The sequence below is a fragment of the Oncorhynchus masou genome, chromosome 24, assembly GCF_036934945.1.
Source record: "Oncorhynchus masou masou isolate Uvic2021 chromosome 24, UVic_Omas_1.1, whole genome shotgun sequence".
Taxonomy (NCBI): Eukaryota; Metazoa; Chordata; class Actinopteri; order Salmoniformes; family Salmonidae; genus Oncorhynchus; species Oncorhynchus masou.
This window is the reverse complement of record NC_088235.1, coordinates 43,533,955-43,606,043: the sequence shown is the minus strand read 5'-3', so window position 1 is coordinate 43,606,043 and position 72,089 is coordinate 43,533,955. Positions and strand designations below refer to the sequence as shown.

The 72,089-nt window shown below is 43.4% G+C and overlaps 2 protein-coding genes across 3 annotated transcripts; one reads left to right on the top strand and one right to left on the bottom strand.

Moving 5' to 3' along the window:
* Nucleotides 1–27,193: 27,193 nt before the first annotated feature.
* On the bottom strand, nucleotides 27,194–41,075 carry dnajb12a (DnaJ heat shock protein family (Hsp40) member B12a). The gene is made up of 9 exons (XM_064934015.1): nucleotides 40,896–41,075; nucleotides 40,159–40,327; nucleotides 39,663–39,808; nucleotides 32,973–33,152; nucleotides 32,633–32,715; nucleotides 31,794–31,903; nucleotides 31,120–31,292; nucleotides 30,734–30,871; nucleotides 27,194–29,120 (listed from the first exon to the last, which is right to left on the bottom strand). Exons 1-8 carry the CDS (start codon nucleotides 41,026–41,028, stop codon nucleotides 30,750–30,752), a joined length of 1,116 nt encoding a protein of 371 aa, XP_064790087.1. The 5' UTR covers nucleotides 41,029–41,075; the 3' UTR covers nucleotides 27,194–29,120; nucleotides 30,734–30,749.
* trmt2b (tRNA methyltransferase 2 homolog B) lies at nucleotides 41,053–62,250 on the top strand. 2 transcript variants are annotated; one of them, XM_064934013.1, is made up of 4 exons: nucleotides 41,053–42,107; nucleotides 44,403–44,555; nucleotides 52,082–52,321; nucleotides 56,383–62,250. In XM_064934013.1, exons 1-4 carry the CDS (start codon nucleotides 41,457–41,459, stop codon nucleotides 57,001–57,003), a joined length of 1,665 nt encoding a protein of 554 aa, XP_064790085.1. In that variant the 5' UTR covers nucleotides 41,053–41,456; the 3' UTR covers nucleotides 57,004–62,250. The 2 variants fall into 2 exon arrangements, with proteins under 2 accessions (XP_064790085.1, XP_064790086.1); XM_064934014.1 differs by lacking the exon at nucleotides 44,403–44,555.
* The last annotated feature ends 9,839 nt before the right edge of the window (nucleotides 62,251–72,089 follow it).

Genomic DNA, 72,089 nt, shown 5'->3' with positions numbered 1-72,089 from the left:
GACTGGCCCGCCCGTTCCCCAGACCTGAATCCAATTGAGCACATCTGGGACATCATGTCTCGCTCCATCCACCAACGCCACGTTGCACCACAGACTGTCCAGGAGTTGGCAGATGCTTTAGTCCAGGTCTGGGAGGAGATCCCTCAGGAGACCATCCACCACCTCATCAGGAGCATGCCTAGGCGTTGTAGGGAGGTCATACAGGCACGTGGAGGCCACACACACTACTGAGCCTAATTTTGACTTGTTTTAAGGACATTACATCAAAGTTGGATCAGCCTGTAGTGTGGTTTTCCATTTTAATTTTGAGTGTGACTCCACATCCAGACCTCCATGGGTTGATAAATTTGATTTCCATTGATAATTTATGTGTGATTTTGTTGTCAGCACATTCAACTATGTAAAGAAAAAAGTATTTAACAAGAATATTTAATTGATGTAGGATGTGTTATTTGAGTGTTCCCTTTATTTTTTTGAGCAGTGTATATATATATATATATATATATTACCCCATTTGTGGTGAGACACACTGCAACTCCCCAACAAGCTCGGGAGGCAAAGGTCAAGTCATGTGTTCTTCGATACAAACCACTCTTCTTAACAGCCGCCCGCATAACCGTGAATCCAGCCACACCAATGTGTCGGAGGAAACACCATTCAACTGACTCCACAAGGAGTCGCTAGAGTGCGACAATGCTGGACCAATTGTGCACCACCCTATGGGACTCCCAATCACAGCCAGTTGTGACAGACTGGGATTGAACCCAGGTCTGTAGTGACACCTCTAGCACTGCAATGCAGTGCCTTAGACCACTGTGCCACTCAAGAGGCCAATACACATGTATTTGAACCCAGGTCTTGATCCATTTCCACTGAAAGTTGTCCAGAAGTGATCTATTTTGTACCCATGTATTTGTCGGCACATCGTACTTATTTTGTGAGACATGTATTATGAGAAAAATGAAACATGATAAAACATGCATAGCTCATTAGTCATTAAATGTGCTTATATAATGTATTATTAAATTCAAAAGTTCCACGTCTGAAATACATTTCTTGTCGTTATGAATGGGAGCTATGCAAGACACAGTGTACTGTCACCCCTTTGCACCTATTACACCCTTTAAAAATGGTCTTGAATTTACATTTCCCATACCCATGTATTTCTCAGCACATACTGTACATACAGTATTACTGCTTCTATGAAGAATATACGGCCATAGAAAAGTCCTCGATCTGAAAATAGTCAAAAATATCTGGTCGAAATTAACTGGAACTAAGCAGGAGACAGTGGTTATGTGATCAAACAGACAAAGCCTCCCTCTCTCAAGGTCTAATAATGAGGACAATTCAGTCCATGACAATCCTCTGGGCTACTGTTGCATGACTCAGTACTGAAGAGACATCTAATTATATAAGTTAAAGCCTAGGGCTTGAAGGGACAGATCAGGTATTATTACACAGACATTGTATGGAGAAAACATCTGAAGGGAATATATTATGCAGACATGGGATGTCTGTGTAGTAATACTATGAAAATATCTCTGTCTGACTCTGTCTTTATCACTGCTTCTCTCTTTCTTCCTGTCTCTTTTTCTGGAATTGCCTGGAGTTTGGAACAGAGGCAATCCTCAATTTAAAAATATTGTAGCTGTGAGCAGAGCAAAAGTCACTCTTTCGGCCTTAGGCTGCCTCTGTCTGACTGTCTGCCTCTGCCTCTGTGACTGGAGTGGAGGCAATGCACCATTTAGGGTTGTGTGATTTATTGCTTGAGGAGGCAGAAACAAATCTGCTTTGCTCTCCCTGGGGGGACAGGAGAAACTGTGATGTTTGGCGAATCTTGCTGAGACCCACTGTTCTTTATCCCAACACCAACACTGTGTTACACTGCCCACAGCAACTTTAGATATATCCTTGGTGCGCTTTAAGCCCAATGTATAGTAACTGGAGACTATCTGGGCATTCTGGACTGGACTCGTTTTAGGGGTTAATATCTTGAACTGTTGCCACACTTATCAAACCAATCTTATCTGGTAAAGAAAGCATGGCAGTTACAGGGTTTCCTTTAGCATGTAAATGCAGGCTTCTGGCAGAATTTAAAAAAATTAAAAAGTCTATAATACAATTGTGCAGGCTAAATTCTCAGAAAAAATGTAATCCATTACAAAATAATGTTTATTATTGATTGATGGAGATATCCTTCGATGTGATCCAACTTAAAAGGCAAATATACTTCATCCTCAAGCTTCTTGGAAATGAGTGTTTGTATTTTTACGAGGTCCTCGACTGGGCAAAATTGGCAATGATTGTATTTATTATCCCGTTTCCATTGTGCCTGCTGAGAGGGGATTATTTCTCCAAAACAGTGTAAAGATCACACCTTCTTGAGGACAAAGGAGGCTGATGCGCGTCACATGTTGCTCCAGTTTAGACTTCACAACAGCAGCGGCTCCCTTTGAGCAGTAAATATGAGGCAAATCATTGTGTTCGTCAGGCCCAGTCCTAAGCAGTTCTGCTGCTGCCCTAGGCAAGATCAGCATATGCCGCCTGTGTCATATATAGTAAAACATATTTTGGAGGAATGGATTGATAAACTAGAGTAGAGTAATGATGTTAATCATGCGCAATTGGTGCATTTCAGATGAGCTTATTCAGGAGCACTTGGAAACGAAACATCGTTTCGGAGAGTTACAATGTTGCAATCTCTAGGCAGTCAACTGCCTATTGTAGGAACCAGTTATTAATAAGCCACGTATATCACACATGACATGAGTCACGACCCCACGATAGTTCAAATTACAATAAACAGAACATTTATTAACATCTTCCAGTACAACTGTACAACGAGTGATATATCATTTGAGCTTTGAAAATACGTGCTTTCATAAATGCATGAGCGGGCCTTGTTTCACAGGAGTATTGTAAAATAAGCTTTCTCTCAGTGCACCAGCCTTTACAATTTCTTCATTTTGTGGCCGCCTAGAGTGGCCTCTTTCCACTGCTGTGGTGCTGAATCGAAGCGGGAATGGGGAGTGGGGCGGGCCGGTCCTGGTGTTTGTAGACAGCCATGTTTTGTTATTTATTAGGACTAATTAAATGACCATGCCTGTGCTAAATTCAATTAGAGATGTCTAGAAAACAGTTGTGTTTTGTTACTTATTAATTCAAAATGTCCATACCAACAGCAAATTATATTATTCAAATATTATATTTTTGAAGTTGTGTTTTTTACTGTGTAGGTGACTTGTTCTTCTAGGCTAAATGTTTATTTTTTTGTAAAAAATTATATTCAGTTATAATTTATGATGAAGATGCAACGGGCAATGCTTTGCTTTTCAATAAAACCTTTCATGTTGATATAAGAACATCGTTCTACTTTATTTTATTATAACTTTACATGCTAATTTCTATTATTTTAAGATGAATTAGAATAATCTAAATGTGATTTTCAGCACCGTAGGTGGACGCCCTAATGCGTTAAGCACCCAATGGGTATGGATGACCGGTACATTTCTCAAATGTCTGGTAAATTAAAATCTTTTGCCGGCCAAGTTGTCCAGCACCACATTTTCGTAAGGGAAACCCTGGGCAGTCAATGGCAATATGTTATACGTTTATACTGTGTAATTCAAACCACCCTATTCCCTATATAGTGCGCTACTTTTAACCAGAGCCCTAAGGATGCCATTTGGAATGTATCCATGTTCTGTTACAATCCTTTTGTCATAAGTATTTTACTGTGAAGAGAAAACTCTTTCAGGAGAATTTGGGAAGAAACTAATTGGTTGAACACTGCAATGTTCTACAGACAGATATAGTAGCATGGAGAGAACCATATCCAATCTGTAAACTCTGTTTCTATCTGCAGCGTTTTGCAATGTTAGGCTCGCCAGCATTGGGACAGCCTGGCTAAATACACCCCTGACTTTACAAGTATTGCTGCCACTGTCCAAATGGAGGAGGGATTCTGTTAAAAACATGCTTAAACAAAACAACACATTATATTACTCCCATTCAACACAGCACACCCCAATTCTAAAACACATCCAGTCATCATTTTCCAACCCTTGCCCTTCTCCTACCCACAAAAGTATGGCATTTCTATGGTTATGGCCAACCATGCTGTAAACAATGATGCACAGTGCCTTTGGAAAGTATTCAGACCCCTTGACTTTTTCCACATTTTGTTATGTTACAGCCTAAAATTGATTAAATTGGGTTTTTTTTAACCCCCACTAATCTACACACCAATAACCCATGACAAAGCAACAATAGTCTTTTAGAAATGTTTGCTAAAAAATGGAAATATGACCCTTTACTTAGTACTTTGTTGATGCACCTTTGGCAGCGATTACAGCATTGAGTCTTCTTGGGTATGATACTACAGGCTTGGCACATCTGTATTCGGGGAGTTTCTCCCATTCTTCTCTGTCAGGTTGGATGGGGAGTGTTGCTGCACAGCTATTGTCAGGTCTCTCCAGAAATGTCCGATCGGGTTCAAGTCCGGGCCACTCAACGACATTCAGAGACTTGTACTGAAGCCACTCCTGCGTTGTCTTGGCCGTGTGCTTTGGGTCACTGTCCTGTTGGAAGGTGAACCTTCGCCCCAGTCTGAGGTTCTGAGCACTCTGGAGCAGGTTTTCATCAAGGATCTCTCTGTACTTTGCTCAGTTCATCTTTGCCTCTATCCTGACTAGTCTCCCAGTCCCTGCCGCTGATTAATATCCCCACAGCATGATGCTGCTTCACTGTAGGGATGGTGCCAGGTTTCCTCCAGGTGTGGCGCTTGGGGGCAAACTACCTGCCCTCCAGGACACCTACAGAACCCGATGTCACAGGAAGGCCAAGAAGATCAGGGGCTTTGAATCCACCGGTCAGTCATATTGGCACTTCTCAGTGGAGCCGTCCTCCATAGGAATGAAAGGAATTCTACCGTATTTCAATTCAAGGTCAAAATTACATGTATTTAAGTATTATTTTTTGTTGAAATAGGGACAGTAACATTAGCACTCTAAAAATGATACTTTAAGGAAAAAATGTATGTTTAGCTCATATAATGTAAAAGTTTGGATTAATGTTTCTGTAATAGAATAAACGTGTCAAAATCGAATGTAGACATTAATAAATGCATTTCTATAGCTTACAAAAAAAATGTTTTATACTGAACAAAAATATCAACACAACATGTAATGTGTTGTTGGTCCTGAGCTGAAATAAAACATCCCTGAAATTTTCCATACACACAAAAAGCTTATTTTTTTTCAAATGTTGTGCACAAATTTGTTCACAAGGAGTATCAACATAGCTTCGCGGAGGCTAAAATATGGTCAGTCATCCAGGGTTTATGCACATCATTGGCCATAAGTCTACTTCCTGCTTGTGATGCTGATAAAATCAGTACAGGTCTTGATTTTAGGAGACCAGGGATGCAAATGAATGCACATACTGTATATCTGAGCTCAACAGTTACTGTATCAACTAAAGGAGACGGGTGAGAGAGATTGTTTGAATGCCAATGGCTGTTCTGAATAGCCTATTGTAATTAATGTACACACGGAGTGCTCAAGTCAGTGTGCCACAATTAACCACTCCCAGTACCTTGATGTAGAACAGTTCTCAGCACTACTTCTCCATACTTAACCATCTGTTTGCCAGTGTAATCATGTATTATTCATGGCTTGCCTAACCTGGGGCAGTTCAAAGCAGCCTAACATCCCTCACAGGCCTGCTAGCAGACTGTAAGAACAACACAAGCCTTGTCACACTTGATTTCCTCTCCTTCGTAACATTACAGTTAACTCTCTACCCCAGGCATTATTGCGGCAACAGTACAAACCACTACCACACTGCTTGCTCTCTACACCCGAATAGAATAGGATGCAATAGAATAATATACAATAAAATATACTTCATCATCCATTTGGTTAGAGCAGAAATTCTTAGTCTTCTGCCTTTATCAACACACTTCTAGACACACACAAGGGTTGAGAGGCACAGGGTCAGCTGCAGACCACCACACTGGCAAATGATAGGAACTAGACCAGGATTGATTCCCTTTCTGCTTCAAAATGCACATTGTTTTCCCTGATTAATTTATACATGGGATTGTTGGTGTAGCCTATAGCAACAAAAATAGGCGAAGACAAGCATAGGGGAAATACATTTGGCCCTTATTACTGATCAGTGTTGAATCTTCATGGATTTGACACAGTGACATTTAGTCCTGGATCAAGGCATCGGAAACTGCAGAGTCCAACCAGGTAAGGATGTTTAAGTTGGGTTGAATGCAAAGGTTGTTCAGTGATAAACTGAGGCCATCCTCTGGACAGATTCAGTATTACATGGGGCATGCAAATCTGCAACTGGTCGACTTTCCAAGTAGATACATACTGTTAGTGGCCAAGTGCAAACAATGTAGCTCTGTGCTATGCAATGGGCTTGTTCGACATTCCAACCGACAGTGCAGGCGGACTATTCTACAAATCACCTTGCATCATAACGACTCATTATTATTTGTATATCATTCAGTCAGTCACTATTCAGCCAAAATGCATCATAAATTTGATGCCCTTGAACATAGCCATTACCAGAGACTGAATAATAAGAGCAGCGCCAGCTGTTATTGGGCAGTTTCCCATTGTCTCTGGGTATTCCCTCTCTCGTGTGACCATCTCTGAGGATGTTTGAACACATGCTCATGCGAGAGAAGGAACGCCCACTTACAGACAAGAACATTGACCGATTTTCTCAATGGTAAACAACCTTTATGCGACATCTTCATTATCCACCATCTTTGCCATTACTGCTGAATTTATTAAAACCCTACGAATGGGAGATTACATGCACGTGCGTGCGAAAGCAAATTTGATTGCAACCAAAAAAAACAAGAATAAGGCCTTGTTCCTTTGCTTAAAACAATTCACTGCGTCTTTGCAGTTGCACCTCCGTTGCATGCCTGCCTCAGCTGGGACAACTTCAGAGATTCCTATTTTTCTACAGTCAACATCAATCTCTGATGTTGTCACAAAAGAGATGGAAGAGGAAGGGAAACAATTAACTTTATTGGCATGGGAAACATGTTTACATTGCCAAAGCAAGTGGAATAGATAATAAACAAAAGTGAAATAAACCATCAGAAATTAACAGTTAAACATTACTCAAAAAAAGTTACAAAAGAATAGACATCCAACACCCTATCTTTTATGTTTCAATGGAAGTCAATGAACTAAGTAGACTAGACACAGCTGCTATCGCATTGGTGTCCATGGGAGCGCCACCCCCTTAATTGACCGGAACTTAATTATTTTCAGTGGCAAAAGACCTGAGTGAACTATCTTCATTTATCTGCCATCTTTCACTACAAATCGGTCCACATAGCAGTGAGACTGCCGTTTTCAACTAAATGTACGTGTGCAACGAGGAGCGGGGTACGGCAAGTAGTGCAGCCAAACGTGATTTCGAACAATAACGACACACAGTTAATTTTTATTATAACTGGTTTATAGCTCCCTTCCAAATGTCAGATAGGTTTCCCATCCAATTGGCGACAGATTTGTGTGACTATTCTAACATTAGCATAAATAAATACGCAGCATTTGCCTACCAGTAGCGTACAAAAACTGTTGCTCTAGCCAACAGCTCGCAGATAGGGTGCGGCTTGGCTAGTCTTCATGGTGGATCTGACACTCAAACTACACATTCACATGCACTACATACTCGCACACACACTTTCACACCCATCCTCTGCTGCTGCAACTCTGTTCTTACTTCACTCTTATTATTATATATCCTAGTCATTTTGCCCTACCTTTATGTACATATCTTCCTCAAATACCTCATACCCCTGCACATAGCCCAATATTGGACTAAATGAGCCTACTCCTTAAGCCCTTACATGTTCTGTTTAAAGGCGAATTGGTTTTAGAAGCCAAAACCTACACACTTACTGTAAACTGTTTTAACATAATTGCAGCTGACAGTATTTTGTAGTGACAACATGTTTGTGGCGTCCGATTTACGTGTACACCCAAGTGTTCAAAGACGCAGATAGCTAATTAGCAAAGGGAGTCCAGTCTTTCTTCCGTCCGTTTTCTGTAAACCAGTGCTGTAACATGGAAATACAGCCGTGTGGGAACCCCAACCCTATGAAACTGAGAGTCATTATCAAGGGATACCCTGTACATTCATCTGGTACTGGACTGTAAAAAATTAGATTCTGATCGTTCCGGATAAGGATTCGTATTTGGTAATCCAATCTGACCTTTAGCGTTGTTTTTGTTATTTCATTCAAAAGTAGTGATTAGGATAGTTTTGTTACCGAAAATCTGGATAATCTTGATCACTGCAAGGGCGAATTCAAAAATGTGAAAGGCACTACAAACAAGAAATGTCCATGTAACTAAGGTAAGGTTTAAAACACGTTATTACATCTGAAAACCAAAGGTTCATTATGGTAAATTAATTGAAGTATAGGTTTGTGGTCAGTTTTTATGTACTTAAGCGAAAGTTGAAGTCGGAAGTGATTGGAGTCATTAAAACTAGTTTTTCAACCACTCCACAAATGTCTTTTTAACAAACTATAGTTTTGGCAAGTCGGTAAGACATCTACTTTGTGCATGGCACAAGTCATTTTTCCAACAATTGTTTACAGACAGATTATTTCACTTATAATTAACTCTATCACAATTCCAGTGGGTCAAAAGTTTACATACACTAAGTTGACTGTGCCTTTAAACAGCTTGGAAAATTCCAGAAAATTATGTCATGGCTTTAGAAGCTTCTGATAGGCTAATTTACATAATTTGAGTCAATTGGAGGTGTACTTGTGGATGTATTTCAAGGCCTGCCTTCAAACCCAGTGCCTCTTTGTTTGACATCATTGGAAAATCAAAAGAAATCAGCCAAGACCTCAGAAAAAAAATGTAGACCTCCACAAGTCTTGTTCATCCTTGGGAGCAATTTCCAAATGCCTGAAGGTACCACGTTCATCTGTACAAACAATAGTACGCAAGTATAAACACCATGGGACCACGCAGCAGACATACCGCTCAGGAAGGAGACACGTTCTGTCTCCTAGAGATTAACGTACTTTAGTGCGAAAAATGCAAATCAATCCCAGAACAAAAGCAAAGGACCTTGTGAAGATACTGGAGGAAACAGGTACAAAAGTATCTATATCCACAGTAAAACGAGTCCTATATCGACAACCTGAAAGGCCGCTCATCAAGGAAGAAGCCTCTGCTCCAAAACCGCCATAAAAAAAGCCAGACTACGGCAACTGCACATGGGGACAAAGATTGCACTTTTTGGAGAAATGTCCTCTGGTCTGATGAAACAAAAATAGAGCTGTTTGGCCATTGTTATGTTTGGAGGAAAAAGGTGGAGTCTTGCAAGCTGAAGACCACCATCCCAACCGTGAAGCACAGGGGTGGCAGCATCATGTTGTGGGGGTGCTTTGCTGCAGGAGGGACTGGTGCACTTCACAAAATAGATGTCGTCATGAGGGAGGAAAATGAGGTGGATATATTGAAGCAATATCTCAAGACATCAGTCAGGAAGTTAAACTTTGGTCGCAAATGTGTCTTCCAGATGGATAACAACCACAAACATACTTCCAAAGTTGTGGCAAAATGGCTTAAGGACAACAAAGTCAAGGTATTGGAGAGGCCATCACAAAGCCCTGACCTCAATCCTATAGAAAATTTGTGGGCAGTACTAAAAAAGCATGTGTGAGCAAGGAAGACTACAAAACTGACTCAGTTACACCAGCTCTGTCAGGAGGAATGGGCCAAAATTCACCCAATTTATTGTGGGAAGCTTGTGGAAGGCTACCCGAAACGTTTGACCCATGTCAAGCAATTTAAAGTCAATGCTACCAAATACTAATTGAGTGTATGTAAACTTCTGACCCACTGGGAATGTGAAGAAAGAAAGAAAAGCTGAAATAAATCACTACTATTATTCTGACATTTCACATTCTTAAAATAAAGTGGGGATTGTAACTGACATTAGACAGGGAATTTTTACCTCGATTAAATTTCAGGAATTGTCATAAACTCAGTTTAAATGTATTTGGCTAAAGTGTACGTAAACTTCTGACTTCAAATGCAGGCTCTATTATTTTTTTTATCTTAGGTACCTTTATTCATGTAGTTTGCTAATTTCTGTTTCCCTATGACTGTGTAGAAATAGTACTATAATCTGTCTCGTAACAATAGCATGGTGTAGGCCTTGTTCAAAGCACTGAAAATCTGTATTATGGAATTTTGATATTGTGGTATCTGGATCAGAATGATCCTATCAGATTATTTTCAACAACAAAAAAATTACAGAATCCTGATCATTCTGATGAAAACAATTCAAAAACTGGGCAATGGCGTTAATCTGGTGGCCAATTTTGTGATTGTTTCTCTGTGCATAATTTGTAAGTCGCTCTGGATAAGAGCGTCTGCTAAATGACTTAAATGTAAATGTAAATGTAAATGATCATTGTGTCCCACTGGAGTCAAAATAAAAATAAAAACAATGTGTCGTGTGGACTAACTTTGATAAATACATAGATTCGTGTATGTGTGACCAAAATCCCGAAGTATCCCTTTAATCCAGAGTTAATTGCTATTAGTATCATGCAAAAACACTTTCAGTAAGTGATTTTGAGTGTTGTTTTAACTAATTTGCATATTTCCCATGGTGCCTTTGAGTGAATTGTGAAGTTACCACCCATGACTGTATTTTGTTAGTGACAGAGACATGTCACCGCTGTTGAACTTGTTTAGCGTGGCCACATCAGACCTGCAATTCTTATCATACTAGCTGGCAAAGTGAAGGGTAATTCCTTTTGGAATCTGTAGGAGTTAGGATATCCAACCGTTGTAATTTTTATTCAACCACAACCTGCATTCAGAATTAGATCCAAGGTTAGGATCTTTGGTACAGGAGAATACTTAAACTATTTTAATGGGAACAACCATTTCAGTAACGGGTGCAATAAATCTAACTAACTGATTGGATTTGTTTAGAATTGTTGTATTAATCTTTGTGCAGCATAAGATTAAATCAACCAATCAATATACTTTCAAAAACACAGATATTAAAAACAATCCTGAAAAAAATATATACTTTCATAGCATGCTGGGAAATATGATAATGATGGGTGTGGTTTTGATGGGATTGTTTCGCTCTGTTTCACTCAAACAATTGTTATTAACACCAACACAAGGGTTATTTTACACCAATGAGTGTTAATTTAACTCTGTCTGAGTAAATTTAACTCCTGACTACTTTATTACATTATAAGTGAATTTGTCCAAATACTTATGACTTCTTCAAATGGGGGGACTAGAAAGATGAAGCACTTTCATTTCTAAATGGTAAAACAAATATGTATGAAAATACTCTCAAATAAAACGGTGACCTTCTGTACTGTCGCTTCATATGAAACATTTGATCTCAAATCCAAAATGCTGGAGTATAGTGCCAAATTCAAACATTTAACTTGGCTGTCCCAATAAATACAGATGGGAATATATTCATAGGTTGCACCTCCGCCACTCGGTCAAGTCATTGTTATGAATGCTTTCAAGCCGCCCTCTGCCATAGTGGTGCCCAAAAGTCATAATAAACCCAGTCATTCTGAACGGGGGCTAATGGTTGTTTGGTCTAAATTACACAATAGTGGCCTGTAAATATGATAACATTGCTAAAGTAGGCAAATATTTAGTAGGAAACAACTTTGTCATCATTATCATGTCGTCAAATTTACTGTAGACAGATGGCGTCAAAAATATCTAGCAATGCTCACGTTAGCTATCTAAGATCTGGTGGTCTCCCCTCAATCTTAGCTAGCTAGTGAACGTTATACTGCATCTAAAGTCTTTCTGGCAACATTAAAATGCTGAATTATTTTTTTCCCTACTAATTATTTGCCTCCTTTAGAAATATCACTGTATTTCCAATCCACTGCAATGCACTTTTGATGAAATCATCCTCAGCTGCAATTTATAATGCATTGAGTAGAAATGACAGTATTCAGACATACAGTAGTAATGTTAGCTTACACATCAATGGAAAAGGTGAACTGTCTGTTCTACCGTTAATTTCTAGCCTTTTCTCCTTCCCCCATTTGACACCCAGGTGGTGACAATCATGTCTGTGCCTGGCAGATATCTCAGTGTGGATGTTGTCCCACCACCTCAAGCACAACAAGATGGAGCTGCTCTTCTTCCTGGGGAAGGCCTGTCCGCTCCAAGACCTCTGCATCACAGGTGACAACCCCACAGTGTCCCCCTCCCAGAGTGTAAAGAACCTTGGCGTGACCCTAGTAAACAACCTGTCATTCTCTGCAAACATCAAAGCAGTGACTCGCTCCTGCAGGTTCATGCTCTACAACATCCATAGAGTATGGCCCTGCCTCACAGAGGAAGCGATGCAGGTCCTAATCCAGGCACTTGTCATCTCCCGTCTGGACTATTGCAATGAGCTGTTGGCTGGGCTCAGCGCTTGTGCCATCAAACCCCTGCAAATTATCTTGAAGGCTGCAGCCCACCTGGTGTTCAACCTTCCAAAGTTCTCCCATGTTGCCCCGCTCCTCCGCACAGTCCACTGGCTTCCAGTCGAAGCAAGCATCCACTACAAGACCGTAGTACTTGCCTATGGAGCAGCAAGAGGAACTGCACCTTCCTACCTTCAGGCTCTGCTCCAACCCTACACCCGAATCCGAGCACTACGTTCTGCCACCTCTGGTCTCCCTCCAACCCCTATGAGAGGGAAGCTCCCGCTCAGCCCAGTCCAAGCTCTTCTCTGTCCTGGCACCCTAATGGTGGAACCAGCTTCCCCCTGAAGCTATGAGAGCAGAGTCCCAGCCCCTTCTTCCCAAAAAACATCTGAAACACTACCTCTTCAAAGAAAATCATTAATAATCCCACAGCACCCACCCTCTCCTCCTCAACCCTCCCAATAAAATATTTTTTTGTCGACTAACACTCACACTTGACTTTTTTCAGCGCTTACTAGTTCTGACTTTGCTGATGGCTATTTTGAGAAAATGTTGACTTACTATGACTGTGGTGTGGTTGTCCCACCTAGCTACAGTAGCATATGTAACCCAACCAGAGTATGTGAGCAGAGCTGTGCTGGAGCGGAGCGAGAAGTGGGAGGTTCCCAATCTGACTGGAGCGTGAAGGGAGATTCCCAAAGGCTTCTCGCCCGCTCCAATTTCGCTCCAGTAGCGCTCACTTCACCGACTCAGGGAATGCCCGCCCCAGCATGCATTTACTTGTGTGCTGCGATAGCCCCTTGCTTTAGCTACTGTCACGAAGCTCCCTAAATATGTTCATAAATAAACTGATAAAACACACAGGTGCTAAATCAAGGCGATTTACAAAGATGATGTAGTGTTCACAAATAAATAATCATTGTGGAATCTGAAAAGCCATGTATCCCAAAAGCATGCTACGTGCACATGCTAAAAGAAAGGAACGAGGTGGGTAGATAACTGTGTCATTGTAGCAAAGTATTTATAAACCAAAAAAATCGGATCTCTTAAGGTTTTGTTCATTTTCATTCTGTTATCTATGGAATAGAACATAATTGATTTTGGACCAATAGGCCTGGCATATTCCCACGTTTAAGGAGCTGTACGTTTTGATTGGGTTATTTTGCCTAAAACACTTTATACCTATAGAAAAATAAACAACTCTGCATCTCTGCCCAGCCTGGCAAGAGTGGCCAAAGGGGTGTTTAGCATCCCCAGTGGCTTTGCAAGTGTGCAGAGGATATTCTCTGTTGCTGGCTGGCTCTCCATCACAAGACTGGCCCCCAAAAAAAAATGAATTCTAAAATGAATTCAAATGCACTAATAAGTCATTTTTCGTTTAATATGTAAATGAATTATAAGTAAGTCACGGCCTATATGCGCAATTTATAGACTGTAATTATTTAATACAACAAAATGTAGTTTAACAGCTGAGCACTTTATGTCCCTACCGCCAATTGTGTCGCACTGGCAAATGCTTCACAATGTATTTCTTTGTAGGTTATAGCCTTGAAATCATTTAAATAATATAGCCTAAATAATTCATTTTCGTTCCTCCTAGGCTCCCTGTCTGGCTCCTGACCTATTTAGAGTGTTTTTATGCTGTTTAATATGACTTATATCCTATTTGAAATGATGTTGGCGTCTAACATTCACATTTTCATGTTCTTTCAAATACGTTTCATTTAAATCCATATGGTTTGGTTTAAATACTTAAAAAACAATTGGTAGGTCCAGGTAGTCACAAAACTTGATGGGTGTTGGTTGAATTGATTTTAATGAATGGAGCAAATTGGGGCAGCAGTTTTTTTCCCCTGTGAGCATGGAGCAGTGTATAGTTGAGCGGTAGGAAAGCACAAGGCAACTGTGTGTAGAGACATAATAAGTCTGTCTGGTATTGCATATATTTTTTTTATGTCTTTCTTGCATTCCCTGGCCATAAAGTTGTCCATATAATCAAGGAGGACTTTTACAGAATTGCAGGTACGGTAGGCTGCGGTCAGTTGACTGCGGTCAGTTGACTGCGATCAGCGATGCTTTACTGATCTCACATGAATAAACTTAGGGAACATAATACAAATGGAAAATATCCTAATTCATCACACAGATTATACCAAAAGACCATTGGTGCTATAGAAGGGACACACATCCCCCATTCAAAGACCCTCTGGACCAAATGAAGGAGACTATGTGAATAGAACATATTTTAAAAACTGTAGCCTATACACTTTCCCCAAATGATCTTACTTCTTTTGTCAGATGGTCTGTGACTCCCATGAGGTTACAATTTAACATAGAACACATTGTTGCCCTTGTTGTCATGACAAGCCCTTAACCAACAATGCAGTTTTAAGAAAATACCAACAACAAAAAAAGTAAGGGCATCGGTAGAGAGTCAATGTGTTGGGCACTGGTGTCGAGGTAATTGAGGTAATATGTACCAGCCCAGCCACATGTAGGTAGAGTTATTAAAGTGACTATAGATGGTAACAGAGAGTAGCAGCAGTGTAGAAGGGGAGGGTGCAATGCAATAGTCTGGGTAGCCATTTGATTAGATGTTCAGGAGTCTTATGGCTTTGGGGGTAGTAGCTGTTTAGAAACCTCTTGGATCTAGACTTGGAGCCCTGGCACCGCTTGCCATGCGGTAGCAGAGAGAACAGTCTATGACTAGGGTGGCTGGAGTCTTTGACAATTTTTAGGTCCTTCCTCTGACACTGCCTGGTATAGAGGTCCTGGATGGCAGGAAGCTTGGTCCTGTTGTTGTCCTGTGCCGTACTCACTACCCTCTGTAGTGCCTTGCGATCGGAGGCCGAGCAGTTACCATATCAGGCAGCGATGCAACTAGTCAGGATGCTCTCGATGGTGCAGCTGTTAAACCTTTTGAGGATCTGAGGACCCATGCCAAATCTTTTTATACTCCTGAGGGGGAATAGGTTTTGTCTTGCCCTCTTCACAACTGTCTTGGTGTGCTTGGACCATGTTAGTTTATTGATGATGTGGACACCAAGATGATGAAGCTCTCAACCTGCTCCACTACAGCTCCATCAATGAGAATGGGGGCGTGCTTTACCTGTAGTTCACAATCATCTCCTTTGTCCTTGCACCATACGGTCAGGTCTCTGACCTCCTTCCTATAGGCTGTCTCATTATTGTCAGTGATCAGGCCTATCACTGTTGTGTCATCTACAAACTTATTGACGGTGTTGGAGTCACGCCTGGCTGTGCAGTGATGAGTGAACAGGGAGTACAGGAGGGAAGTGAGCACATACCCTGAGGGTCCCCCGTGTTGAGGATGAGTTTTTTTTCTTTTGGAAAAGTTTTATTGGCACAATTCCTTTAAAAACAGCTCACACATTTTTTACGTCATTTATACACATAAAAATGTCAGCAAAGCATAAAACACAGCATTTGAAAGTTACATTTAAATTTGTTACAAAGTACATGTTGTTAAAACTAATGAAAACAACCATGAATAAAAGCACTTTCCTTGTAAAAACATCAAATCTGTAAAAGCCATTTAAAATGTGTACTAATGATCTAACAAAGGTAAAACATTTTTAAGACATGAAAAACATGTTAAAAAGCCACTTTGTTAAAAGGCTGTCTTCAGTCCCTTGTACAGGAGCGGGGTGAGTCTTTATCAAGCTCACCTTATCCTGCTCTTCTGAATGGATCATCGTCCCGTCCTTCGGGGCCCAGGGGGGATCCCTCCCCTAGGCGCATCGCCCTAGGCGCCACAGCGCTGTCAGGCCGTGGCCGCCGGGACCTAGGGTGTTGTGGGGGACCCTTCGCTTGGGGTCGAGGCCCCCTTTCTTCCGTACCACCCCAGGGCTTCCGTGGCTACCATGGCCACTGCCTGGGGGTGGTCTCTACGTTTTTCGCTACCAGCAGGTTACGGGAGGACCACAGTGCTTCCTTCAGGCACGTGAGGGTGGACCAGAGCTTGGTGAAGGTCTTCGATGGAATGGGCCTTCGGCCCACCCCATACAGCACGAGCTGAGGTGTTAGGTCCTCCCCTGCTGGCAGACACGAGGTGATCAGGGGGCCTGCTTCCTTCCACAGGTCCCTGGCGGCTCTGCACTCCCAGAGCATGTGCCTCACCGACTCTTCTTGGCCGCAGCCTGGTCGGGGGCACGCGGATATCCTCGCCATGCCCCGTGAGTGCATAACGGCCCTGACCGGGAGGATCTCGTGGGCGACCATCCAGGACAGGTCCCGATGCCGATTCAGGAGAGCAGGATGGGCCAAGTTGCGCCAAACCGTTGTGGGCTCACCTATAGCGAGCCCGCGCACTGGACATACTGGTTCCCGATCCTGCACAAGAGAGAGAAGAGAGCGGTGTTTTGTTAAAACCGTGACTGTTTCTTTTTCCAGTTTAAAATGTCTTAAAAACTTCTGGAGCTGGACGTAGGGCGGGGGTAGCAGGAAAGAGACTGGGGCTCGCAGGTCGACTGGGATCAGCCTCAGAGTCCTGAGGTAAGATCCCATCCAGAACCGCGTGAGGGCCTGAGTCTTGTTGTTGACCGGGGAGGTGGCAAGAGTCAGGTGTGACGCTGTGTAGCGGCTGCCCAGGAACAAGTAGAGGTCAGGCAAGCCCCCCCCCCCCTTGGACCTGGGCCTCTTGACCACCTCCCTCCTCAGCCTCTCCCACTTGCCTCCCCACAGGAAGTAGAAAAGCATCCGCTCCAGGTCTAAAATGCTCCTTCGAGGGGGGATAAAAACAGAACTGATTAATAAAAGCACAGGCAAAATCACAGCTTTAATGATTAAAACCTTGCCCTCAAAAGTCAGCTGTTGTAGTCCCCAAAAACCCAGTCTCTGTCTTACTGTCCCCAGGATTCCACTCCAGTTGCCGCTCCCTCCTCCCCCCCGGTCAAACTTTACCCCCAGTACCCTTATGTCCGTCAGTTTGACTGTCAGAGGTAGTCTGGTCAAGTCTTGGTCTGCCCATGGTCCGAAGAACTGGGCCTCTGTCTTGTCTCTGTTCAGTCTCGCCCCAGAGGCTCGTCCGTACCAGTCAGTCCTGTCCAGAGTCCTGTCGACGGATAAAAGGTCGGTACATAAAATGTTGACGTCGTCCATGTAAAAGACGCACTTGGCGGTCATCCCCCCACTCCCCGGGATACCCACCCCACTGATCCCTTGGTCCCTTCTCAAGACCTGTGCCAGTGGTTCAATACAGGCCACGAACAGAAGAGGAGACAAAGGACAGCCCTGACGGACGCCGCAGTGTACTCCCACTGCTTTTGACAGATGCCCATTTCCAAGGATTTTGCTGGTGATGTCCCTGTACAGCAGTCCCACCCAAGCTAAGAACCTGTCAGAGAAACCCATTTTTTGCAGTACCTTAAAGAGGTACTGGTGCGAGACCCAATCAAAGGCTTTTTCAAAATGAGGATTAGTGTGGCGGATGTGTTGTTACCTACCCTTACCACCTGGGGACGGCCCGTCAGGAAGTTCAGGATCCAGTTGCAGAGGGAGGTGTTTTGTCCCAGGGTCCTTAGCTTAGTGATGAGCTTTGGTGGTAAGCTGAGCTGTAGTCAATGAATAGCATTTTCACGTAGGTGTTCCTTTTGCCCAGGTGGGAAAGGGCAGTGTGGAGTGCAATAGAGATTGCATCATCTGTGGATCTGTTGATGCAGTATGCAAATTGGAGTGGGTCTAGGGTTTCTGGGATAATGGTGTTGATGTGAGCCATGACCAGCCTTTCAAAGCATTTCATGGCTACAGACGTGAGTGCTACGGGTCGGTAGTCATTTAGGCAGGTTACCTTAGTGTTCTTGGGCACAGGGACTATGGTGGTCTGCTTGAAATATGTTGGTATTACAGACTCAGCCAGGGAGAGGATGAAAATGTCAGTGAAGATACTTGCCAGTTGGTCAGGGCATGCTCGGAGTACACATCCTGGTAATCCGTCTGGCCCTGCGGCCTTATGAATGTTGACCTGTTTAAAGGTTTTACTCACATCGGCTGTGGAGAGTGATCACAATGTCGTCCAGAACAGCTGATGCTCACATGCATGTTTCAGTGTTACTTGTCACGAAGCGAGCATAGAAGTGATTTAGCTCATCTGGCAGGCTTGTTTCACTGGGCAGCTTGCGGCTGTGCTTCCCTTTGTCGTCTGTAATAGTTTGCAAGCCCTGCCACATTCGACGAGCGTTGGAGCCAGTGTCGTACAACTTGATCTTAGTCCTGTATTGACGCTTTGCTTCTTTGATGGTTCGTCGGAGGGCATACCGGAATTTCTTATAAGCTTCCGGGTTAGAGTCCCGCACCTTGAAAGCGGAAGCTCTACCGCCTGTAATCCATACAGTCACTGTGGGGACAACGTCATTGATGCACTTATTGATGAAGCCAGTGACTGATATGGTGTACTCCTCAATGCCATCGGAAGAATCGCAGAACATATTTAAAAAAAAAATGTTTTTTAAATTTCACCTTTATTTAACCAGGTAGGCTAGTTGAGAACAAGTTCTCATTTGCAACTGCGTCCTGGCCAAGATAAACGCATAGCAGTGTGAACAGACAACACAGAGTTACACATGGAGTAAACAATTAACAAGTCAATAACACAGTAGAAAAAAGAGAGTCTATATACATTGTGTGCAAAAGGCATGAGGTAGGCGAATAATTACAATTTTGCAAATTAACACTGGAGTGATAAATGATCAGATGGTCATGTACAGGTAGAGATACTGGTGTGCAAAAGAGCAGAAAAGTAAATAAATATCAAAAGTATGGGGATGAGGTAGGTAAAATTGGGTGGGATATTTAAAGTCAAAAACCAAATCAAATCAAATTTTATTTGTCACATACACATGGTTAGCAGATGTTAATGCGAGTGTAGCGAAATGCTTGTGCTTCTAGTTCCGACAATGCAGTAATAACCAACAAGTAATCTAACTAACAATTCCAAAACTACTATCTTATACACACAAGTGTAGGGGGATAAAGAATATGTACATAAAGATATATGAATGAGTGATGGTACAGAGCAGCATAGGCAAGATACAGTAGATGGTATCGAGTACAGTATATACATATGAGATGAGTATGTAAACAAAGTTGCATAGTTAAAGTGGCTAGTGATACATGTATTACATAAAGATGCAGTAGATGATATAGAGTACAGTATATACGTATACATATGAGATGAATAATGTAGGGTATGTAAACATTATATTAGGTAGCATTGTTTAATGTGGCTAGTGATATATTTTACATCATTTCCCATCAATTCCCATTATTAAAGTGGCTGGAGTTGAGTCAGTGTGTTGGCAGCAGCCACTCAATGTTAGTGGTGGCTGTTTAACAGTCTGATGGCATTGAGATAGAAGCTGTTTTTCAGTCTTTCAGTCCCAGCTTTGATGCACCTGTACTGACCTCGCCTTCTGGATGATAGCGGGGTGAACAGGCAGTGGCTCGGGTGGTTGTTGTCCTTGATGATCTTTATGGCCTTCCTGTAACATCGGGTGGTGTAGGTGTCCTGGAGGGCAGGTAGTTTGCCCCCGGTGATGCGTTGTGGTGACCTCACTACCCTCTGGAGAGCCTTACGGTTGTGGGCGGAGCAGTTGCCGTACCAGGCGGTGATACAGCCCGCCAGGATGCTCTCGATTGTGCATCTGTCGAAGTTTGTGAGTGCTTTTGGTGACAAGCCAAATTTCTTCAGCCTCCTGAGGTTGAAGAGGCGCTGCTGCGCCTTCTTCACGATGCTGTCTGTGTGGGTGGACCAATTCAGTTTGTCTGTGATGTGTATGCCGAGGAACTTAAAACTTACTACCCTCTCCACTACTGTTCCATCGATGTGGATAGGGGCATGTTCCCACAATCATCTCCTTAGTTTTGTTGACGTTGAGTGTAAGGTTATTTTCCTGACACCACACTCCGAGGGCCCTCACCTCCTCCTTGTAGGGCGTCTCGTCGTTGTTGGTAATCAAGCCTACCACTGTTGTGTCGTCCGCAAACTTGATGATTGAGTTGGAGGCGTGCGTGGCCACGCAGTCGTGGGTGTATAGGGAGTACAGGAGAGGGCTCAGAACGCACCCTTGTGGGGACCCAGTGTTGAGTATCAGCGGGGTGGAGATGTTGCTGCCTACCCTCACCACCTGGGGGCGGCCCGTCAGGAAGTCCAGTACCCAGTTGCACAGGGCGTGGTTGAGATCCAGGGTCTCGAGCTTGATGACGAGCTTGGAGGGTACTATGGTGTTAAATGCCGAGCTGTAGTTGATGAACAGCATTCTCACATAGGTATTCCTCTTGTCCAGATGGGTTAGGGCAGTGTGCAGTGTGCAGTGTAGTTGAGATTGCATCGTCTGTGGACCTATTTGGGCGGTAAGCAAATTGGAGTGGGTCGAGGGTGTCAGGTAGGGTGGAGGTGATATGGTCCTTGACTAGTCTCTCAAAGCACTTCATGATGACGGAAGTAAGTGCTACGGGGCAGTAGTCGTTTAGCTCAGTTACCTTAGCTTTCTTGGGAACAGGAACAATGGTGGCCCTCTTGAAGCATGTGGGAACAGCAGACTGGGATAGGGATTGATTGAATATGTCCGTAAACACACCAGCCAGCTGGTCTGCGCATGCTCTGAGGGCGCGGCTGGGGATGCCGTCTGGGCCTGCAGCCTTGCGAGGGTTAACACGTTTAAATGTTTTACTCACCTCGGCTGCAGTGAAGGAGAGTCCGCATGTTTTGGTTGCAGGCCGTGTCAGTGGCACTTTATTGTCCTCAAAGCGTGCAAAAAAGTTTTTTAGTCTGCCTGGGAGCAAGACATCCTGGTCCGTGACGGGGCTGGTTTTCTTTTTGTAATCCGTGATTGACTGTAGACCCTGCCACATACCTCTTGTGTCTGAGCCGTTGAATTGAGATTCTACTTTGTCTCTATACTGACGCTTAGCTTGTTTGATTGCCTTGCGGAGGGAATAGCTGCACTGTTTGTATTCGGTCATGTTACCAGTCACCTTGCCCTGATTAAAAGCAGTGGTTCGCGCTTTCAGTTTCACACGAATGCTGCCATCAATCCACGGTTTCTGGTTTGGGAATGTTTTAATTGTTGCTATGGGAACGAAATCTTCAACGCACGTTCTAATGAACTCGCACACCGAATCAGCGTATTTGTCAATGTTGTTGTCTGACGCAATACGAAACATATCACAGTCCACGTGATGAAAGCAGTCTTGGAGTGTGGAATAAGATTGGTCGGACCAGCGTTGAACAGACCTCAGCGCGGGAGCTTCTTGTTTTAGTTTCTGTCTGTAGGCAGGGATCAACAAAATGGAGTCGATAGACTATGTACAGCTGCAGCGATCGGATAGCTGCTCAGATAGCAGATGTTTGAAGTTGGTGAGGGAGATAAAAGTCTCCAACTTCAGCGATTTTTGCAATTCATTCCAGTCACAGGCAGCAGAGAACTGGAACGAAAGGCGGCCAAATGAGGTGTTGGCTTTAGGGATGATCAGTGAGATACACCTGCTGGAGCGTGTGCTACGGGTGGGTGTTGCCATCGTTAACAGTGAACTGAGATAAGGCGGAGCTTTACCTAGCATGGACTTGTAGATGACCTGGAGCCAGTGGGTCTGGCGACGAATATGTAGCGAGGGCGAGCCGACTAGAGCATACAGGTCGCAGTGGTGAGTGGTATAAGGTGCTTTAGTAACAAAACGGATGGCACTGTGATAAACTGCATCCAGTTTGCTGAGTAGAGTATTGGAAGCTATTTTGTAGATGACATCGCCAAAGTCGAGGATCGGTAGGATAGTCAGTTTTACTAGGGTAAGTTTGGCAGCGTGAGTGAAGGAGGCTTTGTTGCGAAATAGAAAGCTGATTCTAGATTTGATTTTGGATTGGAGATGTTTAATATGGGTCTGGAAGGAGAGTTTACAGTCTAGCCAGACACCTAGGTACTTATAGATGTCCACATATTCTAGGTCGGAACCATCCAGGGTGGTGTTGCTAGTCGGGCGTGCGGATGCAGGTAGCGAACGGTTGAAAAGCATGCATTTGGTTTTACTAGCGTTTAAGAACAGTTGGAGGCCACGGAAGGAGTGTTGCATGGCATTGAAGCTCGTTTGGAGGTTTGATAGCACAGTGTCCAAGGACGGGCCAGAAGTATACAGAATGGTGTCGTCTGAACACACTGAACTCTGTCTGCAAAGTAGTTGGTGAACCAGGCAAGGCAGTCATTAGAAAAACTGAGGCTACTGAGTCTGCCGATAAGAATATGGTGATTGACATAGTCGAAAGCCTTGGCCAGGTCGATGAAGACGGCTGCACAGTACTGTCTTTTATCGATGGCGGTTATGATATCGTTTAGTACCTTGAGCGTGGCTGAGGTGCACCCGTGACCGGCTCGGAAACCAGATTGCACAGCGGAGAAGGTACGGTGGGATTCGAGATGGTCAGTGACCTGTTTGTTGACATGGCTTTCGAAGACCTTAGATAGGCAGGGCAGGATGGATATAGGTCTGTAACAGTTTGGGTCCAGGGTGTCTCCCCCTTTGAAGAGGGGGATGACTGCGGCAGCTTTCCAATCCTTGGGGATCTCAGACAATATGAAAGAGAGGTTGAACAGGCTGGTAATAGGGGTTGCGACAATGGCGGCGGATAGTTTCAGAAATAGAGGGTCCAGATTGTCAAGCCCAGCTGATTTGTACGGGTCCAGGTTTTGCAGCTCTTTCAGAACATCTGCTATCTGGATTTGGGTAAAGGAGAAGCTGGAGAGGCTTGGGCGAGTAGCTGCGGGGGGGTGAAGCTGTTGGCCGAGGTTGGAGTAGCCAGGAGGAAGGCATGGCCAGCCATTGAGAAATGCTTGTTGAAGTTTTCGATAATCATGGATTTATCGGTGGTGACCGTGTTACCTATCCTCAGTGCAGTGGGCAGCTGGGAGGTGGTCTTGTTCTCCATGGACTTTACAGTGTCCCAGAACTTTTTGTTCCTGACTTCCCTGAACAGTTGCATATCTCGGGGACTATTCGATGCTATTGCAGTCCGCCACAGGATGTTTTTGTGCTGGTCGAGGGCAGTCAGGTCTGGAGTGAACCAAGGGCTATATCTGTTCTTAGTTCTGCATTTTTTGAACGGAGCATGCTTATCTAAATTGGTGAGGAAGTTACTTTTAAAGAATGACCAGGCATCCTCAACTGACGGGATGAGGTCATTATCCTTCCAGGATACCCGGGCCAGGTCGATTAGAAAGGCCTGCTCGCAGAAGTGTTTTAGGGAGCGTTTGACAGTGATGAGGGGTGGTCGTTTGACTGCGGATCCGTAGCGGATACAGGCAATGAGGCAGTGATCGCTGAGATCCTGGTTGAAGACAGCGGAGGTGTATTTGGAGGGCCAGTTGGTCAGGATGACGTCTATGAGGGTGCCCTTGTTTACAGATTTAGGGTTGTACCTGGTGGGTTCCTTGATGATTTGTTTGAGATTGAGGGCATCTAGCTTAGATTGTAGGACTGCCGGGGTGTTAAGCATATCCCAGTTTAGGTCACCTAACAGGAAACTCTGAAGCTAGATTGGGGAGATCAATTCACAAATGGTGTCCAGGGCACAGCTGGGAGCTGAGGGGGGTCGGTAGCAGGCGGCAACAGTGAGAGACTTATTTCTGGAGAGAGTAATTTTTCAAATGAGGAGTTCAAACTGTTTGGGTATGGACCTGGAAAGTATGACATTACTTTGCAGGCTATCTCTGCAGTAGATTGCAACTCCTCCCCCTTTGGCAGTTCTATCTTGACGGAAAATGTTATAGTTGTGTATGGAAATCTCAGAATTTTTGGTGGCCTTCCTGAGCCAGGATTCAGACACGGCAAGGACATCAGGGTTAGGGTAAAGGTTATTCCAGTCTGTGATAGCAAAACATTCCTGTAGCTTATTATGTGCTTCATCTGACCACTTTTTTAATTACCGAGTCATTGGCGCTTCCTGCTTTAGTTTTTGCTTGTAAGCAGGAATCAAGAGGTTAGAATTATGGTCAGATTTACCAAATGGAGGACGAGGGAGAGCTTTGTACGCGTCTCTGTGTGTGGGGTAAAAGTGGTCTGGACTTTTTTCCCATGTAACATTCTGGTAGAAATTAGGTCAAGCGGATTTAAGATTCCCTGCATTAAAGACCCCGGCCACTCGGAGCGCCGCATCTGGATGAGCGTTTTCCTGTTTGCTTATGGCCGTATACAGCTCATTGAGTGCACTCCTAGTGCCAGCATCAGTTTGTGGTGGTAAATAGACAGCTACGAAAAGTATAGATGAAAACTCTTGGTAATTAGTGTGATCTACAGCTTATCATGATACTCTACCACAGGGGAGCAAAACCCTGAGACTTCCTTAGATTTTGTGCACCAGCTGTGGTTTACCAATATACACAGACCGCCACCCCTTGTCTTACTAGAGGCATCTGTTCTATCCTGCCGAAAAAGCATAAAACCCACCAGCTGTATGTTATTCTTGTCGTTGTTCAGCCACGACTCGGTGAAACATAAGACATTACAGTTTTTAATGTCCCGTTGTTAGGATATACGTGCTCGTAGTTCATTTATTTTATTATCCAATGATTGTACGTTGGCTAATAGGACTGATGGTAAAGGCAGATTACCTACTCGCCGTCGGATCCTTACAAGGCACCCAGACCTACGTTCCTAATATCTCCATCTCTTTCTCCTATGAATGACGAGGATCAAGGCCTTGTCGGGCGTCTGAAGTAAATCCTTCGCGTCTGACTTGTTAAAGAAAAAAAATCTTCCTGTACGGGGTGAGCAATCGCTGTCCTGATATCTAGAAGCTCTTTTTGGTCATAAGAGACGGTGGCAGAAACATTATGTACAAAATAAGTTACAAATAACATAAAAAAACAATAGCACAATTTGTTAGGGGACCGTTAAATGGCAGCCATCAACTCTGGCCCCATTATTGCGGTAGCAACAGTGAAATTGGCGTGTAGCGCTGCAGCTGAGTGAGGAGTACGGTCTTTGCTTTATTTCGGAGGGTTGCTACAAAGTTACAAAATATTGTATCACACAAAAGCTATGCAGCAATAGTCAGTCCAATATTGATTCAAAATAGATCTAAAAAGCATAACACTTTTGCCAAAAAAAATTGCTTATCCACAGGCTTCATATGAAATCTCATTTTGAAATTGATCCCAAGTTGGATTGTAACAGCACTGTACAATGAATTAAAAGTAACCCTATTGTTTTATTCTCTGTTCCAGGATCAGTCACAGACATCTCCATGACATCAGAATCTGACAATGGTCTCTTCTACAGCCCATTATTGAGAGCCTCTCTGATGCCACAGACGCTGTCCTGCACTGTTCCTACTAGATCTTCTCCTGCCCAACATCAGCCAGGAGCTGCCCCATTTAGTGGCTAATGAGCCTTGCAGCCTGAAGAGGGCGCTCATTGAGCTTTTTTTTATTTTATTATTTTTATTTTACCTTTATTTTACTAGGCAAGTCAGTTAAGAACAAATTCTTATTTTCAATGACGGCCTAGGAACAGTGGGTTAACTGCCTGTTCAGGGGCAGAACGACAGATTTTGTACCTTGTCAGCTCGGGGATTTGAACTTGCAACCTTTCGGTTACTAGTCCAATGCTCTAACCACTAGGCTACACTGCCGACCTGTGTGTGGAGCAGGGGGCCCAACAAAGGGAATTCAGGGGATGACTGTGCAGTGTGGAGAAGAAAATTGTTGACACTAACCTGGTTCCTACCTTCCAACTCACCCCGGTGTTACAGCCAGAGGTGGTGGTGGGGGGTTGTGGCCCAAGTTGCAGAGGCTCTTTAGGGCCTGGGTCCCCCCAGAGGCAGAATGAGAGAAACCCACACACACTCAGGCTCAGTACCAGGTTCAGAGCTATCAAAAGAAAGCTGTGTAGTTCATCAGAGTGCTGATATGGCCAGAGCTACAGGTGTAGTAGATATATCAGACTTGGGTCTAATACTATATTGATATACTTAATATGCCGTGCTGTTTGGTTTGCCTGGTACAATGGAACTGATGTAATGGTCCAAAAAGTGCAAATCAAGCACACCTTAATAGATTGACTCTGGTCTAATATGTATTGGGTATAGCTCTGGACTGAGGACTCAACTCCAGTGAGATAAACATTGTATTCCTCTGTGTGATAGCAGAAATGAATTCAGAAATACTGTACCAATGTGATCACCAATGTACCTAAAGAGAACTCACTCCACTTTTGAGGATGTTGAAGGACATCGTATAGCCAAACCCTGAAGTGGATACTCTTTTTATTCCCATGGTGGGGCAAGAAATTATTGTGCAACAATGTTTACTATGCATCAAATGTAGTATATTTTTTATTCATAAACCAAACATTTGAATGTTTAAGGGAACATACTGTATGTTGTTAATGGCAGCTTTTCCACATCAATTGACATGTAGGGACAATCAAATGTAAGATATGGGCATTACAATGCAAAACTGCTGTTTTTAAACCATGCATTTGATTAGACATATTTCTTTGATATGCAAATATTCACCTGTTAACCTGTACTGCTTTTAGTACTTTCCTTCAAAAACTTTAAATTGAAACTAATTATTTTTCAAATTAAATATCCACATGAAGTACTTTGTCAATGGACCAAATATTTGTCTCTGTAATATTTCAGTGGCACCACATTAAGTCATAATTGTGACTATAAAAGGAAGAGGCCGATTTGTGTTTAATTTTAATAAATACAGATTTTCATTTGTGCAATCATTTTCAATAGTCATCTCCATAATCCAACGGACTACAAGCAAATCCACAGGGTACATTAAATGATATAGTAAATGACATTAGCTTCTTAACGCCATCTACACTGTGTTGTTAAAAATTACGATGTATAGTATATACAAGTATGAACTATATATATAAAGAATTATTGGTTTAAATGTCTATAACAGAAGGCCTTGAGTTGGTTCTTCAAAATATTTATCAAACATAACAGGGAAAAGGAAGAAGCTTTATTTTAGCAGCTTTAGCAGTATACAGTGCCTTCAGAAACTATGTATACCCCTTGACTTGTTCCACATTTTGTGTTACAACCTGAATTCAAAATGGATTAAATAAAAACATTTTCTCATCCATCTACACACAGTAACCCATAATGAAAGTGAAAACATGTTTTTAGAAATGTTTGCACATTTATTGAAAATTAAATACAGAAATCTAGTGTTCACACACCTGAGGCAATACATGTTAGAATCACCTTTGGCAGCGATTACAGCTGTGAGTCTTTCTGGGTAAGTCTCTAAAGAGCTTTACACACCATTGTACAATATTTGCCCATTAATCATTGTTTCAAATTCGTCAAGCTCAGTCAAATTGTTTGTTGATCATTGTTAGACAACCATTTCCACGTCTTGCCATAGATTTTCAAACAGATTTATGGCCAAAATGGTAAACTTGGCCACTTGAACATTAACTGACTTTTTGGCTAGAAACTCCAGTGTAGATTTGGCCATGTGTTTTACGGTTATTGTCCTTATGAAAGGTGAATTTACCTCCCCGTGGCTGATGGAAAGCAGACTGAATTAGGTTATCCTCTACGTACTCAGTAATGTGTTGTATTGGATTTGCCCCAAACACAATACTTTGTATTCAGGACAAAAAGTGAATTGCTTTGCCACATTTCTTTAAGTATAACTTTAGTGCCTTGTTGCAAACAGCCATTAAACTCTGTAACTGTTTTAAAGTCACCATTGGCTTCATGGTGAAATCTCTGAGCAGTTTCCTTCCTCTGCGGCAACTGAGTTAGGAAGGTCACCTGTATCTTTGTAGTGACTGGGTGTATTGATACACCATCCAAAGTGTAATTAATAACCTCACCATCCTCAAAGGGATATTCAATGTCTGCTTTGTTATTTTTACCCATTTACCAATACGTATTGGATGTATTGGAAAACATCCCTGGTTTTTGTGGTTGAATCTGTGTTTGAAGGGATCTTACAGATAATTTTGTGTGTGGGGTAGAGATGAGGAAGTCATTAAATATCATGTTAAACACTATTACTTATTATGTGACGTGTTAAGCACCTTTTTACACCTGACCATATTTAGGCTTGCCATAACAAAGGGGATGAATACTTGTTGACCCAAGACATTTCAGCTTTTCATTTGTAATTAATGTAAACATTTTGAAAAACATAATTCCACATAATAATTATGGGGTATTGTGTGTAGGCCAGTGACATTAAAAAAAAATAATATTTAACACATTTTAAATTCAGGCTGTAACAACTAAATGTGGAAAAGTCAAGGGTGTTCATACTTTCTGAAGGCAATGCACCATTCAAAAATACATTTAATCTCTCGTTTTCAAAAAACCTTGACACCCGTCTAGTTCTGCCAGCCTTGAAGTGTTTTTGTATTTAAACCAGCCATCACCTTCTCCGTCTGTTTCACAGTTCTATAGGAAGTTAAGACTGACCACAGGAGTGTGCAAAGAGACAGCCCCCCCCCCCTGACAGGCCATATCTGTCTGCAACCCACCATATGGATCTAAGGCAGTTTCTCTCAAATTGCTGCTCCATTTTTTGTGTGGGCTTGAATAGGGCGTTGTATATTGATTTCTTCTCATTCGATTCAAGTACCAAATAATCTGAGGGGAAAAAATAAGTATGGAGCAATTAATAAAACATCAAACAACAACAAAACCTTTGAGATTGAGGATTAAATCAGAGTATAAAGGCAGCAAGACATGCAAGCACACATCAAACAGGATAACGATTAATCATGGGCACCGATAATGGAAAATCTATATCAGAAAAAATATATATACATACTGCTCAAAAAAATAAAGGGAAAACTTAAACAACACATCCTAGATCTGAATGAATGAAATATTCTTATTAAATACTTTTTTCTTTACATAGTTGAATGTGCTGACAACAAAATCACACAAAAATTATCAATGGAAATCAAATTTATGAACCCATGGAGGTCTGAATTTGGAGTCACACTCAAAATTAAAGTGGAAGACCACACTACAGGCTGATCCAACTTTGATGTAATGTCCTTAAAACAAGTCAAAATGAGGCCCAGTAGCCTCCACGTGCCTGTAGGACCTACCTACAACGGCTGGGCATGCTCCTGATGAGGTGGTGGATGGTCTCCTGAGGGATCTCCTCCCAGACCTGGACTAAAGCATCCGCCAACTCCTGGACAGTCTGTGGTGCAACGTGGTGTTGGTGGATGGAGCGAGACATGATGTCCCAGATGTGCTCAATTGGATTCAGGTCTGGGGAACGGGCGGGCCAGTCCATAGCATCAATGCCTTCCTCTTGCAGGAACTGCTGACACATTCCAGCCACATGAGGTCTAGCATTGTCTTGCATTAGGAGGAACCCAGGGCCAACCGCACCAGCATATGGTCTCACAAGGGGTCTGAGGATCTCATCTCGGTACCTAATGGCAGTCAGGCTACCTCTGGCGAGCACATGGAGGGCTGTGCGGCCCCCAAAGAAATTACACCCCACACCATGACTGACCCATTGCCAAACCGGTCATGTTGGAGGATGTTGCAGGCAGCAGAACGTTCTCCACGGCATCTCCAGCTTTCAAAAGTGACCAAAACATCAGCCAGGAAGCATAGGAACTGAGAAGAACCACTCCTTTATTGGGGGGGGGGTCTTGCTAATTGCCTATAATTTCCACCTGTTGTCTATTCCATTTGCACAACAGCATGTGAAATTTATTGTCCATCAGTGTTGCTTCCTAAGTGGACAGTTTGATTTCACAGAAGCGTGATTGACTTGGAGTTACATTGTGTTGTTTAAGTGTTCCCTTTATTTTTTTGAGCAGTGTACACTGGTTCAATACAATACATTGCAACTGTAAAAGTTCACTTTTCGTTTCACTTCCACAGCTATGTGAAGTCGAGGCAACTGGACGCCCATTGGGCTAGGTGTGAATGTTCTGGGAGCCTAACTTACTCATGAGTTTGAATGCAATGGAAAGCCATTGTCGACTGTCGACGATAACCCATCAGCAAGCAATTAAGTATGCTAAATTGAGAGCATGTGAGAACATCTGCGAGAAGGTTTTGTGCATGCAGGAACAGTCATGTATGCTTTTTTTTACATAATAGCTTAGGGTTACAGAAAGGATAAACCAATATCAAGACGTGCCTTGCTCATATCGATATCAAACCGATATCAAACAATATTGAGGTCAAAACAATATCAATTCATATTGATATCATATCAAATTTACCATTCTGTTTGAGTTCTTATCCATGTAGCATGATCTGAATCTCCGACAGTCGTGAGCAGCTAGGCGTGCCCATCCGCTGAGCCCTTTGGTACAAGTCAGAGTCTCCGAAATAACGAGCACGGTACAGCAAGCCTTCCTCTGGAAGACAAAAACACACACAAATGTATCCAATATATTGAAAAATATAATCACGCAAATGATAAAAAAATAGCTAACTTCAGCATAACTTCACTGCATTGGGATGGTTAGTAGTCGCTAGAATGCTGGAGAGGACAATGTGAGAGGAAAATAGCCAAGCCAGTACAGTAAAGCACAATATGGCATGATACTGTGAAAAGGGTACCAACTTTGCATGTCTGTTGTGTTAACGTTGGGCTGTGACTTACTCTGTTGCTTCTCCTTCCAGCAGTTGTTCCGGAGGTTGGAGATGTAGTCTTCCTCCACGCTCCTCTCCACATTCCTTAGGTCTTTTCCAGAGTACTCCTTGGTGAAGCTAGCTCCTACGTAGTAAGCCACCTTCAGGGTCTGTGTCTGCCTCCGGTTGATGTGGCCCGCACCTCTGCAGCGCAGCACAGGAAGTGATAAAAGAGGATGTGAGAGTGTGATAAACAGGGTGGTTCAACTTCCTAAGTGACATCATGTCATAAAGAATTACAAGAAAAACAAAAGGTAAATTAAGTCATACAATCAAAATCTTGACACACAGGTCCTATACGAGCAAAGGCTAAACATGTATAATTTAATGTTGTAATTACTGAAACCCTCAGATGTAATAAATTATATGTGATAAAGTGATAACCAGAAATGCTTTAGAGGTTGTTCATCAATATCAAGTTTTACACTGACTCAACTAAAGCCTTTCAAATTTCCTTGTGACAAAACTAACATTTAATATATTCTGAAGCTGTGACCCCAAGCTGAAAATTCTGGGTCACGATCCACCATGTCTGTCAAACACTGCTATCATAAGTAAGTAGCAGAGGTGTATAGAAGTTTGTATAACTATTTTATAAGTGAGTAGTAGAAGTGTTAGTGTGTAAAGGAGGACACTGAGACTCACGAGCGGTGGCTAAGGCTGTAGGGGGGAGGGGTCACCATCATCTGGCTGAGGGCGGAGACGAAGATTAGGATGAGGATGGGCATCAGCTGGACAAACAGGGCAAAACCTCCCTATAGGGGAACAGAGAAAGAAAGATATACAGAGAGAAAGAGAGTGAGATAAGAGTCAACCCTGCTCAAGCACTCCCCATGTGAATTCCAAATGGACTCCTAGCCCCTACTCCTTTTTTTAGGTGTTTATGCAGACCTGAAAGGATTGGCAGAACCTCAACCTGCCTGACAGAGAGGGTAAGATGGAACTATAACAATTGCTTTCAAATATACACAAAGTCTCTAGGGATAGAGGTCGATTTAGTATTCAGCACATACAGTACCAGTCAAAAGTTTGGACATACCTACTCATTCAATGTTTTATCTTAATTGTTACGTTTTTTACATTGTAGAATAATAGTGAAGACATCAAAACTATCATCATGTAGTAACCAAAAAAATATATATTTTAGATTATTCAAAGTAGCCACCCTTTGCACTTTTGGCATTTTCTCAACCAGCTTCACGAGGAATGCTTTTCCAACAGTCTTTATGGAGTTCCCACATATGCTGAGCACTTGTTGGCTGCTTTTTCTTCACTCTGCGGTCCAACTCATCCCAAACCATCTCAATTGGGTTGAGGTCAGGTGATTCCATTTTGAATTCAGCACGTCACAGAATAAGCTAGATAACTAAACACGGTATAAGTTTGACTATTGTCATGGTCAGCACTCTTCATTCTGTCATGAAGTGAGGATGTAAGAAATGTGTCCATTGATCAACAAAAAGGAGTCTACAGATTTCACATACATCCCGCTGTTCTCTCCTCTCTGGTCCTGCTCTATGCTGATGGCCAAAGTGCATTCCGCCATTTCTGTAAACATGAACATTACCTGGAAGAGAGCAGAACATACAGTATAAAACAACAATTAGCATCCAAACATCCAGGCCAGCAGAACATAATTTAGACCTCATTTTTGTCCACAACCAAGATTGTGTTCATTAGGGCATGCAACCGATAATGTTTCAAAACATTTTGCCACAGAAAACAAAAATGTGCTTTTCTTATTGGGGAAATCCAGGAAGTCCCTCCCTGTTTCAGTCCATTTTCTTTCGTTTGGTGCCTAATTAATAATATGACCCAACTCACGTGATGGGAAACCTCCTCCAAAGAACATGTTGAAGAGGTCCTCGGGCGAGATGTCGGCTTCAAAGTCGTGGCGCTGGTGCCTGTGCTGTTGTCTCGTAGGGTGAGCTCTCTCCTCACCATACTGGTCATACTGGCTCCGCTTCTCTGTGTTACCGAGTACAGCGTATGCATTGCCAATGGCTGGAGAACAAAAAAAACACACAGTAACCATTGTTCCAAGATGGCGTAGCAGTCGGACGTCTGTTTTGTCTTGTCCAGTCCCGTGTATATATCGTTTTCTTCATATATATTTTGTATACATTTTTAATCTCAATCTCTCAATAACCCAATTTCCATCTACGGACTGAACATACTCTCCTGCAACTTGCCTCTCCCAATGTGGTACGGATCTGCTATTTTTTATATTTTAGAAACAGAACCCCCATCAGCAGCTTGCCAGCTAACTAGCTACTAGCTAGTAGTCAGTTAGCCATCACCCTTAACTCGGACATCAGCCAGCCTCAGCCGGTCAATCCCTGCCAGTCTACACAGCGCAAAATCAACCCAGAGCATATCGGACTGCTTTTTCTCTACCACATCTCCGGATTCCTACCGCAAGCTCTGAACCTTTACACCGGATCATCGCAGTGAGCTAGCAGCTATCCGAGTGGCTATCGATCCATCAGTCAATTCCTGGGCTACAATACCTCTTCAGTCAATTGGAATAATTGACCCTTTACTGCTGACGCGGAGCCCCGCCGATCCATCACGACTGGTCTGCCAAAGTAACCGCCCGAGGGGGTTTCAACAGACTCTTCCATTGCGACGTCCCATCTGCTAGCCCTGGCCTGCTAGCTGTCTGAATCGCCGTGTCTCCAGCTCACCTAGCTACTCACTGGATCCTATGATCAGTCGGCTACACATGCCTCTCCCTAATGTCAATATGCCTTGTCGATTGCTGTTTTGGTTAGTGATTGTCTTATTTCACTGTAGAGCCTCCAGCCATGCTCAATATGCCTTAGCTAGCCCTTTTGTTCCACCCCCCACACATGCGGTGACCTCACCTGGCTTAAATGGTGCCTCTAGAGACAAAACCTCTCACATCGTCACTCAATGCCTAGCTTTACCTCCACTGTACTCACATCCTACTATACCCTTGTCTGTACATTATGCCTTGAATCTATTCTTCCGCGCCCAGAAATCTGCTCCTTTTGCTCTCTGTTCCGAACGCACTAGACGACCAGTTCTTATAGCCTTTAGCCGTACCCTTATCCTACTCCTTCTCTGTTCCTCTGGTGATGTACAGGTTAACCCAGGCCCTGCAGCCCCCAGCATCACACCTATTCCCCAGGTGCTCTCATTTGTTGACTTCTGTAACCGTAAAAGCCTTGGTTTCATGCATGTTAACATTAGAAGCCTCCTCCATTTGTTTGTTTTATTCACTGCTTTAGCACACTCCGCCAACCCGGATGACCTAACCGTGTCTGAATCCTGGATTAGGAAGGCCACCAAAAATCCTTAAATTTCCATTCCCAACTATAACATTTTCAGACAAGATAGAACTGCCAAAGGGGGCAGAGTTGCAATCTACTGCAGAGATAGTATGACAGAACTCTGCAAGCTATTCAGGTCTGTGCCCAAACAATTCGAACTTCAACTTTTTTTTAAATCACCGTTCCAGAAACAAGTCTCTCACCGTTGCCACTTGTTGTAGACCCCCTTCAGCCCCCAGCTGTGCCCTGGACACCATATGTTAATTGATCGCCCCCCATCTATCTTCAGAGATCGTACTGTTATGTGACCTAAACTGGGACATGCTTAACACCCCATCCGTCCTACAACCTAAGCTAGATGCTCTCAATCTCACACAAATTATCAAGGAACCTACCAGGTACAACCCTAAATCTGCAACCATGGGCACCCTCTTAGACATCTTCCTGACCAACTTGCCCTCTAAATACATCTCTGCTGTCTTCAACCAGGATCTCAGCGATCACTGCCTCATTGCTTGCGTCTGTAATTCGTCCGTGGTCAAACAACCACCGCTCATCACTGTCAAACGCTCCCTAAAACACTTCAGCAAGCAGACCTTTCTAATGGACCTGGCCCGGGTATCCTGGAAGGATATTGACCTCATCCCGTCAGTAGAGGATGCCTGGTTGCTCTTCAAAAGTGCTTTCCTCACCATCTTTAATAAGCATGCCCCATAAAAAACTGTAGAACTAAGAACAGATATAGCCCTTGGTTCCCCCCTGACTTGACTGCCCTTGACCAGCACAAAAAAATCCTGTGGCGTTCTGCATTAGCAACAAATAGCCCCCACAATATGCAACTTTTCAGGGAAGTCAGGAACCAATATACTCAGTCAGTTATGCTAGCTTTTTCCAACAGAAATTTGCTTCCTGTAGCACTAATTTCAAAAGGTTTTGGGACACTGTAAAGTCCATGGAGAATAAGAGCACCTCCTCCCAGCTGCCCACTACACTGAGGATAGGAAACACTGTCACCACGATAAATCTACGATAATCGATCATTTCAAGGCTGGCCATGCTTTCCACATGGCTACCCCTACCCCGGCCAACATCTCAGCACCCCCTGAAGCAACTTGCCCAAGCCCCCCTGCTTCTCCTTCACCCAAATCCAGTCAGCTGATGTTCTGAAAGAGCTGCAAAATCTGGATCCCGACAGATCAGCTAGGCTAGACAATCTGGACCCTCTCTTTCTAAAATTATCCACCAACATTGTTGCAACCCCTATTACTAGCCTATTCAACCTCTCTTTCGTATCGTCTGAGATCCCCAAAGATTGGAAAGCTGCCACGGTCATCCCACTCTTCAAAGGAGGAGACACTCTAGACCCAAACTTTTATAGACCTATATCCATCCTGCCCTGCCTTTCTAAAAACCTCGAAAGCCAAGTTAACAAACAGATCACCGACCAGTTCAAATCCCACCAAGCCTTCTCCACTATGCAATCTGGTTTCTGAGATGGTCATGGGTGCACCTCAGCCACACCCAAGATCCTAAACGATATCATAACCACCATCAATAAAAGACAGTACTGTGCAGCTGTCTTCATCGACCTGGCCAAGGCTTTCGACACTGTCAATCACAGCATTTTATCGGCAGACTCAATAGCCTTGGTTTCTCAAATGACTGCCTCGCCTGGTTCACCAACTACTTCTCAGATAGAGTTCAGTGTGTCAAATCACAGGGCCTGTTGTCCGAACCTCTGGTAGTCTCTATAGGGGTGCCAGTGTTCAATTCCCGGGCCGACTCTTTTCTCTGTATATATCAATGATGTCGTGCTTGCTGCTGGGGATTCTCTGATCCACCTCTATGCAGATGACATCATTATGTTTACATCTGACCCTTCTTTGGACACTGTGCTAACAAACCTCCAAACAAGCTTCAACGCCATACAACACTCCTTCCGTGGCCTCCAACTGCTTTTAAATGCTATTAAAACTAAGTGCATGCTCTTCAACCGATTGCTGCCCGCACCCTCCCGCCCGACTAGCATCACTACTCTGGTTGGTTCTGACCTAGAATATGTGGTCAACTACAAATACGTAGGTGTCTGGTTAGACTGTAAACTCTCCTTCCAGACTCACATTAAGCATCTCCAATCCAAAATTAAATCTAGAATCGTCTTCCTATTTCGCAACAAAGCCTCCTTCACTCATGCTGCCAAACATACCCTCGTAAAACTGACTATCCTACCGATCCTCGACTTCAGCGATGTCATTTACAAAATAGCCTCCAACACTCTACTCAGCAAACTTGATGTAGTCTATCACAGTGCCATCTGTTTTTGTCACCAAAGCCCCATATACTACCCACCACTGCAACCTGTATGCTCTCACTGGCTGGCCCCCACTACATATTCGTCGCCAAACCTACTGGCTCCAGGTCATCTATAAGTCTTTGCTAGGTAAAGCCCCGCCTTATCTCAACTCACTGGTCACCATAGCAACACCCACCCGTAGCACACTCTCCTCCAGGTATATTTCACTGGTCATCCCCAATAGAGGTCGATCGATTATGATTTTTCAACGCCGATACCGATACTAATTGTTGGAGGATCAAAAAAGCCGATACCGATTACATCCGCCGATTTTCTACATTTTTAAATTTGTAATAATGACAATTACAACATTACTGAATGAACACTTATTTTACCTTAATATAATACATCAATAAAAATCTATTTTGCTTCAAGTAAATAATGAAACATGTTCAATTTGGTTTAAATAATGCAAAAACAGAGTGTTGGAGAAGTAAAAGTGCAATATGTGCCATGTAAGAAAGCTAACGTTTGAATTCCTTGCTCAGAACATGAGAACATATGAAAGCTGGTGGTTCCTTTTAACATGAGACTTCAATATTCCAAGGTAAGAGGTTTTAGGTTGTAGTTAATATAGTATTTATAGGACTATTTCTCTCTATACCATTTGTATTTCATTAACCTTTGACTATTGGATGTTCTTATAGGCACTATACTATTGCCAGTGTAACAGTATAGCTTCCGTCCCTCTCCTCGCCCCTACCTGGGCTTGAACCAGGAACACATCGACAACAGCCACACTCGAAGCATCGTTACCCATCGCTCCACAAAAGCTGCGGCCCTTGCAGAGGTCTCAGAGCGAGGAGAGAGCTGCGGCCCTACTCCAAGTCTCAGAGCGAGTGACGTTTGAAACGCTATTAGCGCAAACCACCGCTAACTAGCTAGCCATTTCACATCGGTTGCACCAGCCATTAGTCTGATAGGCTTGAAGTCATAAACAGCGCTGTGCTTGCGAAGAGATGCTGGCAAAACACACGCAAGTGCTGTTTGAATGAATGCTTACGAGCCTGCTTCTGCCTACCATCGCTCAGTCAGACTGCTCTATCAAATCATAGACTTAATTATCATATAATAACACACAGAAATACGAGCCTTTGGTCATTAATATGGTCGAATCCGGAAACTATCATTTTGAAAACAAAATGTTTATTATTTCAGTGAAATACGGAACCGTTCGGTATTTTATGTAACGGGTGGCATCCCTAAATCTAAATATTCCTGTTACATTGCACAACCTTTAATGTTATGTCAAAATTATGTAAAATTCTGGCAAATTAGTTCGCAATGAGCCAGGCTGCCCAAACTGTTGCATATACCCTGACTCTGCGTGCAATGATCGTAAGAGAAGTGACACAATTTCACCTGGTTAATATTGCCTGCTAACCTGGATATATGTTAGCTAAATATGCAGGTTTAAAAATATATACTTCTGTGTATTGATTTTAAGAAAGGCATTGGCGTTTATGGTTAGGTACACATTGGAGCAACGATACGCACTGCATTGATTATATGCAACGCAGGACACGCTAGCTAAACTCGTAATATCATCAACCATGTGTAGTTATAACTAGTGATTATGATTTTATTTTTATTTATTTTATTTTTCCTTTATTTAACTAGGCAAGTCAGTTAAGAACAAATTCTTATTTTCAATGACGGCCTAGGAACAGTGGGTTAACTGCCTGTTCAGGGGCAGAACGACAGATTTGCACCTTGTTAGCTCGGGGATTTGAACTTGCAACCTTCCGGTTACTAGTCCAACGCTCTAACCACTAGGCTACTCTCCCAATGATTGATTGATTGATTGTTTTTCATAAGATAAGTTTAATGCTAGCTAGCAACTTACCTTGACTTCTAATGCATTCGCGTAACAGGCAGGCTCCTCATGGAGTGCAATGAGAGGCAGGTGGTTAGAGCGTTGGACTATAACTATAAGGTTGCAAGATTGGCTCCCCTGAGCTGACAAGGTGAAAATCAGTCGTTCTGCCCCTGAACAAGGCAGTTAACCCACCGTTCCTAGGCCGTCATTGAATATAAGAATGTGTTCTTAACTCACTTGCCTAGTTAAATAAAATATATATATTTTTTATTTAAATGTAATTTATTTTTAAATCGGCCAAATCGACGCCCAAAAATAACGATTTCCGATTGTTATGAAAACTTGACATGGGCCATAATTAAATCGGCCATACCGATTAATCGGTCGACCTCTAATCCCCAAAGCCAACACTTCCTTTGGCCGCCTTTCCTTACAGCTTTCTGCTGCCAATGCCTGGAACGAATTGCAAAACAATAACTGAACCTGGAGCCTTATATCTCCCTCTCTAACTTTAAGCATCAGCTGTCAGAGCAGCTTACCGATCACTGTACCTGTACACAGCCAATCTGTAAATAGCACACCCAACTACCTCATCTCCATATTATTACTTACCCACTTGCTTTTTTGCACACCAGTTTCTCTACTTGCACATCATCATCTGCACATCTATAACTCCAGTGTTAATGCTAAATTGTAATTATTTCGCCTCTATGGCCTATTTATTGCCTTACCTCCCTACTCTTCTACATTTGCACACACTGTACATAGCTTTTCCTATTGTGTTATTGACTATACGTTTGTTTTGTGTAACTCTGTCTTGTGGTATTTTTCACACTGCTTTGCTTAATCTTGGCCAGGTCACAGTTATAAATGAGAACTTGTTCTCAACTGGCCTACCTAGTTAAATAAAGGTGAGGGAAAAAATTAAAAAATTAAAAAACTTCAGTTAAGCTTTTAAACATACTTGCCATGATGGTATACTTCAGATATGACATTGTGTACTCATTAGCAAGCAGTGAAATTTCAAGTGCCAGAAAAGAGGTTACCTTTAAATGCCTCTGTGGCTCCTGGAGCATGGTTTTTATCAGGGTGGAATTTCAGGGCCAGTTTCCTGTAGGACTTCTTCAGGTCCTCCTCCCCGGCGTCCTTTTCAACTCCCAGAATATCATAGTAGTCTTTACAACTCTTTATTCTACACACATGGCATAAGAGAAGCAAAGAGAAAGTAAACAAGTCAGTGAAGCAACCCAATTAGTCGAGCAATGAGCAAGAAAACAACCAATGAACCATGTAGCACTATCTCAGGTTGTCTGAATCATTCTAAAGTATGCCCGTTAAAACATAATTTAGACAGAGGTTATGATTGTCAAAGTATACAAAGTAGATGTTCCCCTTAAACACAGATCTAGGATAATTGAATCAACCCCAATCATGATTCCAAACGTTAACCATTAGAGAGGATAAACAAATACCAAATCCTGGACCAGCAGTGAGGGGGAACTCATTCTGGCTCTGTTCAACGGAATAAGTACACAGACATACTTTTTAACAGCATCCAGCTGATCTGATGTGTATGGTTTGGCTGAGTCTGTGGCTGAGTCTCCGGCTTCGTCCCCATGGCTACGTTGTCTCACTCCAGAACCATCCCCATTCATAGGCCTCTCTGCTCCGTCCGGTGGTTTCTTATTCTGTTCGATAGACTCTAGTAAACCTGGGTGGATAGGAATAGGTTTACGGGACAGCTGCAGATGATAAGTGGTAACGTTGGCATGTCACTGCAGCCATATAACTTACACTTCTCTCCCCATAACTAAGGCTAATGTAAGACGTGCATCACAGTGCAGTAAGGCCTACATTTTATCTCCAACACTATTTTGTAACTATGTAACGTTACAGCAATGTTGGTGGTGCCACCTGTGTCAGCATATTACAAGCAAGAAAGTTACGGAAGTAGTTACTAGCTAGCTTGGCCATTCATGTACTGTAATGCAAGAGCCTTAGGTGGGCTGGGTATGGGTTTCTCGAGAGCTAACGGGGTCGATAGCTTGTTGTTAGCTTGCTAGCTATCGCAGATGTTTATCATTAACATGAGAAATCACTCAACATGCCATAACAAAGATTCGTTGTTGATAACAAAATGAACTACAAGTACCACCTCTCCAAAAACTGAGGTCGATGTCATGCTAGCTAAAAGTTAGCATATTTGGTTCTGAGTGTACTTTGGCCCACCACCAACTGACAGGAAATACTGCACGCATAAAAATAGATAATCAACGTACTTTTGGCCTGATCGGTTGGAAACAAACGCTGTGCCTTTTCTAGAAACCTCTTAGCTTTGTCTGTCTGGTTATTACTGAGCGCGCTTATAGAAATCTTAATACACCGTTCAGCTTCGTCCTTGTTTGATTCCATCGCGACAGCGGAACTAGTCTGTTTACTCGCCAGATGGTCGCCCTATGATGGCGTCACCGGGAAGGTAAAATAAAGTTGGAACTTAAATAATACGTCATGAATTTCAATCTCCATGGACATGTGTACATTCAGGGTCAGTGACTAATTCATTTTAACATAGTTGGCTTCAAATTGCGAATTGTGATACATTGCGATATACCCATTCTGTATGTGTTTGGTGGTCTAAGCTATTTGTCAAATTGTAAATACAGAAATACATGTATTGTAACAAGTGGTTAACCAATATATATATATTTTTAAAGCTAGCTTCATTCAAGCTAACTGATCAACGGAGGCGTCCAAGGAACAATAATCCCAATGTATGTACAACAGCCATTAAAACGTGTGTGTTCCTGTGTATAGTTTAATCATATAATCCCCCATTTGCCATGCTTTTAATGCTAGCGGGTTTAAGGCCAGCATTACTAAAACATAAGCTAGTAAATGTTCTGGTGGAGGCATGTCTATGCTCGGGAGCCAAGGACACCACCACCAACCCAGGGAAACCACCAAAATTATCAAAGAAGAAATGGAGAAAGAAGTTCAGGAACAAGCCTGCATCAAATGAACACCTGCCCTGGGAGGAGAGACTGGCCGACGCTGTCACTCCTCTGTGGCGCCTGAGTTACTATGATCAACTCCAGCTGAAACAGAAGCACCAGGAGAGGATCCTACTACAGCTCTCAGATCAGCTCTTATGTGGAGAGTCGACCCAACATAAGGCCTTGACACAATGTCCTTCTCCACCCAGGAGTACCAAACTCAGCTTCCCTCTGCTGCCTATCTTACCGTCACCTGTCAGGGACGGCTACCGCAACAAGTCTACCTTCTCAGTCAACCGTGGCGTGGATGGCAACCCTAAGACGGTGGGGTTCTACGTGGGAACGGGAAAGGTGGGAAACATTGTGTGTGTGAACGGGGACCACCTCCTCAACATGCCCGAGAGACATAAGCTGGTGGCCAGGTGCTACCAGGACTTCCTCCGCCTTTCAGCCCTGGAGCCCTGTCTGCTGTTCCACGATGGAGGCCACTGGAGGGAGGTAGGATAGTATCTAAACCCAGTTCAGATGTAATTTAATATATTTCATGTATTCTAACACCATCACAACTAATTCTAATCAAATTAATAGTGGTGGCATTCCTGCTTGATCAGATCTCACAACACTTGTATAGGTGTTTAACATAACAGCTAATCACATCATATGATATCGCAAGCAATCTGATGCCTGACTGTGCAGTCGATGAAGTGGCAAACAACCATTGGTTGATGCAATGCAACGGCCGTTTTTGAGAGCATCAAAACCGTGATGCATCTTAGGTAAATTAACTGACTTGACTGATCTACAAATAATAATGGTGCTCAGAAAGTGACTTTTTGGACATGAATGCCAAAACATTCAAGAGATTAAGGTGCTCAAAGTTGACATCTTTTGCATTTCCACTAGAGGTTGACCGATTAATCGGAATGGCCGATTAATTAGGGCTGATTTTCAAGTTTTTATAACAATTGGAAATCAGTATTTTTGGGCGCTGATTTGCCGATTTTATATATATATATATATATATAATTTTTACATTTTTATACCTTTTATTTAACTAGGCAAGTCAGTTAAGAACACCATTCTTATTTACAATGACGGCCTAGGAACGGTGGGTTAACTGCCTTGTTCAGGGGCAGAACGACAGATTTTCACCTTGTCAGCTCGGGGGATCCAATCTTGCAACCTTTCAGTTAATTAGTCCAACGCAATAACGACCTGCCTGTCTCTCGTTGCACTCCACAAGGAGACTTGACTGCCTGTTACACGAATGCAGTAAACCAAGATAAGTTGCTAGCTAGCATTAAACTTATCTTATAAAAAACAATCAATCATAATCACTAGTTAACTACACATGGTTGATGATATTACTAGATATTATCTAGCGTGTCCTGCGTTGCATATAATCTGACTGAGCATACAAGTATCTAAGTATCTGACTGAGCGGTGGTAGGCAGAAGCAGGCATGTAAAAATTCATTCAAACAGCACTTTGTGCGTTTTGCCAGCAGCTCTTCGTTGTGCGTCAAGCATTGCGCTGTTTATGATTTCAAGCCTATCAACTCCCGAGATAAGGCTGGTGTAACCGAAATTAAATGGCTAGCTAGTTAGCGCGCGCTAATAGCATTTCAAACGTCACCTGCTCTGAGCCTTCTAGTAGTTGTTCCCCTTGCTCTGCATGGGTACCGCTGCTTCGAGGGTGGCTGTTGTCGGTGTGTTCCTGGTTCGAGCCCAGGGAGGAGTGAGGACGGAAGCTATACTGTTACACTGCCAATACTAAAGTGCCTATAAGAACATCCAATAGTCAAAGGTTAATGAAATACAAATGGTATAGAGGCAAATAGTCCTATAATTCCTATAATAACTACAACCTAAAACTTCTTACCTGGGAATATTGAAGACTCATGTTAAAAGGAACCACCAGCTTTCATATGTTCTCATGTTCTGAGCAAGGAGCTTTCTTACATGGCACATATTGCACTTTTACTTTCTTCTCCAACACTTTGTTTTTGCATTATTTAAACCAAATTGAACACGTTTCATTATTTACTTGAGGCTAAATTGATTTTATTGATGTATTATATTAAGTTAAAATAAGTGTTCATTCAGTAATGTTGTAATTGTCATTATTATTATTTTAAATCAGCCGATTAATCGGTATCGGCTTTTTTGGTCCTCCAATAATCGGTATCGGCGTTGAAAAACCATAATCGGTCTACCACTAATTTCCACCATACCATGAGACATCCATGTCTTCATCACTGGAAAATGTAAACGGTTGAGATTGATATATTTTAAAACCTTACAAACAGGGTCGTCGACTATTTTTGATCATTTTTAGATGATCAAATAGGGCTCCGGGCAGCCGAGCGGAAATGGAGGAAAACTCGCCTCCCTGCGGACCTGGCATCCTTTCACTCCCTCCTCTCTACATTTTCCTCCTCTGTCTCTGCTGCTAAAGCCACTTTCTACCACTCTAAATTCCAAGCATCTGCCTCTAACCCTAGGAAGCTCTTTGCCACCTTCTCCTCCCTCCTGAATCCTCCTCCCTCCTGAATCCTCCTCCCCCCCCTCCTCCCTCTCTGCAGATGACTTCGTCAACCATTTTGAAAAGAAGGTCGACGACAACCGATCCTCGTTTGCTAAGTCAAACGACACCGCTGGTTCTGCTCACACTGCCCTACCCTGTGCTCTGACCTCTTTCTCCCCTCTCTCTCCAGATGAAATCTCGCTTCTTGTGACGGCCGGCCGCCCAACAACCTGCCCGCTTGACCCTATCCCCTCCTCTCTTCTCCAGACCATTTCCGGAGACCTTCTCCCTTACCTCACCTCGCTCATCAACTCATCCCTGACCGCTGGCTACGTCCCTTCCGTCTTCAAGAGAGCGAGAGTTGCACCCCTTCTGAAAAAACCTACACTCGATCCCTCCTATGTCAACAACTACAGACCAGTATCCCTTCTTTCTTTTCTCTCCAAAACTCTTGAACGTGCCGTCCTTGGCCAGCTCTCCCGCTATCTCATTTAACATTTACATTACATTTAAGTCATTTAGCAGACGCTCTTATCCAGAGCGACTTACAAATTGGTGAATTCACCTTCTGACATCCAGTGGAACAGCCACTTTACAATAGTGCATCTAAATCATTAAGGGGGGGGTGGTGGTGAGAAGGATTACTTATCCTATCCTAGGTATTCCTTGAAGAGGTGGGGTTTCAGGTGTCTCCGGAAGGTGGTGATTGACTCCGCTGTCCTGGCGTCGTGAGGGAGTTTGTTCCACCATTGGGGGGCCAGAGCAGCGAACAGTTTTGACTGGGCTGAGCGGGAACTGTACTTCCTCAATGGTAGGGAGGCGAGCAGGCCAGAGGTGGATGAACGCAGTGTCCTTGTTTGGGTGTAGGGCCTGATCAGAGCCTGGAGGTACTGCGGTGCCGTTCCCCTCACAGCTCCGTAGGCAAGCACCATGGTCTTGTAGCGGATGCGAGCTTCAACTGGAAGCCAGTGGAGAGAGCGGAGGAGCGGGGTGACGTGAGAGAACTTGGGAAGGTTGAACACCAGACGGGCTGCGGCGTTCTGGATGAGTTGTAGGGGTTTAATGGCACAGGCAGGGAGCCCAGCCAACAGCGAGTTGCAGTAATCCAGACGGGAGATGACAAGTGCCTGGATTAGGACCTGCACCGCTTCCTGTGTGAGGCAGGGTCGTACTCTGCGGATGTTGTAGAGCATGAACCTACAGGAACGGGCCACCGCCATGATGTTGGTTGAGAACGACAGGGTGTTGTCCAGGATCACGCCAAGGTTCTTAGCGCTCTGGGAGGAGGACACAATGGAGTTGTCAACCGTGATGGCGAGATCATGGAACGGGCAGTCCTTCCCGGGAGGAAGAGCAGCTCCGTCTTGCCGAGGTTCAGCTTGAGGTGGTGATCCGTCATCCACACTGATATGTCTGCCAGACATGCAGAGATGCGATTCGCCACCTGGTCATCAGAAGGGGGAAAGGAGAAGATTAATTGTGTGTCGTCTGCATAGCAATGATAGGAGAGACCATGTGAGGTTATGACAGAGCCAAGTGACTTGGTGTATAGCGAGAATAGGAGAGGGCCTAGAACAGAGCCCTGGGGGACACCAGTGGTGAGAGCGCGTGGCGAGGAGACAGATTCTCGCCACGCCACCTGGTAGGAGCGACCTGTCAGGTAGGACGCAATCCAAGCGTGGGCCGCGCCGGAGATGCCCAACTCGGAGAGGGTGGAGAGGAGGATCTGATGGTTCACAGTATCGAAGGCAGCCGATAGGTCTAGAAGGATGAGAGCAGAGGAGAGAGAGTTAGCTTTAGCAGTGCGGAGCGCCTCCGTGATGCAGAGAAGAGCAGTCTCAGTTGAATGACTAGTCTTGAAACCTGACTGATTTGGATCAAGAAGGTCATTCTGAGAGAGATAGCGGGAGAGCTGGCCAAGGACGGCACGTTCAAGAGTTTTGGAGAGAAAAGAAAGAAGGGATACTGGTCTGTAGTTGTTGACATCGGAGGGATCGAGTGTAGGTTTTTTCAGAAGGGGTGCAACTCTCGCTCTCTTGAAGACGGAAGGGACGTAGCCAGCGGTCAGGGATGAGTTGATGAGCGAGGTGAGGTAAGGGAGAAGGTCCCCGGAAATGGTCTGGAGGAGAGAGGAGGGGATAGGGTCGAGCGGGCAGGTTGTTGGGCGGCCGGCCGTCACAAGAAGCGAGATTTCATCTGGAGAGAGAGGGGAGAAAGAGGTCAGAGCACAGGGTAGGGCAGTGTGAGCAGAACCAGCGGTGTCGTTTGACTTAGCAAACGAGGATCGGATGTCGTCGACCTTCTTTTCAAAATGGTTGACGAAGTCATCTGCAGAGAGGGAGGAGGGGGGGAGGGGGAGGAGGATTCAGGAGGGAGGAGAAGGTGGCAAAGAGCTTCCTAGGGTTAGAGGCAGATGCTTGGAATTTAGAGTGGTAGAAAGTGGCTTTAGCAGCAGAGACAGAGGAGGAAAATGTAGAGAGGAGGGAGTGAAAGGATGCCAGGTCCGCAGGGAGGCGAGTTTTCCTCCATTTCCGCTCGGCTGCCCTGAGCTCTGTTCTGTGAGCTCGCAATGAGTCATCGAGCCACGGAGCGGGAGGGGAGGACCGAGCCGGCCTGGAGGATAGGGGACATAGAGAGTCAAAGGATGCAGAAAGGGAAGAGAGGAGGGTTGAGGAGGCAGAGTCAGGAGAAAGGTTGGAGAAGGTATGAGCAGAGGGAAGAGATGATAGGATGGAAGAGGAAAGAGTAGCGGGGGAGAGAGAGCGAAGGTTGGGACGGCGCGATACCATCCGAGTAGGGGCAGTGTGGGAAGTGTTGGATGAGAGCGAGAGGGAAAAGGATACAAGGTAGTGGTCGGAGACTTGGAGGGAGTTGCAGTGAGGTTAGTGGAAGAACAGCATCTAGTAAAGATGAGGTCGAGCGTATTGCCTGCCTTGTGAGTAGGGGGGAAGGTGAGAGGGTGAGGTCAAAAGAGGAGAGGAGTGGAAAGAAGGAGGCAGAGAGGAATGAGTCAAAGGTAGACGTGGGGAGGTTAAAGTCGCCCAGGACTGTGAGAGGTGAGCCGTCCTCAGGAAAGGAGCTTATCAAGGCATCAAGCTCATTGATGAACTCTCCGAGGGAACCTGGAGGGCGATAAATGATAAGAATGTTAAGCTTGAAAGGGCTGGTAACTGTGACAGCATGGAATTCAAAGGAGGCGATAGATAGATGGGTAAGGGGAGAGAGAGAGAATGACCACTTGGGAGAGATGAGGATCCCGGTGCCACCACCCCGCTGACCAGAAGCTCTCGGGGTGTGCGAGAACACGTGGGCGGACGAAGAGAGAGCAGTAGGAGTAGCAGTGTTATCTGTGGTGATCCATGTTTCCGTCAGTGCCAGGAAGTCGAGGGACTGGAGGGAGGCATAGGCTGAGATGAACTCTGCCTTGTTGGCCGCAGATCGGCAGTTCCAGAGGCTACCGGAGACCAGGAACTCCACGTGGGTCGTGCGCGCTGGGACCACCAGATTAGGGTGGCCGCGGCCACGCGGTGTGGAGCGTTTGTATGGTCTGTGCAGAGAGGAGAGAACAGGGATAGATAGACACATAGTTAACAGGGTACAGAAGAGGCTACGCTAATGCAAAGGAGATTGGAATGACAAGTGGACTACACGTCTCGAATGTTCAGAAAGTTAAGCTTACGTAGCAAGAATCTTATTGACTAAAATGATTGAAATGATACAGTACTGCTGGAGTAGGCTAGCTGGTAGTGGCTGCGATGTTGACACTACACTAATCAAGTCGTTCCGTCGAGTGTAATAGTTTCTACAGTGCTGCTATTCGGGGCTAGCTGGCTAGCTAGCAAGGTTGATTGCGTTCCGTTGCTTACTTTAAAAGAACGACAATAGCTGGCTGGCTAACCTAGAAAATCGCTCTAGGCTACACAATTGTCTTAGATACAAAGACGGCTATGTAGCTAGCTAGCTACGATCAAACAAAACAAACCGTTGTACTGTAATAGTTACTACAGTGCTGCTATTCGGGGGCTAGCTGGCTAGCTACGTTAGAAGAACGACAATAGCTGGCCAGCTAACCTAGAAAATCGCTCTAGGCTACACAATTGTCTTAGCTACAAAGACGGCTATGTAGCTGGCTAGCTACGATCAAACAAATCAAACCGTTGTACTGTAATGAAGTGAAATGAAAATGTGATACTACCTGTGGAGCGACGCGGAATGATGACCGGGTAGTTGGAGTTCAATTCGGTAGAGGTTGGCTAGCTGTTGGCTAGCTAGCTAGCAGCATTTCCTACGTTAAGGACGACAAATAGCTGGCTAGCTAACCTCGGTAAATTAAGATAATCACTCTAAGTCTACACACTCTAAACTGCACAATTATCTTGGATACGAAGACAACTATGTAGCTAGCTGACACTACGCTAATCGAGTCGTTCAGTTGAGTGTAATAGTTTCTACAGTGCTAGTGGACAGTGGATGTTAGCTAGCTGCTTAGCTAGCTGCTGGGCAGATACGTTAGGACGACGAAATACGATAATTATGCAATTGTCGTTGATACAAAGACGGCTATGTAGCTGGCTAAGAAGAAATTGCTAAGATTAGACAAATCAAACCGTTGTACTATAACGAAATGTAATGAAAAGTTATACTACCTGCGGACCGAAGTGTAGATGCGACCGCTCGCTCCAACCGGAACCGGAAGACTGCTCGGAACTGAGACTGCTCTTCTCTGTATCACGGAGGCGCTCCGCACTGCTAAAGCTAACTCTCTCTCCTCTGCTCTCATCCTTCTAGACCTATCGGCTGCCTTCGATACTGTGAACCATCAGATCCTCCTCTCCACCCTCTCCGAGTTGGGCATCTCCGGCGCGGCCCACGCTTGGATTGCGTCCTACCTGACAGGTCGCTCCTACCAGGTGGCGTGGCGAGAATCTGTCTCCTCACCACGCGCTCTCACCACTGGTGTCCCCCAGGGCTCTGTTCTAGGCCCTCTCCTATTCTCGCTATACACCAAGTCACTTGGCTCTGTCATAACCTCACATGGTCTCTCCTATCATTGCTATGCAGACGACACACAATTAATCTTCTCCTTTCCCCCTACTGATGCCCAGGTGGCAAATCGCATCTCTGCATGTCTGGCAGACATATCAGTGTGGATGACTGATCACCACCTCAAGCTGAACCTCGGCAAGACGAAGCTGCTCTTCCTCCCGGGGAAGGACTGCCCGTTCCATGATCTCGCCATCACGGTTGACAACTCCATTGTGTCCTCCTCCCAGAGCGCTAAGAACCTTGGCGTGATCCTGGACAACACCCTGTCGTTCTCAACTAACATCAAGGCGGTGGCCCGTTCCTGTAGGTTCATGCTCTACAACATCCGCAGAGTACGACCCTGCCTCACACAGGAAGCGGCGCAGGTCCTAATCCAGGCACTTGTCATCTCCCGTCTGGATTACTGCAACTCGCTGTTGGCTGGGCTCCCTGCCTGTGCCATTAAACCCCTACAACTCATCCAGAACGCCGCAGCCCGTCTGGTGTTCAACCTTTCCTAAGTTCTCTCACGTCACCCCGCTCCTCCGCTCTCTCCACTGGCTTCCAGTTGAAGCTCGCATCCGCTACAAGACCATGGTGCTTGCCTACGGAGCTGTGAGGGGAACGGCACCGCAGTACCTCCAGGCTCTGATCAGGCCCTACACCCAAACAAGGACACTGCGTTCATCCACCTCTGGCCTGCTCGCCTCCCTACCACTGAGGAAGTACAGTTCCCGCTCAGCCCAGTCAAAACTGTTCGCTGCTCTGGCCCCCCAATGGTGGAACAAACTCCCTCACGACACCAGGACAGCGGAGTCAATCACCACCTTCCGGAGACACCTGAAACCCCACCTCTTTAAGGAATACCTAGGATAGGATAAAGTAATCCTTCTCACCCCCCCCCTTAAATGATTTAGATGCACTATTGTAAAGTGGCTGTTCCACTGGATGTCATAAGGTGAATTCACCAATTTGTAAGTCGCTCTGGATGAGAGCGTCTGCCAAATGACTTAAATGTAAATGTAAATGTAATGCATATAAAAAGTATTTAACATTTTTTTTACCTTAAACTTCATTGATCTAAAAAAGTGGAAATTCCGATTTTTTTTCATATTCACATATTTCATAATTTAGACCCTATCTTAGATCATCTGAGGTTTTTGAGTTGTGCCCGCCATCAGTTTAGACATAACATGTTCTTGAATACAGGGTGGGTGTCATGTATTCACTTGTAGCCTACTTCTCAGCTGAGATGCCTGTGAGAAGGACCCAATCACGTGACTGGAATTGGCTAATGAGATATTTGAGAGAGCCATGTGAGTGAGAGGTGCTTCGGATCACGGCAGCCAGGAGAAGGGAATTATAATTATTATATTCAGCCCAAGGGTACAACGGCCACAAAAGGCATTGGTTTTTTAGGGGGCATTACGGCCACACAAAGGGGATGCCGCCGGGAAATTTGAGGGCTGGTGAGAATATTATCAAGTGTTTGAGAATGAGAGACGAGTGCATTGTGTGCAGCCTGCTATACAAACAAATCAGAGCTCATGCCTTTCATGCAACTTTTTTCAAATCATCATTAGTCGCATCACACAGACTTAAAATGTATTAACATATAGCCCAATGTTTGTATCAACACTAAAGTTGCATACATAACTCTAAATTAAGCATATAGGAAGAGCTGTTTCTTTGTAAACCGCTCAACACAGAAGAGTCACGTGTGCACTTCCTTGGAAATTGTTTGGAGAAAATACACAGTGCCTTGCGAAAGTATTCGGCCCCCTTGAACTTTGCAACCTTTTGCCACATTTCAGGCTTCAAACATAAAGATATAAAACTGTATTTGTTTGTGAAGAATCAACAACAAGTGGGACACAATCATTAAGTGGAACGACATTTATTGGATATTTCAAACTTTGGAGTCTGCAAAAGACCTGAGACTGGGACGGAGATTTGTCTTCCAACAAGACAATGATCCAAAACCTAAAGCAAAATCTACAATGGAATGGTTCAAAAATAAACATATCCAGGTGTTAGAATGACCAAGTCAAAGTCCAGACCTGAATCCAATCGAGAATCTGTGGAAAGAACTGAAAACTGCTGTTCACAAATGCTCTCTATCCAACCTCACTGAGCTCGAGCTGTTTTGCAAGGAGGAATGGGAAAAAATGTCAGTCTCTCGATGTGCAAAACTGAGAGACATACCCCAAGCGACTTACAGCTGTAATCGCAGCAAAAGGTGGCGCTACAAAGTATTAACTTAAGGGGGCTGAATAATTTTGCACGCCTAATTTTTCAGTTTTTGATTTGTTAAAAAAGTTTGAAATATCCAATAAATGTCGTTCCACTTCATGATTGTGTCCCACTTGTTGTTGATTCTTCACAAAAAAATACAGTTTTATATCTTTATGTTTGAAGCCTGAAATGTGGCAAAAGGTCGCAAAGTTTAAGGGGGGCGAATACTTTCGCAAGGCACTGTAAGTCAGTCAGAAGTCGCCTGCAATGTCGAACAAGCCCATTGGTACAGGTGTTTCAGCTGTTCTTGTGTTGGAATACCTCAAATATATAGAGCTGCTGGTGGGCCCAGAGGACTGGAATGTTTTTATTTGACCTTTATTTAACTAGGCAAGTCAGTTAATAAAAAATTCTTATTTTCAATGACGGCCTAGGAACAGTGGGTTAACTACCTTGCTCAGGGGCAGAATGACAGATTTTTACCTTGTCAGCTCGGGGATTCGATCTTGCAACCTTTCGGTTACTAGTCCAACGCTCTAACCACTAGGCTACCTGCTGCCCCAATGAAAAAGTTTGGGATAGGATAGATTAGGCCGATACTTTATTGTTGCTGGGGGGGGGTAAATTGTCATGGACACAGTACTGCTGTATACACATGAACCCTATAATTTATTACACACTCACAGGTGACTGTGAGGACCAACGCAGCAGGCCACACCATGGCCATCATCTATTTCCACCCACAGAGGCTCACCCCGGAGGATATAGAGGTCCATAAGTCCTCCCTGGTGGAGTACTTCACCCAGGGGCCTGGTGCCATCTGCCAACTAGACTCCCTGTACTTCCAGGAGAGCTCCATGACCCGTTGCAGCCACGAGGAATCCCCCTACCAGCTGCTGCATGGCCAGCCACAAATACACGAGGAGGTGAATATAATACATTGCAATACAATACAATATCATTGCACTCTGTACTCCTCTGCAAATTGGCAGTCAATGGTACTGATATTATAATTGTTCACGCTTCATGTCCAAATCATCAATAAGTAACTTATTTGAGCGACACAATACATTTTCATACTTGAGCATGATTTGAACATGAGTGCAAAAACATCTACAATACCATTTTACTTCCATTTGATTATAATTTAGCATCTGGAAGCAGTGGCCAGGTAAATAAAACCAAAGCATGGGATTGCTGTCATCATACCTTGTCCATAGACTGTTTAGAGCAGGTGTACTCAACTACTATTAGAGAAGGTCCAGTGACACAAACTTCCAGGGTGGCAAAGGTCTGGATGGATATCGTCCTTTATCGGCGCTGTGTTACAGCGTAGTAACAAACATACAGTGGGGCAAAAAAGTATTTAGTCAGCCATCAATTGTGCAAGTAATCCCACTTAAAAAGATGAATGAGGCCTGTAATTTTCATCATAGGTACACTTCAACTATGACAGACAAAATGAGAAAAAAAATCACATTGTAGGATTTTTTTATGAATTTATTTGCAAATTATGGTGGAAAATAAGTATTTGGTCACCGACAAACAAGCAAGATTTCTGGCTCTCACAGACCTGTAACTTCTTCTTTAAGAGGCTCCTCTGTCCTCCACTCGTTACCTGTATTAATGGCACCTTTTTGAACTTGTTATCAGTATAAAAGACACCTGTCCACAACCTCAAACAGTCACACTCCAAACTCCACTATGGCCAAGACCAAAGAGCTGTCAAAGGACACCAGAAACAAAATTGTAGACCTGCACCAGGCTGGGAAGACTGAATCTGCAATAGGTAAGCAGCTTGGTTTGAAGAAATCAACTGTGGGAGCAATTATTAGGAAATGGAAGACATATAAGACCACTGATAATCTCCCTCGATCTGGGGCTCCACTCAGGATCTCACCCCGTGGGGTCAAAATGATCACAAGAACAGTGAGCAAAAATCCCAGAGCCACACGGGGGGGACCTAGTGAATGACCTGCAGAGAGCTGGGACCAAAGTAACAAAGCCTACCATCAGTAACACACTACGCCGCCAGGGACTCAAATCCTGCAGTGCCAGACGTGTCCCCCTGCTTAAGCCAGTACATGTCCAGGCTCGTCTGAAGTTTGCTAGAGAGCATTTGGATGATCCAGAAGAAGATTGGGAGAATGTCAGATGAAACCCAAATAGAACTTTTTGGTAAAAACTCAACTCGTCGTGTTTGGAGGACAAAGAATGCTGAGTTGCATCCAAAGAACACCATACCTACTGTGAAGCATGGGGGTGGAAACATCATGCTTTGGGGCTGTTTTTCTGCAAAGGGACCAGGACGACTGATCCGTGTAAAGGAAAGAATGAATGGGGCCATGTATCATGAGATTTTGAGTGAAAACCTCCTTCCATCAGCAGGGGCATTGTGTGGCTGGGTCTTTCAGCATAACAATGATCCCAAACACACCACCCGGGCAATGAAGGAGTGGCTTCGTAAGAAGCATTTTAAGGTCCTGGAGTGGCCTAGCCAGTCTCCAGATCTCAACCCCATAGAAAATCTTTGGAGGGAGTTGAAAGTCCGTGTTGCCCAGCAACAGTCCCAAAACATCACTGCTCTAGAGGAGATCTGCATGGAGGAATGGACCAAAATACCAGCACCAGCAACAGTGTGTGAAAACCTTGTGAAGGCTTACAGAAAACGTTTGACCTCAACAAAGGATTGAGATAAACTTTTGTTATTGACCAAATACTTATTTTCCACCATAATTTGCAAATAAATTCATTAAAAATCCTACAATGTGATTTTCTGGATTTTTTTTTTCATTTTGTCTGTCATAGTTGAAGTGTACCTATGACGAAAATTACAGGCCTCGACCCCAGGAAAGGGTCTTCTCCAAACTGTTGCCACAAAGTTGGAAGCGTAGAATCGTCTAGAATGTCATTGTATGCTGTAGCGTTAAGATTTCCCTTCACTGGAAATAAGGGGTCGAGCGCAAACCATGAAATAATGCCCCAGACCATTATTCCTCCTCCACCAAACTTTACTGTTGGCACTATGCATTGGGGCAGGTAGAGTTCTCTTGGCATCCTCCAAACCCAGTCTTCTTTCGGACTGCCAGATGGTGAAACGTGATTTATCACTGCAGAGAAAGCATTTCCACTGCTCCCGAGTTCAATGGTGGTGAGCTTTACACCATTCCAGCTGACTTTTGACATTGTGCATGATGGTCTTAGGTTTGTGTGCTGCTGCCCGGCCATGGAAACCCATTTCATGAAGAGTCTGTCCTCGGTTGCAACAATCTTTACGTGCTTCAGCACTTGGCGGTCCAGTTCTGTGTGCTTGTGTGGCCTACCAGTTCTTAGAAGAGTCGTTGTTGCTCCGAGACATTTCCACTTCACAGTAACATCACAGTTGACCGGGGCAGCTCCAGCAAGGCAGAAATATGATGAACTGACTTGTTGGAAAGGTGACATAACTCTGCCACTTTGAAAGCCATTCTACTGCCATGTTTTGTCTATGGAGATTGCATGGCTGTGTGCTATATTTTATACACCTGTCAGCAACAGGTGTGGCTGAAATTTAAGGAAATCAGTCAATTGAAATAATTTCATTAGGACCTAATTTATGGATTTCACATGACCGGGAATAAAGATATGCATCTGATTACCAATACCTTAAAAAAAGGGTAGGGGTGTGGATCAGAAAACCAGTCAGTATCTTGTGTGACCACCATCTGCCTCATGCAGCGACAAATCTCCTTTGCATAGAGTTGTTGATTATGTCCTGTGGAATGTTGTCCCACTCCTCTTCAATGGCTGTGTGAATTTGCTGGATAGAACTGGAACAAGCTGTCGTATACGTCGATCCTCAACGTCGATCCTCAACCATGCTCAATGGGTGACATGTCTGGTGAATATGCAAGCCATGGAAGAACTGGGACATTTTCAGCTTCCAGGAATTGTATACAGATCCTTGCGACATGGGATTGTGCATTATCATGCTGAAACATGAGGTGATGGCGTCAGACGAATGGCACGAGAATGGCCCTCAGGATCTCGTCACGGTATCTCTGTGCATTCAAATTGCCATCGATAAAATAAAATTGTGTTCGTTGTCCGTAGCTTATGCCTGCCCCTACCATAACCCCACTGCCACCATGGGGCACTCTGTTCACAATGTTAACATCAGCAAACCGCTCCCCCACACAACACCATACACACTGTCTGCCATCTGGCCGGTATAGTTCGAAGGTGAACATTTGCCAACTGAAGTCGGTAGCGACGCCAAACAGCAATCAGGTCAAGATCCTGGTGAGGATGACGAGCACGCAGATGTGCTTCCCTGAGACCGTTTCTGACAGTTTGTGGAGAAATTATTTGGTTGTGCAAACCCATGGTTTCATCAGTTGTCCGGGTGATTGGTCTCAGACAATCCCGCAGGTGAAGAAGCTGGATGCGGAGACCCTGGGCTGACGTGGGAATACTTAGTCTGCGGCTGTGAGGCCGGTTGGACGTCCTGTCAAATCCTCTAGAACGACGTTGGAGTCGGCTTTTTGTTAGCTGCTTCATTAAGGGAGTTGCATGTTCAATAATAGGCTATATGAACTGTAAGACGATAGGCTTGCTATTGTTGCATGTTTCCATTTAGCTCTTAATGAAAAATATCTGGTCCTTGTATGCATGCATAGTATCTGGGAGGATGAGGCAAAACAAGAGGTTTCACTCTCGCCAAAATATGTCCAAAATAAGCCCAATACGTTTCTATGGGCTTATTTTGGGCCTAAGCTTGTCGTCTGCCTTCCCGCCTTGGGACGACTCCCATTGTTAGGGCGGAAACATAAGCATCTCGTCATTATATACAGATCTCTGGTAGTATTTTCTGTTGGTCACTTAATTTTATTGTTTGCAAAAAATGTTAGTTTGTTGACCGATTATTGAGGATCAATAAGTCGGCAACAAAATTGACAGAAATTTGCATCCCTAAGATGTATTTATCATGCACTTATATCATCCACAGATTTTGGGGTTCAAGTTCCGCATCTCGGCAGATGCCTTCTTCCAGGTGAACCAAGGGGCGGCGGATTCGCTGTACCGCACAGTGAGAGAGATGGGCCTCCCGAATGGAGCTCGAGAGGGAGGAGGAGGGGGCACACTCTTGGATGTGTGCTGTGGAACGGGGGCCATCGGTATCACCATGTCCCCCAGAGCGGACCGGGTCATCGGGATAGAACTCATCCAGCAGGCAGTGGAAGACGCCAGGCACAACGCAGCCCTCAACCAGATCCAGAATTGTGAGTTCCTCCCTGGGAAAGCCGAGGTTGTCCTTCCTGGGCTCATGGAGGTCCTGGGCTCCACCACCGACTCTGGAGGCCCCCTCACGGCTGTGGTGAACCCAGCCCGCGCTGGCCTGCATTATCGTGTGATCCGGACTCTAAGGAATCACTCATCCATCCGCAGGCTGCTCTATATCTCCTGCAAACCCGAAGGAGAGGCCATGAGGAACTTCAGGGAGCTGTGTTGCAGTCCCGACCCACATAGGAAGCTGACAGGCGAGGCTTTCAGGCCGACTGTGGCTGTGCCTGTGGATATGTTCCCTCACACGCCACACTGCGAACTGCTGCTGGTCTTTGAAAGATAGTTAATTACTACCACTACACTTCCATATCAAGTTTTTCTAATTCTTACACTTAGTGAATGGTGTCCTCTGGATTGTGTGATGACTACAGAGATAAAACAGTCAAATCAGTGGAAACTCAATTCCAAAATCCTCTCAAAAAGGAAAGTGATTATTACATTTTCAAAAATGCTGAGAGCTTTTCAATGTCATGTAGAATGTTGAATGAAATTTGTGTTATTCAGAGACAGATGCAAGTCTAATGGAGGTGTTGTGTACCTAAATCCTGCAGCAGCAGTGAAGCAAAACATTTCCTGCCTTTTGTGAATGGATCAAAAGTAGGAAATGAGTGGAGAGCAGGGGAAGTGTGTTTGGGGTTGCTTGCTCACAAAATGCAAGAATAGACTACACTATTCTACACTATCTTCCTTTATTCTGTGTTTGAATGAGGCATATGTATATGCTGTATTTCCTGTTACTTCATGTTACATGCCTGAACTGAGTAGGCATAAAGTCTATATATCTACACTAGGTGGTGCTATGGAGTCCAATGGTCCAACTATTAACTAATACACATCTTCCATTATTGCTGACATACAAGACAGAAGGTACCCATAAACTTGATCAACTAGGGTGGAATCTACAGTATTTGATCAGTTCTCCCTTCTAAAACCCATAGTTAACATATAACAAACTTAGAACAAAATACATCATGGACATATTTGACAAGTTTGGGATCAATGCAGGAAGTAAGCAATTTTCAGTCCTGCTTTAAACCAAATACAACTCACAAAGTTTAGCATACATAAAGGCTTCATAAGCACTACATAAATGCTTCACAAATCACAAGTGTATTGCATATTCCATCAATGGTGTATAAACCCTGCATTATGTCACATTTCGCAATTCACTCTACAGTGGGAATGACAATGTCACCTTTTATATATCATTTATGACATATGCATATAGATAGCAGCTGTTAATTGGTCAGTTCTGTGGACTCCTGGGAGGCGTAGGTCTATGACCAAGGTGGAATTAAAATAAAATCACATGTATTTAAGATGCTTTAAAAGTTGAATATACATTCACAACTTTACAAATTGGTTTGAAGTACTAAAAGGACAAAACAAGACACTTGAGGCAAGAAGCATTTCAATATAGCTTTTTCTCATTTTCTATGACTTACAATCAGCTCTGTCCAGGACATAGCTTAGATGAAAAGGCCTGCGAAAATGTTGGCCTCAAGATTTATTTTCAAAGGCACAAGTAGGTATGTCAGAATTCAAGTAAATAGGAGCACTAGCAAAACTGGGAAGAAGTGGAATAATAGAAGTATGGAGAACAACAGTACTGTTCTTGCTGACAGAAGCACACTAATCACCCTATATGTAGCCCATTGTGAGGAATGATAATTGTTCCACTGACAAGCTATTGTGAAAGAACAACTATGTTTTTACAACAAAGGAAAAAATGGTTGCTCTAGTACATTTTTGTGGTTTAGAAGCAAATTTCTTACAATTCTACGCAGGATTTTGTAACATGACTCATGGCATATTTTGGGTAGGCTATTTCATGATGATAATAATATTGTAATTAACATGAACCATCAAGTATATTAGTTAAACATATTCTTCAGAAAGAGATGCGCTCAATAGATGCTGACAGAGTCACACATTAGATTACTTCCCAAGAAAAGTCGATTTTTGCTTTGCTTTGAGTCCTCGAACCAAATATATCCCCATATGCATCAGAATCACGCCTTTCTCATGAAAGTTGCTGCTTGTTTATAGCCTAAAGCATTACAGAGTTAAGCAATGTTTTTACAACGCTTATAAAAAGGGATATCTTTTTTCCCCCTTCAAAATCTTAAGCTTAAAAGGTATGCTTTTTGCCATTTTCATTAACAACGGGTATGGCATACCCCCATATACCCCTTCAATTTGAGCCCTGGTTGAAGGTACTGCTTCACTGTACTTCACTGCCACTGTAGTCCACTGACTTATTGCACGTAATGTGCAAATAATGTTTCAAATACAGAGTAGGAGAAACCGCCTGTTTGGGCTAGAGAGGTTATGTTGTTCATGTGTCGTAATGTGTTGCAACAAGTGCTCCTTGGCATGCCTGACAACAGTGTGTTTTTTTTCTCCCCGGAAGTGGTCAGAGGGATGACGTCATGCCAGACCTAGACCACCAGAGCTGCTGACCAGTACATATCTCCCTAAGCCAGGAGATATGTAGCCTGGTCTCAGATCTGTTCGTGCTGTCTTGTGACAGTGACCATAGGAGTTGGCAAAACAGCATATGAGATGGCAAGACAGCACAAACTGATCTGGGACCAGGCTAGTAGAACAGTGACAGGTTGGCGAGACAGATGACCACATTGTCAAACATAGTTGAGAAAGAGAGAACTGGATTCCAGAGGGTCAAGATGAGCATGCATGTTTTGTTTATCTGTATGGCTTAGGTGCCAGTCAGTGCCGCTTATATGACTTGTTTTACAAGGGGAGTTACCTGGTTGTTTGCTAATCTAGATTTGTGTCAAACTTGAATCAGATTTCAGAGTGATAACATTTCTAGAATGTTCTCTGATATATTGATTAGTCAACATCACATCAGGGCTGTAATCATAAAGCGTCTTAGGGTAGGAGTGCTAATCTAGGATCAGTTGAGCCTTTTAGGTTACAGTGAATGTACTGGGGGACCTTGGGCTGTATCAAGTGTCTGAGTAAGAGCACTGATCTAGGATCAGGTCCCCCCTTGTGGTCTGATTGTGTTCCGATCTGGCTGACCACTTCAGGAGGACAGTGCAAGGTTGGCAATCAGGCTACCGAAGGCAATCGGGCTACCGAAAGCGCATACAGTGGGCGACGTCAGCACCCCTCCTACAAGTCTCCAGAAAACGTGTGTTTTGGGACCGAGAGGCACTTTTTGTTTGCTGGCCTCATACAGCAGTTAGCTACTGCCATCAGTTGTTGTGTTTGTATCATATTTGACCTATTCCACCGTTTGTATAATGCAAACTGGCATTTGAATACAGTGCGGGAATAGGGAATCCGGACACACTGTGGACACGGTAGACACATTTAAATGTAGGTGTATGTAGATACATGACGGGTTTGGAACTCCATGATCAGAAATCTATCATCAGAGTACTGAAGCTGTATGAACTGTCAAGTCTAGACACGGCCTTAGATGTTTCATATGGCCCCAAATCCTAGACTAGCAATCTTACTGACATGCTGTGATTAGAGGACAATTATGAGCCACTGTTTGATAACGTACTTTCCACAGTGCAGGCACACCTATACCTGTTAACCTTCCAAAGATTCAGTGTTTGAGCAAGTGAACATGGTTTAAAATCAACCAGACAATATCAGGTTAAATTCCAACCAATTGTGTAAATTATATGTATGATGTATGTGCTGTGTTTATCCTACTTGTTCAATACAGAAATAGTTTATTATCCAACCATATACTGTACTTTATAGGATATTTAAGCCTATCTTGAAGGCCTTATTCTGACAGTCCAAACTGACCATTAAAAAGGTATGTTTACTTTATGAAATTAGAGAATGCATGTTTCTTTCTGCCTACAAAGAGTTGTGACCTGTAAGATTGTTTGGCTCATGGCAATTTTGAAGACTTGTTGCAACAGGTAAAATATGGGGCATGATTATAATTGTGTGTTTGATCCTTCCAAGGATCAAGTTTTGGCAAGTTGAAAATATTAGGTTGAAGTTCAACCAGCAGGGAAAATTCATTTATGAAGGTTGTGCTCTGTAACACAGAACCATGTACTTTATAATTACTTAAGTACTTTTCAGCAGCGATATGAGATTTGTATCTGCACCAATGAAACTGTATAAGGTTGGTTGACTCATGCCATGAGCCTCGTAATTAGAGACAGGGGTCGGTAACTTCAGGGTTGCCGGTTTCAATCCTGGAGCTGACTGGGGGGAAGTCCCCAAAGAATGAGACGGCAGCCGGAGGGTTCCGAATTTCAACATCCCATAACGCCGTTGTTCCTTAGAGCAAGGCACTTTACCCCTAATTGCTCCAGCAGCCCTTTAATTATGCTGCTCACGTTTGTGTTTTCTGTCAGGTTGGGTACTGTGGCCGCAAAACATAATTTATTGGTCCACTTACATGGACATAATGTAAGTATTCTAGCATTGCAGTTCAGTTAAAGGCTTGTCATGTTTCAACAGGTAGCCTAAAATATGGTGTATTTGTTCCTTCCAAGGACCCGGTTTTGGCATATGAAAATACTAGGTCAAAGTTCAACCAGGCAGGAAACTCCATGTACGACAATTGTGCTCTACAACGACAATTGTGCTCTACTTGTGCAATATGGAAAATATATTTGATGCTTCCGTATACATTATTGTTGTACTTTTAAAGCAATTAAATAAGATACGTATATGTAGTGCAGTGCAGTCTAAACTATATAAGGTTGGTTGACTCATTGCTGTATTGATGTCATGTTTTAACAGGTAAAATATGGTGTGTTATTATGGTGTGTTTGCTTGATACTGAACACCTGTTGAAATATAAGTCATTTCATTCATAATTACTCTATTATATAAACATGAGTCAAGGCTACAGGATGAGCAATATTGTTATAGAAAATAGTCTATTGAGGATTCTATTGATTCAAGTGATTTCATCATAGTTTAAATATTGTATTTGTTTAATATGTATGATATTATATTCATAGTTATTATAATCATGTTTTAAGCAGGTTTAGGATCAGGTCACTCCATGTCCATGTAATCTTATTCATTGTGATGTAAAAAAAAATAAAAAATTCAACTGATCCTAAACCAGCACTTTTACTCTCATACCTACAGCCCCTGATTCTAGATTAGCAATCCTACTCAGAAACCCCTTATGAATACAGTCCCTGACATGTGCAGTGTTCAGAGGACAAATACGGGCCACTCTTTGATGATTACATTTGCCTTCCACTGTGAAGCTTTCTATGCTAAAAGGTGTACACCTATGCCTGTTAACCTTCCAAGGATCCAGTGTTTAGTCAAGTGAACATGACTAAAAACCAACCAGAAAATATCAGGTTATCCAACCAAGAGTGTAAATTCCATGTGCAGTTGAAGTTGGAAGTTTACATGCACTTAGGTTGGAGTCAATTAAACTTGTTTTTCAACCAGTCCACAAATTTCTTGTTAACAACCTATAGTTTTGGCAAGTCGGTTAGGACATCTACTTTGTGCATGACACAAGTAATTTTCCCAACAATTGTTTACAGACAGATTATTTCACTTATAATTCACTGTATCACAATTCCAGTGGGTCAGAAATGTACATACACTAAATTGACTGTGCCTTTAAACAGCTTGGAAAATTCCAGAAAATATGTCATGGCTTTAGAAGCTGCTGATAGGCTAATTGACATAATTTGAGTCAATTGGAAGTGTACCTGTGGATGTATTTCAAGGCCTAACTTCAAACTCAGTGCCTCTTTGCTTGACATCATGGAAAAATCAAAAGAAATCAGCCAAGACCTCATAAAAAAATTGTAGACCTCCACAAGTCTGGTTCATCCTTGGGAGCAATTTCCAAATGCCTGAGGTTACCACATCCATCTGTACAAACAATAGTACGCAAGTACAAACACCATGGGACCACGCAGCCGTTATACCGCTCAGGAAGGAGACGCGTTCTGTCTCCTGGAGATGAATGTACTTTGGTGCGAAAAGTGCATATCAATCCTAGAACAACAGCAATGGACCTTGTGAAGATGCTGGAGGAAACAGGTACAAAAGTATCTATATCCACAGTAAAAATGAGTCCTATATAACCTGAAAGGCCACTCCGCAAGGAAGAAGCCACTGCTCCAAAACCACTATAAAAAAGCCAGACTAGGGTTTGCAACTGCACGTGGGGACAAAGATCGTACTTTTTGGAGAAATGTCCTCTGGTCTGATGAAACAAAAACAGAACTGTTTGGCCATAATGACCACCGTTATGTTTGGAGGAGAAAGGGGAAGGCTTGCAAGCTGAAGAACACCATCCCAACCGTGAAGCACGGGGGTGGCAGCATCATGTTGTGGGGGTGCTTTGCTGCAGGAGGGACTGGTGCACTTCACAAAATAGATGGCATCATGAGAGAAGAAAATTATGTGGATATAATGAAGCAACATCTCAAGACATCAGTCAGGAAATTAAAGCTTGGTCGCAAATGGACAATAACCCCAAGCATACTTCCAAAGTTGGGGAAAAGTGGCTTAAGGACAGCAAAGTCAAGATATTGGAGTGGCCATCACAAGGCCCTAACCTCAATCCTATAGAAAATGTGTGGACCGAACTGAAAAAGCGTGTGCGAGCAAGGAGGCCTACAAACCTCACTCAGTTACACCAGCTCTGTCAGGAGGAATTTATTGTGGGAAGCTTGTGGAAGGCTACCCAAAACATTTGACCCAAGTTAAACAATTTAAAGGTAAAGCTACCAAATACTAATTGAGTGTATGTAAACTTCTGACCTACTGGGAATGTGATGAAAGAAATAACAGCTGAAATAATTAATTCTCTACTATTATTCTGACATTTCACATTCTTAAAATAAAGTGATGACCCTAACTGACCTAAGACAGGAAATTGTTACTAGGATTAAATGTCAGGAATTGTGAAAAACTGAGTTTAAATGTATTTGGCTATGGTGTATATTAACTTCCGACTTCAACTGTATAAAGGGTGTGCTGTGTATATCCTACTTGTTCAATACAGAAAGAGTTTATTATCCAACCGTTTACTGTACTTTGGTATTTGGTATTTTATTAGGATCCCCATTAGCTGTTGCAAAAGCAGCAGCTACTCTTCCTGGGGTTCACACAAAACATGAAACATAATACAGAACATTAATAGACAAGAACAAAAGGCACACGTAGCCTACATATCAATACATACACACAAACTATCTTGGTCAAATAGTGGAGAGGCGTTGTGCCGTGAGGTGTTGCTTTGTCTGTTTTTTGAAACCAGGTTTGCTGTTCATTTGAGCAATATGAGATGCAGCGGAGTAACATGCAATGATGGCGCTGTATAATACTGTACTCTTTCTTGAATTTGTTCTGGATTTGGGGAGTGTGAAAAGACCCCTGGTGGCATGTCTGGTGGGATAAGTGCGTGCATCAGAGCTGTGTGTAAGTTGACTATGAAAACAGTTTGCGATTTTCAACACATGAATGTTTCTTATAAAATGAAGTGATGCAGTCTGTCTCTCCTCAACTCTTAGCCAAGAGAGACTGGCAGCATAGTATTTATATTAGACCTCTGATTACAATAAAGAGCAAGACGTGCCACTCTGTTCTGAGCCAAATGCATCTTAACTAGGTCTTTCCTTGCAGCACTCAACCACACGATGACAATAATTAAGATAAGACAAAACTAGAGACTGCAGAACTTGCTTTGTAGAGTGTGGTGTCAAAAAAGCAGAACATCTCTTCATCACGGCCAGACCTCTCCCTGTCTTTACAACCATTGAATCTACAGTGGCAAGAAAAAGTATGTGAAACATTTGGAATTATCTAAATGTATGCATATATTGGTCATCAAATTGTATCTGATCTTCATCTAAGTCACAACAATAGACAAGAATAGTGTGCTTACACTAATAACAATGCCTTGCCCTATAAAAAACACTCACAACATTTGAGTTTGCTATTCATAAGAAGCATTGCCTGATGTGAACCATGCCTCAAACAAAAGAGATCTCATAACACCTAAGATTAAGAATCGTTGACCTGCATAAAGCTGGAAAGGGTTACGAAAGTATCTCTAAAAGCCTTGATGTTCATCAGTCCATGGTAGACAAATTGTCTATAAATGGAGAAAGTTCAGCACTGTTGCTACTCTCCCTAGGAGTGGCCGTCCTGCAAAGATTACTGCAAGAGCACAGCGCAGAATGCTCAATGAGGTTAAGAAGAATCCTAGAGTGTCAGCTAAAGACTTACATACATCTCTGGAACATGCTCACATCTCTGTTGACAAGTCTACGATACGTAAAACACTAAACAAGAATGGTGTTCATGGGAGGACACCACGGAAGAAGCCACTGCTGTCCAAAACAAAAAATTGCTGCACGTCTGAAGTTTGCAAAAGTGCACCTGGATGTTCCACAGCGCTTCTGGCAAAATATTCTGTGGACAGATGAAACTATAGTTGAGTTGTTTGGAGGGAATATAACACGGTGTGGAGAAAAACAGGCACCGCACACCATCAAAACCTCATCCCAACTGTAAACTGTTGGATGGAGCATCATGGTTTGGGGCTGCTTTGCTGCCTCAGGGCCTGGACAGCTTGCTATCATTGACGGAAAAATGAATTCAAGATAGCCTAACATTCTCCTGCAAAATATCTGTCTGCCAATTGAAGCTCAATAGAAGTTGGGTGACGCAACAGGACAACAACCCAAAACACAGAAGTAAATCAACAGAATGGCTTCAACAGAAGAAAAAACGTTTGAGAAAAAGCCTTTTGGAGTAGGCCAATTCACACCAGACATCCCAAGAATATTGCTGAACTGAAACAGTTTTGTAAAGAGGAATGGTCCAACATTCCTCCTGACCGTTGTGCAGGTCTGATCCGCAACTTCAGAAAATGTTTGAGGTTATTGCTGCCAAAGGAGGGTCAACCAGTTATTAAATCCAAGGGTTCACATACTTTTCCCACCCTGCACTGTGAATGTTCACACGGTGTGTTCAATAAAGACATGAAAACGTATCATTGTGTGTTACTAGTTTAAGCAGACTATTTGTCTGTGACCTAGATGATCAAATCGAATTTATGACCAATTTATGCAGAACTCCATGTATTTCCAAAGGGTTCACTTACTTTTTCTTGCCACTGTATATGTTTTGACCATAAAAGTTTACAATCTAATGCAACTCCAAGAAATTTTGTTCAACAGCCACACCATTCATTACCAGATTCAGCTGAGGTCTAAAACTTAGGCTAGGGGATTATTTGTACCAAATACAATGCTCTTAGTTTTAGAGATGTTCAGGACCAGTTTATTACTGGCCACCCATTCCAAAACAGACTGCAACGCTAAGGGTTTCAGTAACTTCATTAGCTGTGGTTGCTGATGCATATATGGTATGACTCATCAGCATACATGGACACATATAGTTTGTTTAATACCAGTGGCAGGTCATTGATAATTGAAAGACTTGAATATCCTATAAAGTTATATTGAAGGCCTTATTCTGAGTCCAAACTGACCAGTAAAAAGGTGTGTTTACTTTATGAAATTTGAGAATGCATGTTTCTTTCTGCGTACAAAGGGTTGTGACCTGTAAGATTGTTTGGCTCGTGGCAGTTTAAGACTTGTTCCAACAGGGAAAATATGGTGCGGGATTATAATTGTGTGTTTGATCCTTCCAAGGATCAATTTTTTGCAAGTTGAAAATAGGTTAAAGTTCAACCAGCAGGGAAAATCAATTTATGAAGGTTGTACTCTGTGTAATACAGAACCATATACTTTTTATGAATGTACTTTTCAGCAGTGATATGAAAACTGTATGCACTAATGAAAATGTATAAGGTTGGTTGACTCATGCCATGAGATAACCAACCTGGTGGGCGGCGGTAACTTCACTGTTGCCGGTTTCAATCCCCATGCTGACTGGGAGGAAATCTCCAGGGAATGAGACGGCAGCTGTTGGGTTACCAACTTCAACATCCAATATTCTACTTACCGCCGTTGTGCCTTAGAGCAAGGCACTTTACACCTAATTACTCCGGCAGCACTTAATTATGCTGCGCCTGTCTGTGTTGTGTCAGGTTGGGTAGTGTGACAGCAACAAATCATAATTTTACAGATGTGACTTCCAGGAGCAATTAGGGTTAAGTGCCATGCTCAATGTTTCACCTATTCGATTTGAGGATTCGAACCAATGGCAATTTCTCTTATATGTATGAGATTACAGTGCCTTGCGAAAGTATTCGGCCCCCTTGAACTTTGCAACCTTTTGCCACATTTCAGGCTTCAAACATAAAGATATAAAACTGTATTTGTTTGTGAAGAATCAACAACAAGTGGGACACAATCATGAAGTGGAACGACATTTATTGGATATTTCAAACTCTTGCCACTCTTCCATACGACTGATTGTTGTCCTATGGACAGAGTCTCCCACCTCAGCTGTAGATCTCTGCAGTTCATCCAGAGTGATCATGGGCCTCTTGGCTGCATCTCTGATCAGTCTTCTCCTTGTATGAGCTGAAAGTTTAGAGGGACGGCCAGGTCTTGGTAGATTTGCAGTGGTCTGATACTCCTTCCATTTCAATATTATCGCTTGCACAGTGCTCCTTGGGATGTTTAAAGCTTGGGAAATCTTTTTGTATCCAAATCCGGCTTTAAACTTCTTCACAACAGCATCTCGGACCTGCCTGGTGTGTTCCTTGTTCTTCATGATGCTCTCTGCGTTTTTAACGGACCTCTGAGACTATCACAGTGCAGGTGCATTTATACAGAGACTTGATTACACACAGGTGGATTGTATTTATCATCATTAGTCATTTAGGTCAACATTGGATCATTCAGAGATCCTCACTGAACTTCTGGAGAGAGTTTGCTGCACTGAAAGTAAAGGGGCTGAATAATTTTGCATGCCCAATTTTTCAGTTTTTGATTTGTTAAAAAAGTTTGAAATATCCAATAAATGTCGTTCCACTTCATGATTGTGTCCCACTTGTTGTTGCTTCTTCACAAAAAATACAGTTTTATATCTTTATGTTTGAAGCCTGAAATGTGGCAAAAGGTTGCAAAGTTCAAGGGGGCCGAATACTTTCGCAAGGCACTGTATATTCATAGTTATTATACTCATATTTATATAATCAATATTCTCAGTGTTGTGGAGTAGTGAACTACATTTAGTTCAACTAGTAATTTAATTTAATTTTGCAGTCGCTTGGTCTTAGTTCAACTAAATTGAAATCTTGGTAGTGCTTTCAATAGTTACAGTGCCTTCAGAAAGCTTTCACACCCCATTTTGTTGTGTTATAGTCTGAATTTAAAATGGATTAAATAGCGATTTCTTTGTCACCGGCCTACACACAATCACCCATAATGTCAATGTGGAATTATGTTTTTAGAAATTTGTACAAATTAATACAAAGCCTGAATACGTTCAGGGGTAAACATTTGCTTAACAAGTCACATAATGAGTTGCATAGACTCACTCTATGTGAAATATTAGTGTTTAACATTATTTTTTAATGACTACCTCATCTCGGAACCCCACATATCTGTAAGGTCCCTAAGTCAAGCAGTGAACTTCAAACACAGATTTAACCACAAAAACCAGGGAGGCTTTCCAATGCCTTGCAAAGAAGGGCACTTATTGGAAGATGGGAAAAAAGCATGGTGAAGATTGAGCATGGTGAAGGTTTTAATTACCCTTTGGATGGTGGGGCTACCACCAGGTGTCCTTCCTGACTCAGTTGCCGGAGAGGAGGGAAACCACTCAGGGATTTAAAACAGTTACAGAGTTTAAAGGGTGTGATAGGAGAACAGGATGGATCAACAACATTGTAGTTTTTCCACAATACTAACCTAATTGACAGAGTGAAAAAAGGAAGCCTGTACAGAATAAAAATATTCAAAAATATGCATCCTGTTTGCAACAAGGCAGTAAAGCAAAACTGCAACAATTTTTTGGCCCGAATACAACTTTTTGTCCTGAATACAAAGTGTTCTGTTTGGGGTGTATCCAATACAACACATGACTGAGTCTCACTCCATATTTTCAAGCATAGTGGTGGCTGCATCATGTTATGGGTATGCTTGTAATCGTGAAGAACTGGAGAGTTTTTATTGGATGAAAAATTAATGGAATGGAGCTAAGGACAGGTGAACTCCTAGAGGAAAACCTGGTTCAGTCTGCTTTCCACCAGATACTGGGAGTTAAATTCACATTTCAGCAGGAGTGGCCGAATAACAGTTTTGACTTAAATCTACTTGAAAATCTATGGCAAGACCTGCAAATGGTTGTCTAGGAATGATCAACAACCAATTTGTTTTTTCATCTGATCGTAAGTTTTTTTGTACGGAATGTTTCCACATCATTTCCTATAACCAAAAAGAGCTTCTGGACATCAGAACAACGATCACTAACCTCAATTTGGATGAAGAGTTCTACTTTAATAAGTCGGCGGCACAAGACAAACAGGCCCTAATCCCCGAGACTCGAAAAAGGAAGAGATGGCGTAAGAGAGGCTGACGTGAAGGCATACTGATTTAAACTATGTCGGCGAGTAAACAAACCGCCTCTACCCTCTGTTCTATTAGCGAACGTACAATCACTGGAGAACAAACTGGACGAGCTCCGTCGAGACTATCCTATCAACGGGACCTGAAGAACTGTAACATCCGGTGTTTCTCGGAGTCGTGGCTGAACAAGGACATGTGTAATATATATCTAACTGTTTTTTCTATGCATCGGCAGGATTGAAAGGAGGCCTCGGGTAAACTCAAAGGGGGAGATGTGTGTCTCTTTGTTAACAACAGCTGGTGCGCAATATATAATATTAAGGAAGTCTCAAGGTTCTGATCGCCTGAATTTGCAGGTTGAGAGATTCGAGTTCCTCGGTGTTCACATCACTAAGGATCTATCATGGTCCACAAACAGCAACACAGTTGTGAAGAGGGTATGACATAAAAAAAAGTTATAGAACTAACAATTGAGAGCATATTGACTGGCTGCATCACCACTTGGTATGGCAACTGCTTGGCATCTGACCGCAAAGTGCTACAGATGGTAGTGCGTATGGCCCAGTGCATCACTGAGGCTGAGCTCCCTGCCATCCAGGACCTCTATACTAGGCGGTGTCAGAGGAAGGCCCTAAAATGGTGGGGGCTTTGGCGGGTTGCTGTGAAGGGTGCCAGTCAGTTGACGGGGGTAGGGGTAGCCAATTGGAAAGCATGGCCAGCCGTAGAGAAATGCTATTTGAAATTCTCAATTATAGTGGATTTATCGGTGGTGACAGTGTTTCCTAGCCTCAGAGCAGTGGGCAGCTGGGAGGAGGTGCTCTTATTCTCCATGGGCTTTACAGTGTCCCACACCTTTTTTAGTTAGTACTACAGGATGCACATTTCTGTTTGAAAAAGCTTGCCTTAGCTTTTCTAACTGCCTGTGTATATTTGTTCCTAACTTCCCTGAAAAGTTGCATATCACGGGGGCTATTCAATGCTAATGCAGAACGCCACAGGATGTTTTTGTGCTAGTCAAGGGCAGAAATGTCTGGGGTGAACCAAGGACTATATCTATTCCTAGTTCTGAATTTTTTGAGAGGGGCATGCTTATTTAAGATGGTGAGGAAGGCACTTTTAAAGAATAGCCAGGCATCATCTACTGACGGGATGAGGTCAATGTCATTCCAGGATACCCCGGCCAGGTTGATTAGAAAGGCCTGCTCGTGTTTCAGGGAGCGTTTGACAGTGATAAGGGGTGGTCGTTTGGTCGCAGACCCATTACAGATGCAGGCAATAAGACAGTGATTGCTGAGATCTTGGTTGAAAACAGCAGTGGTGTATTTGGAGGGCGAATTAGTTAGGATGACATCTATGAGGGTGCCAATGTTTACTGATTTCGGGTTGTACCTGGTAGGTTCATTGATAATTTGTGTGAGATTGAGGTCATCAAGTTTAGTTTGTAGGATGGCCGGGGTGTTAAGCAATGCCCAGTTTAGGTCACCTAGTAGCACGAGCTCAGAAGATAGATGGGGGGAAATCAATTCACATATGGTATCAAGGGCACAGCTGGGGGCAGAGGGAGGTCTATTGCAAGCAGCATCAGTGAGACTTGTTTCTGGAAAGGTGAATTTTTAGAAGTAGAAGCTCGAATTGCTTGGATACAGACTTAGATAGTAATACAGAACTCTGCAGGCTATCTTTGCAGTAGATTGCAACACCGCCCCCTTTGGCAGTTCTATGTTGGCGGAAAACGTTATAGTTAGGAATGGAAATGTCAAGGATTTTGCTGGTTTTCTTAAGCCAGGATTCAGACACGGCTAAGATATCTGGGTTGGCAGAGTGTGCTAAAGCAGTGAGTAAAACAAACTTAGGGAGTAGGCTTCTAATGTTAACATGCATGAAGCCAAGGCTTTTACGTTTACAGAAGTCAACAAATGAGAGCACCTGTGGGGTGGGAGTGGAGCTAGGCACTGCAGGACCTGGATTAACCTCCACATCACCAGAGGAACAGAGGAGAAGTAGGATAAGGGTACGGCTAAAGACTATACGAACTGGCCATCTAGCACGTTCAGAACAGAGAGTAAAAGGAGCAGGTTTCTGGGCACGATAGCATAGATTCAAGCTGGTTAGCATAATCGGCCTTCAGCGGGCGTCGCGCCTGAGGGGCCTGTTGGAGTCCTCGGGCAGATTATGTCGGTATTCCAGTCGTAGGGGATCTGCGGGATTCCATGCCCCGTACCGGCTGTAGAAGGGGTCCGGATATTGTAGCCCAGGAGTATACTTCGGTGGTAGCCCAAGAGTATACTTTGGTGGTAGCACAGGAGCCCTGGCCGGGCTAGCTTCAAGCTAATTGGTGCTTGCTCTGGGATGGAAACGCTAGCCAGGAGTAGTCATCCGGAATTGCGGTTAGCTATTTGTGAAGATCCAGATGAAAATGTTCAGTTTGCGGTAGGAATCCAGGGATAAAAATAACAGGTCCGTTATGCTCTGGTTAGAGTCACGTTGTTCGAACTGACGAGAGTTTTCCGAGCTGAAGGTTAGCTGATGACCGCTGGCAATGGTTTGCTGACTGATAGCTGGTAGTTAGTTGGCTAACTTCAGTTGAGGGATTCCAGATCCGAAGTAAATATAAATACTTTAGGAAAAAAAAGCAGATCCATGCTACATTGGGTGAGGCGGGTTGCAGGAGAGTATTCAGATGTTGAGGTTTATCAAAATATTTTAAGGGATATGCGACGAAAAAGATGTAAAACGATATATACAAGGGACACGACAGGACAAAGACGTCTGACTGCTACGACATCTTGGATCTTGTATGTAGCTATACTCATATGTCCAAGTGATGTGTTGGAAGCAAACAGGATAAATCATAATGTTGGATTGTATCAGTCAACTC

What these genes read in the sequence shown, in the direction of transcription:
- dnajb12a (XM_064934015.1), bottom strand. Translation starts at nt 41,028, where the DNA reads ATGGAATCAAACAAGGACGAAGCTGAACGGTGTATTAAGATTTCTATA. An exon ending in AGCCACAGAGGCATTTAAAG is followed by an intron (nt 33,153 to 39,662) that starts GTAACCTCTTTT and finishes TTTGTTCTCCAG; the next exon opens with CCATTGGCAATGCATACGCT. An exon ending in AGAGGAGAGAACAGCGGGAT is followed by an intron (nt 31,904 to 32,632) that starts GTATGTGAAATC and finishes GTTCCCCTATAG; the next exon opens with GGAGGTTTTGCCCTGTTTGT.
- trmt2b (XM_064934013.1), top strand. Translation starts at nt 41,457, where the DNA reads ATGCTTTTAATGCTAGCGGGTTTAAGGCCAGCATTACTAAAACATAAG. An exon ending in ATGGAGGCCACTGGAGGGAG is followed by an intron (nt 42,108 to 44,402) that starts GTAGGATAGTAT and finishes TCTCTTCTCCAG; the next exon opens with ACCATTTCCGGAGACCTTCT. An exon ending in AGCCACAAATACACGAGGAG is followed by an intron (nt 52,322 to 56,382) that starts GTGAATATAATA and finishes TATCATCCACAG; the next exon opens with ATTTTGGGGTTCAAGTTCCG.